The following is a 56686-nucleotide window of genomic DNA, read 5'->3' as shown; positions in this document are numbered from 1 at the left end:
GTGTTTATCCAAAAGAACATTTGGAGCTAATTCAGTATTGATTACTGCTTTGAGAATGTTCTGGGTAAACAAAACTATGCAATCTCCTAAAACTGTTGGAGCCAATCTTCTTTCTTCTTCCATATCATCCTCTTCAAAACTAGTAAGTTGCTCTGCTTTTTCATGCCAGGCTTAGTGTGGTAAGTTCAGTGTGGGTTTTGTAGATAACAGCTACCTTTAGGTCTCTCTCATTCATTTGCTCAATTTCAGAGCATACATTACACCAGGGATCCCCAACCTTTTCGACGCCGCGGCCCGGTTCCGGCGCCAGCTGGGCGCCGCCATTTTTTACGAAAAATCACTTCCGGTGACGTCACGGGCGATTTTTTCAAAAATGGCGGCGCTAGCTTCGTGAGCTTTTCGGGTAGAAATGGCTTTCTACCCGGAAAAGCTCACTGAAGCGCTGGCGCCGCCATCTTTTTGGATTTAAAAATTGCTTTTTTACCAAAAAGATGGCGGCGCCCAGCAACCAGCGGCCCGGTAAGGCTTGTTCCGCGGCCGGTGCCGGTCCGCGGACCGGCGGTTGGGGACCCCTGCATTACACAATTTCCAAAGCATAATTCAGACTATTCAGCAGTTTGCCTAGCTGCTGCTTCATTACTTCTTTTGCTGTTACAACCTTTATGGAGTGTCCAATGGCCTTTTAAGTTTGACAAGCAAAAAACATAGTAAATATTTCCTCACAAATATTTTCCCTCTTCCACTTTGTGGTTCGATGTTTAACATGCAAAATTTATTTATTTATTTATTTGATTTGCCAATTGTTTACAAGATAATAAGTATAAGTGTATACATAGTTGTGAATACATGAAATGGGTACATATAAGAAAAATAAAAGAAGAATAAGATAAACAATAGGACAGGGACGGTAGGCACGTTGGTGCGCTTTATGCACGCCCCCTACAGACCTCTTAGGAAAGGGGTGAGGTCAATAGTAGACAGTCTAAGGTTAAAGTTTTTGGGGTTTGGGGAAGAAACTACAGAGTCGGGTAGAGTATTCCAGACATTGACCACTCTATTGCTGAAGTCGTATTTCCTGCAATCAAGTTTGGTGCGGTTAACTTTGAGTTTGTATCTATTGTGTGCTCTTGTGTTGTTATGGTTGAAGCTGAAGTATTCATTGACAGGTAGGACATTGCAATGTATGATTTTATATACCATGCTTAAATCAGACCGAAGACGGCGTAATTCAAGGTTTTCTAGTTCTAGAATTTCAAGTCTGGTGGCATAAGGTATTCTACAACGAGTAGAGGAGTGGAGAACTCTTCTTGTGAAATATTTCTGGACTTTCTCAATTGTGCTAATATCAGATACGTAATGTGGGTTCCAGACTGATGAACTGTATTCGAGTATTGGTCTAGCAAATGTTTTGTATGCTCTGGTTAGTAGTGTGATATTACCAGAGAAAAAGCTACGTAGGATTAGGTTAACAACTCAATGCCTTTTTGGCTATGTAGTTGCAGTGGGCTCTAGCACTTAGATCATTAGAGGTGAGTATTCCAAGGTCCTTTACAGAGCTTGGGTCATCAACAAGATCTTGACTATTCAGCTTGTATTTTATTTTCTGATTTTTTTGCCAATATGTAAGACAGAGCATTTATTTGTTGAGATTTGAAGTTGCCATTTGTTTGACCATTCTGATACATAGTCAAGATCTTTTTGTAGGGTAGCAGTATTGTCTGTGGTATTGAACAGCTTTACATCATCAGCGAAAAGAACGCAATTGCTCTTAATATGATCACAGAGGTCATTTATGTAGAGTATGAAGAGAGTTGGTCCTAGAACACTGCCTTGGGGACACCACTATTGACAGGTACAGAATTTGATAGGACGCTCCCAATTTTGACCATTTGTTGTCTGTTTGCCAGGAATGCTTCTATCCAGTTATTCAGTTGTCCAGAGATACCATAGGATTTTATTTTTAGGAGTAGTTTGTCGTGTACCACTGAATCAAAGGCTTTACAGAAGTCTATGTAGATTGCGTCTATTGCTTTGCCCTGGTCGAGTTGTGTCGTTCATATGTTTTTGCAGTGTAAGAGTTGCAGATTACAGGATAGTTTTTTTCTGAAACCAAATTGTTTATTGGAGAGTAGGTTGTTTGTCTCTAAGTGGAGGATGATGGATTGGTTAATAATTGATTCCATGACTTTACAGGTGACGCAGCATAAGGAGATTGGTCTGTAATTTTCAACTAGGCTTGGGTCTCCCTTTTTGAAGATGGGGATGACTGTGGCTTGTGACCATAGGTTAGGCAAGGAGCTGGTCCTGAAAGATTTTTCAAAGATTATGCTTAGAGGTTTGGCTATGGCAGTGGATAGCTTTTTAAGAAGTAGGCACATATTCCATCCGGTCCAATAGATAGAGATGGTTTTAGATTGCGTAGTGCTTTTCAACATTGTCTTCTGTAAAATCGATATGTATTAGATCATTGTTGTTATCTGTACGGCTAGGAAATACTGGGCATGATCCATTGCTGTTTACAAATACTGAGCCAAGAATGTGTTAAAGATGTTGGCTTTAATGGTGTCGTCGTTGCAGTCTTTACCATCAGGTCCTATCAAGGGTGGGATAGACCTTGAGTCTTTTAGTTTGTTGTTTACAAAATTGTAAAAAGCACGGGTGGAATTGGTGCTTAGAAGGTTTTCCTCTTGTTTAATGTGATAATTGATGCATTTGGTCTTTATCTGGTGGCATAAATTTTTGTATCGGCTTTTGAAATTGGCAACGTGACCAGATTTGTTTTTCCGCCAGAGTGATCTCTTTTATGTGCTGTGTTACTATTCAGGCAGTTTGCAAACTTGAGTTCTTTTGTTATTGGAAGGCAACTCTTTAATTTGAAGATGGTGGTAAATTCTTGGTAATAAAATGGCAAGTAGAAAGGCTCAATTCTACTTGCCATTTAGAAAGGGTTAGAAAGAATGAGAAGGTTAACCTTTGCTTTGTTTCTAATCTCCTTTTCTTGACTTGGTCTTCATAAAAAGTAGCTTTGGAATTGAAGCCATATGTGTTAAAATAAAATTATTTCTGTTTAAGTATAAGTATGCAAAAAGTTTCAAGATTAATCCAAGATGTTTAATATCTGTGTTGTACTAAGGTTTAAGTCAGAGGTCTTCAAACTTGGCAAACTTTAAGACTTGTGGACTTCAACTCCCAGCTATGCTGGCTGGAGAATTCTGGGAGTTGAAGTCCACAAATCTTAAAGTTGCCAAGTTTGGGGACCTCTGGTTTAAGTAGAAAGAGGTTCAAGCTGAAAATATACCATGAATAGCATAGAGATGCATGGTAGCTTTCTTTCTTTCTTTCTTTCTTTCTTTCTTTCTTTCTTTCTTTCTTTCTTTCTTTCTTTCTTTCTTTCTTTCTCTTAAAAGGAAGAAGAAAAAGAAAGAGGGAGGGATGGGATGGGAGAAAGAAGGAAGGGAAAGGAATGTGAATGAGATATGGATGGATGGATGGATGGATGGATAGAGGGAGGGAGGGAAAGAAAAAGGAGAGGATGGACCACAAACACTGGCACTAGACACAGCTTCAGAGGATGCTTTGAAACAGCACAGCAATCCTGGGCTGGAAGGGGCCTCAGAGGTCATCTAGTCCAACCCCGCACCAAGAGTATTGTTAAAGTGAGTTTTTATCTTTTGACCCACCCAGTCACGTGACCACCAAGCCATGCTCAACCAGTCACGTGACCACCAAGCCACGCCCAGTCAGCAAGCCATGACCAGCCAGTCACATGACCAGCAAGGCACACCCACAAATTAGGCCATGCCCACAGAACTGGTTGTTAAGAAATTTGAATCCCACCCTTGCATGTATCGGTCTCAAAGTGCTAGCAAAGCAAGTTGCCCAGTTTTTAGCCATAGTAATAAGCACATTAGGGAGTCTTTCTCTCAAATTTTACTTTTAACTATCCTTAGCTGCAAGCTAAAATTTAGAGCAAAAGTACTGAAGGGAAATCATTTTCCGTTCTCTTCCAGCTGCATGCTGATTTCTCAGCCCCGCAAGAAAGTTATTCAGACCTTGCATTGTTTTCTTTCCAAGAATAAGAAGATCTTGTGGATGTGTAGCAAGTTAGAATAGACACTCCTGCATTCATCAGGCCTTCTCCCATCTCTCATTGCCCTGCTCCCTGATTCAACATTTTGATATTTCCTTTCAAGAGAGAGGGAAGTATTGGAAGTGTGGAAAGGGAACTTCACTAGGACAGTGGTGACACCCAAGCAGGAAAAGCCCACAGGGGAACTTCAGGCCAGCCATAAAACAAACTTGCAAAGGAAAAGAAATTTAATAAAAAGTATTGAAAGGAGCCCCCTAGACAAAAGCCAAGTAATTAAAGCTAGTGAAACAAGGAAAAGAAAAAACCCTTACAAATACAGGACATGCCAAATCAGCAAAACAAACAGACAAAAGACACAGAATAAATTACATAAGAAACAGACAGGAGATTGCCGAAAAACAAATAGGAAAACCCATTATAAAGGTAAAAGAGATTAAGAAAGAACCGATAAGGCAACCAAGCCGCCCCACAGGGTTTATTCTCTGCACCTCGCTAAGTATGCCTTCCGGCGAAAATTAAACTCTGACAGGATTTTAATTTCTAAACATTAAATATTAAACACTAAACGAACATTCACCCACAAAGAAAGGAAAAAGGTATAAAAACCAGGAACTTACCATTCGAAGACAGCCGCACTGTCTCTTGCCTTCCTGAAAATAAAAAGATCCGGCTTTCAAGCAGTTGTCTGAATCCTTGTGCCGGAACTCTCCCAGCGGGAAAATTCGAATCCTCGAAGAAAGGCACTTTGACAGCCTTTCAACAGAAGGAAGAGTTATGGATAGTCTATATAACATGTAGTTTAGCACTTAAATAACTCCAAATCTCTTTTCTCATTGCTCATTCTTTCACTTCTTTCTACTGACAACATTCAGAAACTTTTTCAGGCAGTAGGATGTGGTTTAAGTTCCAGTCTGGGTTTTTGAAAAAGCATTACAAGTAGTCCTCGTTCAGTGAGGAGGATGAAAAAATAACTTGACAACTGGTCCTTGCACTTAGGACCTTCCCCAGTCTATAAAGCAAACAAAAGCTGAAGTAAGACTGTCAGCATAAACATAGTTTCACTTAGTGACCGTAACAACTGAGTTGCTGGTCCGAACCGTGATGTCTAAATGAGGGTAAATGAGCCTGTATAGATGATATCATAGAGTGGTTGCCAGGGACTGTGAACATGTACGATTACATCAACGAATACTCATTTGTTAGAAAAGCACCTGAAATCCAAACAAAGAGAGACTGAATGTTCTGTTCCAAGAAACAACCAGTGATGCCAATGTATCTTTGTGAATAACCTTTAAGTGAACAATTTCTCCAAAATACAACAATCATTTACAAATCACTTTTCCCAGTATCATATCCACACGGATGCAAACACATCCACATTCAACATATGAACTGGCTCCTATACTTCCAACAGTTATTTCCCAAAAGCTACTTTTCTAAATGTTTGCTAGCCCTATTAGCTTTCTCTATGGAGAGGGCAGACAAGTTTATTGGATACCCAAGGGAGGATGGGCCTTTAAGGATCTCTTGAACCCTTCTAAAGAAGGTAGACATATCTAGCAGGAGAACCTTAACTATTGCCTATTGTCCTAATCAAAAGATCACCAGATCTGTCACAAGGTGAGTTTATGGCACCCAAGCCCAGATGTCTCCAGAGTAGAATTGGAGGGGACTTCAAGGATCATCTAGGTTAATCAATTATGTGTATAAATAGGGTTTTTAGGAAGATAATGCCATTACTTAAAATGATGGCATGGAGAAATAGATGTGTTTATCATTATCATATTGATAACACCAGGGGTGGGATTCTACAGGTTTGCACCTATTCACTAGAATCGGTTGTTAACATTCTAAGCAGTTCAGAGAACCAGTTGTTAGAATTACTGGCCTAATCCTGTAAGGAAGACAGGAAGGAAACATTCTGGTGTTCCTTACAGAAACTGCCTCTCCGTTAACCCTTATTACATTCTTGGCAGGACTAGACTTCCTGTCTCAGGAACTACTCTGGAGTCTTTTTCCCCTCCTTTGCTGGTACTTTGCTTGTGTGGAGTAACCATTCAAAGTTACAGTGGCACTGAAAAAAGTGACTTATGACCATTTTTCACACTTACAACTGTTGCAGCATTCCACAGTCATGAGAGGCCAGGCGAGGAGATGCGTGCCTCGATGTGAGTGATGTTAAATTGGCCACGCCCAGCCAATCACATTACCACCAAGCCATGCCCACCAACTAAGCCACGCCCACAGAACCAGTTGTTAAAAAATTTGAATCCCACCCCTGGATAACACCAAGCACTAAATCTCCTGAACAACGGTCATCCAGCAATTTTATATAGATAATGGGGTCAGAATTAAATCTAAGAGCCTCCCTATAACAGCTTCTGTTTTAAAGACCAGCTGGTGCCAAATACCACCACGAGATTTACCCCAGACAAAAAACAAAACAAAAACAAAACCAGAACCACTGCAATGCAGTGTCTTCATCTCCATAATCCCAGGCAAATGAACACGCTATCACGATCAAAAGTACTTCAAAGACACCCAAAATAATAAATATGGTTCAGGGGTGGGATGCTATCGGTTCTGCCCGTAGCTCTGAAGAGCAGCAGACACCAAACCGGCTCTGTGTTTGCTGCTGTTTGGCCCACCCACCCGCCTGGGCTCTTACCTGTCCTTTATTTCCTGCTTTTTCAACCTCAGCTGCTTTGCGCGGCACAGCTGAGGTTGAAAAAGCAGGAAAAAAGGCTTTTCAAATGCTGCGCACCCGCATGCAGCACTTTTCAGCTGTCCGGGTGGCACAGCCTAATGTTTTTACACGTGCGCAAAATGTAGTCACCGAACCAGTAGTAACACCGGTTGAATCCCACCCCTGATATGGTTGCATTCTCTCATTCAGGTAATTTGCAAGATTCATCTGCATTCATTTGCAAGATTCATCTTTGGCTGTCCAAAGTCATTTTTAGCTTCATTTTTCTAACTTAAATCAGGTCTAGATAAACGATTTCTTGCCTGTAGTTGATTAACCACCACTTCCTTTATTATCTTTCTCAATCATTAAAGTTAGAAAATAGCTTCTAATTATTGATCTGCAAAGTTCCAGAATAGCCTCTGAAGAGATCTAAAAATTTCTGTGCTGCAGGATTGTCCAGGAGACCTGTTCTGACACTTCATTGCATGAAGATATCCGCCATGTTGGGCCGGAATCCAAAGAGTAGATGGAGATCCATTCAATTCCAAGCAACTTGCCAACATCTTCAGGGGTCACAAACTAAAACTCATCCAGTAAACACAAATAAATATTGCTCAAAGACTATAGGATATAAGAGTTAGCTTATTATAGTTTTTATAGTATAGTTTAGGACAGACTGGAGGAATTTGCTCAAGCAGTCAAGGAAACGCTCCCAGGCCCGACTGAAACAAATGCATCTGAACAATGGGAACATTTCAAGAATGCTGTTTATAACACCGCCTTGTCAGTATTTGGTAAGGAGACCAGAAAGACAGCAGATTGGTTTGAAGCCCACTTGGAGGAGCTGACCCACTGAGGAAAAGAGGAGAGCTTTAATTGTATATAAAGCCTGTTCCAGTGAGCGTAACCTACGGGTTCTGCGAGCTGCTCGTAGTAAAGCCCAACAGACCACCAGGAGATGTGCTAATGATTACTGGCTGCTCTCGGATCTTTGCTCTCGGATCCAGATAGCAGCTGACACAGGCAACATCAAGGGGATGTATGATGGCATCAAGCAGGCCTTAAGTCCAATACAGAAGAAATCTGCCCCCCAGGCAAGGTCATCCAGGACCCAGCACAGCAGATGGTACGCTGGGTGCAGCAGTATTCTGAGTTATATTCCAGAGAAAATGTTGTAACTGAAGAAGCATTGAATAACACTGAGTGCCTGTCTGTCTTGGAGGAGCTTGCCAGTGAACCAACTTTAGAAGAACTCAACGGGGCCCTAGATTCCCTTGTCTCTGGCAAGGCACCCAGGAAAGATAACATTCCTGCTGAAGTTCTGAAGTGCTGCAAAGAGATCGTCCCCACTGAACTGCATGAAATCTTCTGTCTTTGTTGGAGGGAAGGTGGAGTAGCGCAGGGCATGAAGGATGCAAATATCATCACTCTGTATAAGAACAAGGCGACAGGGGTGACTGTAACAACTACCGCGGCATCTCTCTTCTTAGTGTTATAGGGAAGCTGCTTGCCTGTGTCGTACTGAAGAGGCTCCAGATGCTTGCAGAGAGAGTCTATCCAGAATCACAGGGCGGATGCTGAGCCAACAGGTCCACTACTGATATGGTATTTTCCCTTAGACAGTTGCAGGAGAAGTGTAGGGAACAAAGACAGCCACTTTTTGTAGCCTTCATAGATCTTACAAAGGCTTTTGACTTGATTAGTAGGGACTGCCTTTATAAAATCCTCCCCAATATTGGATGTCCACCTCAGCTCCTCAACATCAGGTCCTTTCATGAGGAAATGAAGGGCACAGTAGTTTTTGATGGCTTAACATCAGATTCCTTTGACATTCAAAGTGGAGTGAAGCAGGGCTCTGTCCTCGTGCCAACTCTATTCAGGATCTTTTTTGCTGTCATGCTGAAACACACTTTTGGAACTGCAACAGAGGGTATTTATCTCCAGACCAGATCAGATGGAAAACTGTTTAATCTCTTTAGAGTGAGAGCAAAGACTAAATTCCAGCTGACATGCTTGTGGGATTTTCTCTTCACTGACGATGCTGCCGTTACTGCTCACTCTGCCAAAGACCTTCAACAACTTATGGATCATTTTAGCTAAGACTTTGGACTGAAAAAAACACAAGTCATGGGTCAGGATGTGGATTCACCTCCCTGTATTACAATCTCTGCACAAAAATTGAAGGTCGTCCATGACTTTGTATACCTTGGCTCAACTATCTCCGACACTCTCTCTTTAGACACTGAGCTGAATAAACATATTGGTATAGCAGCCACCACATTTTCCAGACTTGCAAAGAGAGTATGGCTTAAGAAGCTGACGGAACATACAAAGATTCAGGTCTATAGAGCCTGTGTCTTGAGCATACTCTTGTACTGCAGCGAGTCTTGGACCTTTTACGCACAGCAGGAGAGAAGGTTGAACACTTTTCACATGCGCTGTCTCTGACATATTCTTGGCATCACCTGGCATGACAAAGTTCTAAATAGCACCGTCTTGGAACGTGCTGTAATTTTTAGCATGTATATACTATTGAAACAGCAATGTCTGCACTGGCTTGGGCAGTGAGGATGGCTGATAGTTGGATTCCAAAAGACCTCCTATATGGAGAATTAGTGCAGGGAAAGTGCCCTAGAGGGAGACCCACAGCTGCGATATAAGGATATCTGCAAGAGGGATCTAAAGGCCTTGGGAATGGACATCAACAGCTGGGAAACCTTGACCTCTGATCATTCAGCTTGGAGACTAAAGATGCAGCATGGCCTTCTTCAATTCAAAGAGACACTTGTTAGGCAGGCAGCCTGGAACCAGCAAAATCTGGGGACTGGACAGGAGACTGGCTGTAACTGTCCTCAGTGTGGAAAGGATTGCCACTCTCAAATTGGCCTTTTTAGCCACACTAGATGCTGTTTTAGGGCCTCTTTTCAGAGCACGATACCATAGTCTCTTGAGACTGAAGGATGCCAATATATAGTTGTTATGTCTCACCTGTAGCCACAAAGTGAGAGTCCAAATGTCTCACAGCAACAAACACGAACAAATGAATATCAGACACCACAGAGTTAACTCCTCTCTGTAATCGTCGTTGGCAGCTCTCCCAGAAACTGTCTTTGAACCATTATAACGAGTCACTAGATGATTCAGAGCCAAAAGGGCAAACAGAAGACTTCTTCCACGCTGCGAGGTAATTAACAAGTTGATCCGGACAGGGCTCCAGAGTTAACACGCCTCCTTATATTTCCTGAAGGGGCGTGTCAGTCTCTTAATCAATCTCTGATTCGACGTCTCCTTCCAGTTTGTGCTTGACATTTCTGCTTACGTCTGTTCCTTGCATCAAACCAAGATTCTTCGCTTTGATCTTCATCTAAGGTCTCTGGCACGTTCTCCTGATTCTCTGCTGACACAGGTGTAATTAATGAGGAAGGTACGGGAGAGGATGAGGACTCCGAAACTTCCAGAAAAGCAGGTTCAAACCCCAATGCCCTATCTTCCTCCTCCTCCTGACTTCCATTTATGTCACTTAACAAGGCAGGCTCAAACCTTTATGCCACGTCTTCCTCATCACTCTGTCTTCTGACAGAGCAGGCTCGATCCTCTGAGTCACAACACTATCCCTCACCGCAGGGCCCTTCCCCGAGTCTGAGCGATCCGGATACGGCTTCGATGGAAATTGTGTATGATATAACCGGATAAGGTCCGGGGCATGCACTTTAGACGCATCCTCCCAAGAGCGAATCTCTGTTTCATTCTCCAGTCTCCCAACGAAGTACTGAAATCGTCCTTTCAGCCATCGTGAGTCATGAATGCCAACTACCGTAGCATCAACAACAGGATCATCCCTGGGCCCAGATGGAGAACCCGTATCGTCGGGAAAACGGAGAGTGCATAAAGGGGGTGTCAGGAACTAGAAGGGAATGGTGGAAGACAGGATGAATGCGCATGGAGCGCGGTAGGGTGAGCCGATAAGCAACGGGATTGATGACCGCCTCGATAGGGAAGGGACCAATGAAGTGATGATCTAACTTCTTAATCGGACGATCACCCGGAGATGCTTCATGGACAACCACACCCTGTCTCCCACAGCCAGCAGGCGTCGCCCGACACGACCGATCCATGAACCTTTTATAGTCCGCCTTGGCCCGTTCCAATTGTTGGGAAATCAATTGATGCACGAATGAAGTTCAGATAAAAAGTCTCGTGTTTCTGGAACCGGGGAATCCAACATTGACAAGGAAAAAACCTCAGATGGTAACCCACATTTTGCGTAAAAGGCGACATGTGGGTGGAGGTGTGCTGAGAATTGTTAAAAACAAACTCCGCCAAAGCAGGATAGGTCACCCAGTCGTTTTGTGGTTGATTAACAAAACATCTGAGGTATTGGTGAGGATGCCAATTACTTTCTCAGTCCCGCCATCGGTTTCCGGATGGTGCGCCAACGCTAAACATACTTGTACCCGTAATGCATTCATTAGGCTCTTCCAGAATTGAGCGGTGAACTGGACACCACAATCTGAAACAACTCTGTCCAGTAAGCCATGCAAGCGGAATACATGTTGCAGAAAAAGTCGGGCAGTAACACAAGCCGATGGTAACCTTCTACATGGAATGAAATGGGCCATCTTGGTGAGCATGTCAACCACCACAAGTACCATTGTATAACCCGACGAAGAGGGCAAGTGTGTTAAAAAGTCCATGGAAATTGCCCCCCCAGGGTCGGTTCAGAGTCGGTAGTGGTTGAAGAAGACCAGGAGGCGCACCTGACACAGCTTTTGCTTGCCGACACGGTACACAAGAGGCAACATAAGCAAAGACATCATGCCGGACTCGAGGCCACCAAAAAGTCCTTGTGACCAAATGAAGGGTTTTGAAGAACCCAAAATGGCCAGCAACTGGATTGTCATGACATTGAGTCATGATGAGAGCTCTAAGTGTCCTGGTGGGTACATACAATCTGCCCCGATGTCTTAGTAAACCCTCCTCCAGAGTCCATGGAGAATCAGGACCAATTTCCCCCATTCGTTGCTGCGACCAATCGTCCAAACGTTGCGCCTCTTGTATGCGAGCCCTCAAATCCACCGGTTCCTGGATCACGGCCAAAAATTCTGGTGGTAACACCGTACGTGGAGGAAGAGGTTCTTCAGGACACAGATATTCCGGTTGATGAGATAGGGCATCAGCTCTTTTATTTTGACCACTGGGGATGTACGTGAACGAAAAATTGAACCTAGCGAAGAACAACGACCACCGGATCTGTCGTTGGTTCAATTTCCGAGCAGTGGTCAAATGCTCCAGATTACGGTGATCTGTCCTAACCTCCACCTTGTGCCGGGCCCCCTCAAGGTGATGTCGCCAGACCTCAAACGCAGTCTTGATGGCCAGCAACTCTTTTTCCCAGATTGTATAATTACGCTCGGAAGTAGTAAGTTTCCTTGAGTAATATGCGCATGGAAAAAGAGGTGCACCATCCACTGGGGCTTGTAACAACACCACTCCAATGGCCACGTTGGATGCATCCGTCTCCACCACAAATGGACGATGGGGGTCGGGTTGTCTCAAGATTGGTTCCGCAACAAAGGCTTTCTTGATGGCCTCAAAGGCCTGTTGCTGTGGAGGTCCCCACTGGAATGAAACCTTCTTGCGAAGGAGCTGGGTGATGGGATCCGTCAGTTTGGCAAAACCCGGGATGAAGGATCTGTAATAATTAGCGAACCCCAAGAGACGTTGCACATCTTTTACTTGACGAGGGGGTTCCCAACTCCACCTTACGTGGGTCCATAGCAATGCCTTTGGGAGAAATGATATGTCCCAAGAACTCTATGGAAGTCTGGAAAAAGAAGAACTTCTCCAGCTTCGCATAGAGTCTATGCTCCCGAAGACGTTGTAATACCTGACGGACTTGGCGAAGGTGGCTTTCCCTGGAATTAGAATAGATCAAAATGTTGTCCAGGTACAACACCATGAACCGATCAAGCTTGTCCCTAAAAATATCATTCATGAAATGTTGAAAGACCGCAGGTGCGTTGGTCAATCCAAAAGGCATTACCGTATATTCGAAGTGGCCGTATCTAGTACCAAACGCCGTCTTCCACTCGTCTCCTTTGCGCATCCGCACCAGGTTGTAAGCCCCTCGAAGATCGAGCTTGGTGAAAATAGTGGCCTCTCGTAATCGTTCCATCAGTTCAGGAATGAGCGGCAACGGATAACTATTTTTCACCGTAATGGCGTTTAACCTGCAGTAGTCACAACATAAGCGCAAATCCCCCGTCTTCTTTTTCACAAAAAGGACAGGAGCAGAAAGAGGAGACGAGGACGGTCTGATAAACCCCCGGGCCAAGTTCTTGTCCAGAAAATCTCGCAGAGCGACCAATTCGGGCTCAGTGAATACAAATGACCCTTGGGTAGCGGAGCATTGGGCAAGAGGTCCACAGGACAGTCATAAGGTCGATGCGGGGGTAACCAATCCGCCTCCTTCTCACTAAAAACATCTGAAAAGTCAGATAATTCAGGAGGTACAGAGATGACGGGGGCGGAGATGTCTTGACCAGCACAGATGTATTTTAGATGGTCCACACAATGGGGACTTGGGAACGAAATGGCGTTCTGTGTCCATGCTACCCGAGGATCGTGCAACCGTAGCCAAGCCATTCCGAGAACCAAGGGGAGATGGAGGTCCGAGGTGATATAAAAGCTAATCGCCTCCTCATGGTTCCCAATGACCAGGCGTAACGGCTGAGTAGCAAAACGAATAGGCCCAGACCGCAGTTTCTGCCCATCAATAGTTTCCACTTTTATGGGAGGCTCCACAGCAACCACGGGAATTTTATAATGTGTGACAAAAGCCCAGTCCATTAAAATTGGTAGTAGCCCCCGAGTCCACCAATGCAACCACAGGAATCCCCTCCGACCGGGACTGCAAGAAAACCTGTGTGTCCAAAAGCAAATGTCGGGGAGGACCAGAGTTCACCTCCGCTACTTCGGGCGGTTGTGTGGTGTGTGCCCGACCTAGGGTTTCCCCGAGGCCGGGCCTGCCCCGTTTCCTGACAGTACAGAATTAGATTCGGGTACTGGCTTTTGTGCCCCCCGTCGTTTACCAGGACAGGAACTGGCAAAATGTCCCGACCCTCCACAATACAGGCACAGGCCTCCCTGAAATCTCCGCATGCGTTCTTGTGCCATCAACCGAGGGCGGAGCGCACCCAACTCCATTGGTTCCTCAGTCCTGGTCACGGCATTACGGGATACCAGGGGCGTTGGTTGAACGGAAGGTTGCAGCCGTGAGTGGGAGGGCGGCTCCGGAACTGGGTCTTGCACCGTTGAAGCCGGGCGTCAATGCGCAAACATTGCACCACTAGCGCATCCAGGGTTAGAGCCCGCTCCACATGCACCAATTCATCTTGAATTTCTTCTGCCAAACCCTCCTGAAAAGCATCCATGTGGGCTGCCTCATTCCAAGTAGAGTCCATGCAGAGCAGACGAAACTCTGCAATAAACTCTTGCAAAGGGCGTTTCCCCCGACGAATGTCTTTTAAACGTCTGGCTACAGTTTGAGTTTTTATGGGGTCCTCATACATAGCACGTAAATGTTGCCAAAAGCCCTGATAGTTGTTCAATAAAGGACTATCTTGCAACAACAGAGGAGTGGCCCATCTTGCAGCCGAACCCGACAAAAGACTGATAATAAACCCCACCCGAGCCCGGTCATCAGGGAAATCTTCTGGCCGTAAAGACATAAACAGTTGACACTGCCCCATAAAAGCCGGGAACATTTCAGGCTGTCCAGAGAATTTATCCGGCACAGCCACCGGGCATTTCCTGCGGGGAGGGGCAGGAGGATTAATTGGAGCTTGCATCATGGTGAGGTGATTAACCAGCTGGGTTACTTGCTTTCGCAATTCCTGGTTATCCTGCAACAGTTGCGATATCTGCTGCTGCTGCTGCTCTAGCTGTTTTTGCTCCATTTTATTCAGAAAATGGAATTCGGGTCCAGATCAAAAATGTTATGTCTCACCTGTAGCCACAAAGTGAGAGTCCAAATGTCCCACAGCAACAAACTCGAACAAATGAATATCAGACACCACAGAGTTAACTCCTCTCTGTAATCGTCGTTGGCAGCTCTCCCAGAAACTGTCTTTGAACCATTATAACGAGTCACTAGATGATTCAGAGCCAAAAGGGCAAACAGAAGACTTCTTCCACGCTGCGAGGTAATTAACAAGTTGATCTGGACAGGGCTCCAGAGTTAACACGCCTCCTTATATTTCCTGAAGGGGCGTGTCAGTCTCTTAATCAATCTCTGATTCGATGTCTCCTTCCAGTTTGTGCTTGACGTTTCTGCTTACGTCTGTTCCTTGCATCAAACCAAGATTCTTCGCTTTGATCTTCATCTAAGGTCTCTGGCACGTTCTCCTGATTCTCTGCTGACACAGGTGTAATTAATGAGGAAGGTACGGGAGAGGATGAGAACTCCGAAACTTCCAGCAAAGCAGGTTCAAACCCCAATGCCCTATCTTCCTCCTCCTCCTGACTCCCATTTATGTCACTTAACAAGGCAGGCTCAAACCTTAATGCCAGGTCTTCCTCATCACCCGAGCCTATGTCTTCTGACAGAGCAGGCTCAATCCTCTGAGTCACAACATATAGTATAGTTTTTTTAAAAGGGAAACTGGGTTAGGACTAGGGAAACCCTACACAACAGTCCCTGTGAGAAATGACGGAGCAGAAACTATGAACATTTGAGTTCTTGAATACATGTGGGAGATAATCAAACAAATACTTACATTACATAAGTATGAATTGCAGTGGTACCCCGAGGTGGTGGTGATAGAATCAACACTTCCAAAAGTAGTGTTGGAGAAGGAATTTCTTTAATCATAGGTTGCTATGGAAACCTTTTATTTACAGAGTTTTCTTGATCTTTCTGAATAAGCTGTGTCTTCCTTAAGTTTTGTGAAGTTTACCTTCCTTCTGCCAGTTTAAGAACAATGCCAAAACTAAGGAGGATTAGAGGAAAAGGCAAAGAAAATTGGAGTTTCACAAGCCTTAAGGAAGGGAAAGAGCTGCTGCCTTGTCTTGAAAATGTGAGATAATAGATATTTCATCTTGTCCTGCCCTTGTGCTATTGGTAGATAAAATCAAATGCTCTTAGTCTTGGGACTCATTTCCAGAGAAAGCAACATTGGAATAAGTGATCTGCCCTCAAAACATCTCACAGCTCAGAAAAGAGAGGTCAATGTGACTTTATAACATGGCTCTTAGAATTCATTAGGATTGTCTAAGATAAACCCACAGATCTTAAGTGCAACATGATCAACAGTGAAACTAAATGAGTGAAGCAAAAGGTTTTTTTTTTCCACACTGCAACCTTAAACTGCTCTATTCTCATGAGGAAATTAACAGACCATGAAGCCAACTTAAGAAATATCTTTCTTGATTTCAACCTTGTCTCTGCTTTGACCACGAAGAGAGCCTGATCTCTTATACACCATGGCTTCTGATCGGTGGATTGCTCCTTTTCTTTCCCATTACTCATGTCCCTTGAGCTAGCAAAGAAGTGGCAGAATGTTTGTCAAGTTTCCTCTGGTTAAAACGACAGCAAAAGCAGGGCCATCCATTTACTGTTCCACTGTCACATCAATGAACTTGGTTCAGTGATTTGCTGTTTCATTTGTACTTGTATAAAAAATAATGGTAGATCTAATGGGAAGGCGGAAGAGGAGGAGGAGGAGAAGAAAAAGGAGCAGGGTTTACCTAGAATGAAGTGAAATGTAGGAGATGAACCAGACAGCACTCTTTGAGCTGTATTAACACTGGGGTCAGCTAATCATGTGAACCAGACCAAGAGAAAAAATTCAGGAAAAGAAAAATATTCATGAAAATTGAGTTTCTTGGGGTAATAGCGGTAAATTAGTTTTTTTCTTTTTAGTTTTTATCTTTTTAAAGTATTATTATTATTATTTATTATTATTATTATTATTATTATTATTATTATTATTATTATATAATGTTTTTTATGTTTTTAACTTGAACATATCTTCCATTAAACAGTGTGTCATCTGTGTACAAATGTCTCGGTGCAATTACAATAAAAGTTTACAGTATTCATTACATTGATAATAATTCTCTAATCTTACAATGTTAATAATCAGCATTATAACTCTATTTTAACTTTTTTTTAAATGCTTAAAATGACAAAAAGATTACAAAAGCTCTAGTGGTAGATAGGTTAAAATAAAGAAATAACATAAGGTTGTTTGCCTTATGGAGCCTAATTCATCAATAAGCATTTTACAAAATGGCACAATCCAGGCCTGTGGAACTACAACTTCCACCACACAGTTTGGGAGAATATAGGGTATTCATTTGGATGACAGGAGAAAATATTTTAGAAAGGGTTTTAGTTTTATAAAATAAAGAATGTTAGTTTACACCCATTAGGCCTTTATACTGGAACTTCCAGATATGTTTGGGCAGGTGGCTTCTGTGTATGTAACACCTGTACTATATTTCTATTTTGCCGTCAAACACGGTCAAATTTCTATTTTGCCGTCAAACATTCCTACACATAAGCAACCTCATCTACTTTCAAAGTGAAATGCTATTATTATCAAGATGTAAAGTGTTTTCTCAAAAACAATAACACATGAAGGTTTATCATTTTCCAACCTTCTTTTGCTGTAGAATTTGGGAGTATTTATTGCAAAAATGAAGATGACATGAACTGATTTTGTGAGCCAGTCACAAAAAGCACACTGCTTGAAGAAAGGATACCTATTTTTTTTTTAAAGAGGTAGAGAACAATCAGGACCTGATTATATGTCCACTTATGAGCACACTGCCAATAGATATAGCCTTTGTACAGAAAGCCCTTGGCTTAAGACTACAATTGAGGCTAGAATTGCCATTGCTAAGCAAAGCGGTTGTTGAGAGTCCAATTTTAACAACCCTTTTTTGCCAGTGTTAAAGAGAATCACTGCAGTGGTTAAATGAATTATGAAGTCATTAAGCAAATCTGCCTCCTCCCCCCTTGATTTTCCTTGTTGGAAGCTGTCTGGAAAGATCACAAATGGCAATCCCATGATAAAGACACACCAGTTGCAAAGCGCCCAAATTTTATTCACACAATCTTGGGGATGCTGCAAGGATCATCAGCGCGTGGTAAGTCACATTTTTCAATGCCACTGTAACTTTGAACAATCATTAAACAAATGAACATTTATTTATTGAATTGTGAAAATAAGAATATTACACCCATTAAGACATTCACATAAGGATTTTTTTCATGAAAAAAATCCTAATTTTTAACAAATAGAAATACTAATGAGAAGAGTGGCATTGTTTTTACATTTTTGCAAGTTATTTCAGTATCTGGCAAATCATTTTGATTTCGTGGACTACTGAGAGAGTTGTGGGAAACTCCTTGGGCCACACTTTAAACTTACAGAATTCCGGGCGCCATGCCAAAAGTCAGCACGTGCCTTGAAAGGTATTCCTGCCATACTATTGTATCCTGCTCAAATCCTTTAAATGTGGTGTGGTACAGTCTGCCAACCAGTCTCTCTGCCTATTCATTCTAGGTAACATGCTGATCCGCATGGTTTTATTTTGCCTACTAATGAATTTGCTATGTCCAAAGGCTGCAAACTCCTGACTTGTTCAGTCCTGCATGTAATATGGCAAATACCCAGATCCTGCAGATGGCTTGCCTCGTGCCGTGACAACAGGCCAGGGGACAGAGGAGACCCTGAGAGCAATTCCCAGGCAAGGTGCCACAAATCAACGCGTGGCTTGAAATGGACCCCCACGGTGCTTGTGCCAATATGCCTGGCTGCTCTTTCATGCAAGCATGCCAGTTGCATTTTCAAGCTTATAGAAATGGTTGACTGCCCAGTCCATTTTCTAAACTCATTTCATGGGGAAGAGGCAGGCCATAATTAATCATACAGAGCAGGGGAAGAGCTACATTTAGCAAGCTGTGTGAAGGTTTAAGACATCTTTTGCAGGGAGGAAAGAGTCCGTGAAGAATGTCATGAAGCCTGCATTTTTATCCCTCCTCCCAGAAAAAAAACAAACCCCACACCATCAACAGTTACGGCTAGTCGGAGGCAGCCAAACTACTTATGGTAAAGATCAGTTCATTTTTGTTGCCTTCCCTGGAGCGGAGGTTTTTAATCCGAGCGGAAAACTCGGGACAAGTTTCTCTTCTTCGCTTGGGCAAAATCAGATTCGATCCTTGTCAATTCAATCGTTTTGCCCGGTTTTTCTCAACAAACACCTGCTCGTGCCGCTCCGTTGGGTCCGATCCTGAAGAAAAAATACCTTGGGGAAATCTCTCCACGCTCAGAGGCTACGCTCCATTTGGGTCTCTCGCAAGGCTGAGCACCCCCTCCTTCCAGCCAAAGACCCGTTTTGCAAACCCGTTCCGAGGGCGCGGACCACAAAGAGCCCATTCTTCGCGCTAACTCAACGCTCGCGCCGTTCCGAAAGCCCCGATCTCCAGTTTTGGGTCCGTTTCCCCCCCCCACACCCCACCACTTGTCCCTTCTACCGGCCCTGGCTTCCCTTGACCAATCCCACCGCTCGGCGCCTGATCCGATCCAAACGGCGCTTTCCCATTGGTCAAGGGGTATCCCTCTCCTCACCGGCTCAGCCAACCCGAAGAGAGATAAGCGGGATGGGGTGGGGATGACGGGGGGAGGTGGCTTGCGCCCGTTGTAAAAAGATAAGTGCCGGTGGGCGCGATCCGTGGGGTTTCGGTGATCTGGTTCGGTGAAGGGGGCTTCCCGTCCGGGGTGCAGAGCGAGAGGAAAGCAGGAGTCAAAAGGCCATTGGGAGTAGACTTTAGGGAAGAAAACGTGAGGATTGGAAGTGGGCGAGGGAGCATCTTATTCTGACCTTATGGAGGCACTTTGGGGGGATCCTTGAGCACCGCCTAGAAAGAGCATCTACGCATTAGTAGCCAGAGAGAGAGAGAGAGAGAAGGAAGCATAGTAGAGACAACTCCTTTAAAAGGCGCGGGTTTTGATTGCAAGACCTAGGGAAGCGGCTGGAGAAAGGTGGGGCCGAGAGGAAGCTCAGGTTGCTGAAAGTCGCGGCCGTTGCGCCGAAGGGCAAGCAGCGTGGGCTGTGCACCGCCTGCTTGCGATTCTTGCAAGCCCGGCGAAAAGAGGGAAGCGGCAATTGGCGAAGTGGCGGAGAGGCTGAAGCGAGGATGGGGCCTCTGCTGTCTCTAGGCATTGGGCTGCTGCTGTTCTTACTCTGGGCTCGCTATAGGGGCCTCGAGTACGTGCTAGTCCACCACCGTTGGATTTTCGTCTGCCTCTTCCTGTTGCCCCTTTCGGTCCTTTTCGACATTTACTACCAGCTCCGGGCTTGGGTGGTGCAGAAGCTACACTGCGCTCCTCGGCAGCACGACCTGCGCGTTCGGAACATCCAGAAACAGGTAAGGGGACCAGTGGAACTGACTTGGGTTGGAGGGGGGGGGGAAGAGTTTGGTGGGGGGGGGGGGGTTATCCCCCCAAAATCCAGAATGCGAAGGGGCCGTTGGTTCCGTGACCTTAAATGAGCTTGAGGGTGTTTTTCTGGGTGGCTTTCCGATTAGAGAGGCAAAATAACCGCAAGCGCGACTTTTACAAGAGTTCCTCTCGCAGTTCCCAATTGCATTGTCTTGACTCACCGGAACGATTCAGCCGAAACAAATCTGGCTGATGAGAATATTCTTCTTTCTTACGAGGTTTCCTTTATTTTGATTTTCACTGATCAATATTTTTTTTAAAAAAGAAACCTTGTTGATAAGGACAGGAATTTATTAAGTTAAGCTTGACTTTTGTTTCCTAAACCGTGCTTTTTTTTTTTTTTTTACCATTGGCAACTCAGCAGTTTTAGCAATGCGGTGCCTGAGTTGGAAAAGAGGGGGAAAGACTTTTGAAGCCAATACCAGTTGGCATGTTGCTTGCTTGTACCATGTTATCTAAGACAAATCTATTTTCTTCGTGACTCTGGTCAGGGTGATAAATCGTACAATGCAACCCATCCCAGTTGATAACTTTTGGGGGGAAAACATAATAATAGTTGGTTGAAACTGCAAGGAACAGAGGGAATACTTTGCTGGGGATTGTCAGTTTTTGTAGTGTTGGAAGAAATATCCACCTGGTTCAGTTCCAAGCCTGGAGAAAGACACTGGAAACATGGAGACTGATTGGAAAGATGGTTTAATGATGGGTTCTGGGCAGCTGACCGCATGGATTTGAGAGTTGGGGTTTTTCATACCTTCCCTTGGGTTTTGCACTTGAGCTTTCCGAACATGTATTCTATAGGCTGTTGTCAGACTTCCCATGTAGGAATTATGTATGGAGCCTTGGTGGGGCAGTGTTTAGAGTGTAGTACTGCAAGCTACTCCTACTGCAATTTGGCAGATCGAATCCCAGCAGGCTCAAGGTTGACTCAGTCTTCCATCCTTCCGAGGTGGGGGCAATATGCTGACTCTATAAACTGCTTTGAGAGGGCTATAAAGCACTAGAAAGCGGTATATAAGTCTAAGTGCTATTGCTATGTAGTGGCCAGAGCTGCGCTCTATAGGCAAAGTACAAATTGTCAGAGTGTTTGCAGCATGACTACTATTATGAGACAACCCAGGAGCAAAAACACAGCACACAGAGGCCTAGACATTTAACAGTGGGTTATATACAAGACATATACAGAAATATACGTGGTAGGCAAATACCTGACAAGTAAGCAGTCTGCTTAACTGTACATTGAGAGCTCTGCAATGAAGACAGGACAAAGGAAAGAACAAGCCCTCTAATGGCTGCCTTATATAAACACTTTTTAAAGAAGTAAAACTTCTGTGGACCCATACATAGTCTTAAAAAAGGCAATACCAATGCTGATTCACCCTCATTGCATCAGCCTTACATTATATTAACCTTATAGCAACTGGTCAGCTCTTAAAACGCAATATCTTAACATAAATCCTAGATTTTTGTGAGGCCAAATCCTAGATTTTGGAGGTTTGCCAGTGTGCAGTCCAGGCTATTCTTTTTTTTTAAATAGTGCACAATGAGCCCTGGGATTTCTACTAATGAGACCACCAGTGAAACATATTCAGCCTTAATGGGCAACTGGAGAACCTCATTTGTGAGTCACAATCCGGGCTTGAGGTTTAGAGATCTCTTTTCTTTCCCTTCTCTTCAGTGAGGGAATTGCCTGAGGGGCATGCCCCTGCTCCCGTGGCAAGGAGATAAGATTGCTTGGGCCTTAGTGCCACAAAGCAAAAATCAACCTAGAAGAAGCTTTATGTGGAGGTGCGTGAAGGGGTTAACCTCAGTCTAATTCTGAATGGAGTATGTGTGTGTGAACAGCTACTTCTGTGTGTAACTACTACAATACAAACAATTTGAACCAATTTTTGTCATACCAGACAGAAATCCGAGGTTTTCAGGACTTGCTGTGCCAGCCACTTCAAAATGCCATCCCTCTATGAATCCATTTAACTGGGTACAACATAACTGAGGCAAAAAAGAAAACCTTACAATGAATTTCCACACACACACCCCAATAGTCTTTCCAGGTGTCTTCTGGGGATTGAAACAAGTCTTTAATCTTAACTTGTTCATCTCAGGGTCCTCTTTCCTGTCTGCTGGGTGGCATAAGGCTTGGCTTGGTGATAAGCCCAGTCAGGCTTGGGAAGGTTGCTCCATTCTGGTTGCTGTGATGACTTTCTAGTTGGATGGCTGGATCCAAACCCAATTCCCTGGCTCAGATGGATGGAATTTCTCTGGAGGAAGCATCTGGGTCAGTGTGATCTGTTTCCAAAGGTTGCAGAGTTGTCTGTGCGGGGCTGAAAGATATGAGACCAGGGGACCCCTTTGTGGATGATTCTCCCAGAAAAAGCATTGTTGGAGAATAAGAGATGGGGAGGTGGAGTGGGGGTGGATAGATAACTTGCAGGCAGGGTTTGAAAAAAACATTAAGGTTAACATTTCAGGTGTTAAATCAACAGATAAAACCACCTAAACACATACAAGTAAATGCAAGAATGAAATTTTTCTTCTAAATGAGCTTAAAACTAGGGTGAAGGCATTTTCTTTTCATTGCTCAATTTAACATTATTTTCTATCAATTTAATTATTTTTTTCTAGGGATCGGAGACATTTAACAGTTACAATTACCTAACACACAAAGACTTTGACACAAATACACAAACAAGGAAAAGAGAAAGAAAAGGACAGCAGAATTCTCAGGTTTAGGCCCTGGTCATTCCCATCATAAATCTCCGTTAACTCAGGGAAGGCACAAATCTTAATGAACATATCATGTCGTTGCATGGAAGAGAGAGGGGGTGATGGAAACCCCAACGTTCCTATTTATATATTTCCCTTTTCTTTGAAGTCCCTTTATTTAGCCAAATTGGTTTTCCAGCTTCGTCCCTGAGCAAAGCCCACTCTACACAATTTGCTCACACTTTCTTCTCACCAGCATCTGCTATTCACCCCAAGACTCATCCCAAGCAAATCTCCTAGGGGAGTTCCTTTCTCAACCCTCGAGCTACAGCTTCCCATGTTCCCCTTCCAATGTGGGGTTCACTTTGGCTTAGCTTGATCACAACCATCAGTTTTCGGATGGAAAAAAAAAATCCGGGAGGACTCTGGTTCCTTCACAAGTATGGGCACCTCCTTTTGTAGGGAACATAGCCATCAGTTTTCAAAAGGGGGAATGGGAGGACCTGCTGCCCCTCAGTTTTCAGACCCTCAGGAGTCTGGGAGGACCTGGTTTTCTTGAGCAGTCAAGTACAGGCACCTCCTAACACAGGACTTTGCTCAGTGACTTCCCAGCTAGTCACTTTTCCATTCCATTTTCACATGGCCTCTCCCTTTTCCCTAACAGAAGGTCCTATGCTCTTGCACAAATCCCTCAGGCTTTCCAGATTCTGTTGGCGGAACAGATATTTCTGTGGTTAGGAAAGGCACCGAGTGAGCAGGATCCAGCTGTGATTGGTAGAAGAGTCCTCACACTACAGACATATACACATTTCCCTCACTTTTCTGGGCTTTAAAGTTCAAATTTAGAGGTACTCACCTTCTTTCCAAGCAGACTTTGAGCTCAAAACCCCTTTACTACCCTTGCACCAAGCGGCCAAAGTCCAGGGCAATCCACCCACAGACACAATGGGTCTGTTGCCGGCAAGGGAGGCTTACCCGGCCAGGTCCGTTGGTCATGTTAGCTTGGGGTGCCAAATTGTTGGAAGAAATATCCACCTGGTTCAGTTCCACGCCAGGAGAAAGACACTGGAAATATGGAGGCAGATTGGAAAGATGGTTTAATGAACCATCAGAACCACATGGAAGTGAGTGTAGGGGATTTTCATCCCTTCTCTTGGGCTTTGCACTTGAGTTTCCTTTTCCTGGGCAAGAACATATATCCTATTGTCTGTTGTCAGATTCCCATGGGGCCATGTAGAAGTTACATAGGGGTCATAACTGGCTCTATAGGCAAAGTACAAATCCTAGGTGTTTGAGCTAAGTTTGGTTGATGTTTGTGAGGGTGATACAATGAAGGGGCTTGTGTTCTGAAAGGGTATTAGGCAATTGCTATTGTGGCTTAATGGCTTTCATTTGGCTCTTGGGTAAGGATTTTTGCTTATGAATAGAGCTACCTAGTTCCTTGTCTTCTTTCAATAAGCTCTGTATCTCTTAAGTGCTGACATCTGCTGTGGGCTATTAAGAAAAATGGAGGCTGCTTTCTCCCTCTAAAAAAACACGTTCTTCCATTTCTCTTTTGGGGAAATACAATATTTTACCATTTTTAATATTCCTCAAAATGTTTCATTCTTCTAAGAGTGGGGGTGGGGTGGCTTCCCACAGTCATTCTTGTGATAGATGCCCAGAACATGCTATCCTTGTGAGCCCACTCGCTTGGCTATGCTTTGGTGCATTTACCTGCATGGTTTTTCACGTTGCCTATGGCTACCAGGCTAAGTGTCCATGAGGAATCAGGCAGGTGATGATAAAATTGATCTATGCAGTGTTTCCACTGATTAGTCATGCCTGGCATTATTTTCTATAATGCCTTGATGGAAATAGTAATTTCACATTTTCCTTTAGAGCAACATTCAGCCCTGCTTTTTCTCCTAAATTATTCTGGGATTGGAGGATTGAACTAGGATTAATTAACAGTTTGGAATCTCTTCTGACAAGAGCAGCTGAAGGAACCTTCACCAGTGGTCTCTCGTGTTGTTTAATGCCTCTTTTTAAAAATTGCCAAAGACTGGATCTAGAATTTTCTGTAAGCAGAATGTGGACTCTGCCATCTGTCGTCAGGGGCTATGTTACTTTCAGGCTATAAATTAAGGATGCTTTTATAAGTTCAAGCCTATTCACAGGCTAATAAAATACTACTACAGTCTATGCAGAAAATGCCAGCAAATGTTGTTTTAGGGTTTTAATTCTTTACAAATTGTTCATTGGGATTTATATCATAATATGCAACAATATAATTATATGTGATACCTTTATCATGAACAAATGTTAAAAGTTTGCTCTATCATTTCGTTAGGCTTAAAAATGCAGTTGGCAGGCTTGCATGCAAGAGCAGAAAATTACTTCAAAGTGGCCTTTCATGTCATGTGTGGACATCACATGCCTCTGACGTGATGGTATGAAACAGACTATCTGCATGTTCTTGATATTTACTTTATTACATGTAGTGCTTTTTGCTGTGGTTGGCAAAGCAAAACCAGATCAATTATTTTATCTAAAAATGAAGGAGCAAAGAAAACCAGCAAATTCCTCATATTCATATGACATTAAGTTTAAAGGTTCAAGCATTATTATAAATGCAATAAATGGATAGCGTGCTAAAAGTTTGTAGATTGGGAAATATTGGCTTATAAATTGAAGTCAACTAAAAGCAACTATATAATTGGCTGAGGAAGAATTCATAGGCTTTTCTATTCATTGTCTGCTTTTCTCAGAGCCAATGTGGAACTGGTTGCTGACAACTTATAGACAGCCAAGTCCACTACAGCATACCACTGTTGGAGTTCTCATAAACATTGTCACAGACTGCAACTTCCAGGTGCAGTCTAACTGGGTGCCTGGGAATTCTATGAATCATTGAATAAAGTTAATTTAACGAATGTTTATGGGTGTATATCCAATTGCTGAAACATTTTGAGATGGGAAGTCCTTTTGTTACATCTCTCTTGGAAATATGCCATTAGTTGGCTAAGCTACTTCAGACCCAGCCCAGAGATTGTAATTTAACACAGTTTGTCAGATTGTTTTAAGTAGAAGGCTGAAATGTAGGACTGTCGTCCAAATGAGCTTTTAAACATAATCAGCTTGGCAGCAGAGACCAGATAAGTTACAGAGAGGGAAGAATGGCAGGGTACAAAAGGAATACAAAAGGATTTTGAGTCAGATTGGAAGTACAGTTGTTTGCATTCTGAGTAAGAAGAAAAGCTGTTCTACTGCAGAAGGTAAACCTTATTGAAAGTAGTTGGGTTTACTCTGTTTCTTTGGAAGTTTAATGAAGACTTAAAGTGGAAGATCTGTGGATTGTTGAAGTGGTTTTGTAAAACTATGTGGAATAGAATGTGCCAGATGCCTTCCTATATCTCCACTGCCATATCAAGTAGATTATATCATTCCTTTTCTAACTTCATACCTTTGCAGGATATTTAATTAGCACAGGTGTTTCTCCCTTCCTCCAGCTGTGTGCTCTCCATTACTTTTTTCTCTCTAAAACAAGGCTGTCAAACTTCCGGCCCATGGGCCTGATACCAGAGGTAGTATTCAGCAGGTTCTGACCAGTTCTGGAGAACCGGTAGCGGAATTTTTGAGTAGTTCGGAGAACCGGCAAATATTACCTCTGACTGGCCCTGCCTTCATCTATTCTCTACCTCCTGAGTCCCAGCTGATTGGCTGGGTCTTCTTTTGTTGCCCTGCACAGGAGAACAGAGCTGGAAAGCAGGCTAGTGGGGTGAGGAGGGAATGGGATTTTGCAGTAACCTTCCCCCAGGAGTGGGGTGGGAATGGAGATTTTTCAGTATCCTTCCCCTGCCACGCCCACCAAGCCATGCCACGCCCACAGAACTGGTAGTAAAAAAAATTGAATCCCACCACTGCCTGATACGTCATGTGCTGGCCATGCCTACGCCCGGTTTAGCAAAGGGGGGAAAAGTCCCAATAGGTCACATGACAATGACATGACGACGTGAGTTTGACTCCTACTCTATACCAATGACTGCATTTTGAAGGACCCCTCTGTTAAAGTACTGCAGTTTGCAGATGATCACAACGGTCATTGATCTCATTCAATATGGTGATGAGTTTGCATGAAGATGGGAGGTTGGCCCTGTGGTGCAGCAGGAGCTGAACACACTTAAAACTGTAGAGATGATAGTGGGTTTTAGGAGGAACCTTCTATTCTACTGCCTCCTATAATATTCCACAACACAGTATTAACAGTGGAGACGTTCGAGTTTCTGGGTTCTATATTCTTCCAGGACTTGAAATGGACACCTAACAATAGAGCCATCATTTAAAAGGCACAACAAAGAATGTTCTTCCGGCAATTAACTCAGAAAGTTCAGGCTGCGTGCGTGAGGAGCTGCTGATACAGTTCTTCAGAGGAATTCTGGAATATGTCATTTTTATCTCTGTAGTTATTTATTTTATTTTTTATTTATTTGATTTGCCAATTGTTTACAAGATAATAAGTATAAGAGTATACATAGTTGTGAATACATGAAATGGGTACATATATGAAAAATAAAAGAATAAGAGAAACAATAGGACAGGGACGGTAGGCACGTTGGTGCGCTTATGCACGCCCCCTACAGACCTCTTAGGAAAGGGGTGAGGTCAATAGTAGACAGTCTAAGGTTAAAGTTTTTGGGGGTTTGGGAAGAAACTACAGAGTCAGGTAGAGTATTCCAGACATTGACCACTCTATTGCTGAAGTCGTATTTCCTGTAATCAAGTTTGGTGCGGTTTACTTTGAGTTTGTATCTATTGTGCGCTCTTGTGTTGTTATGGTTGAAGCTGAAATATTCACTGACAGGTAGGACATTGCAATGTATGATTTTATATACCATGCTTAAGTCAGACCCGAAGGCGGCGTAATTGAAGGTTTTCTAGTTCTAGAATTTCAAGTCTGGTGGCATAAGGTATTCTACAACGAGTAGAGGAGTGGAGAACTCTTCTTGTGAAATATTTCTGGACTTTCTCAATTGTGCTAATATCAGATACGTAATGTGGATTCCAGACTGATGAACTGTATTCGAGTATTGGTCTAGCAAATGTTTTGTATGCTCTGGTTAGTAGTGTGATATTACCAGAGAAAAAGCTACGTAGGATTAGGTTAACAACTCTTAATGCCTTTTTGGCTATGTAGTTGCAGTGGGCTCTAGCACTTAGATCATTAGAGGTGAGTATTCCAAGGTCCTTTACAGAGCTTGGGTCATCAACAAGTTCTTGATTATTCAGCTTGTATTTTATTTTCTGATTTTTTTGCCAATATGTAAGACAGAGCATTTATTTGTTGAGATTTGAAGTTGCCATTTGTTTGACCATTCTGATACATAGTCAAGATCTTTTTGTAGGGTAGCAGTATTGTCTGTGGTATTGAACAGCTTTACGTCATCAGCGAAGAGAACGCAATTGCTCTTAATATGATCACAGAGGTCGTTTATGTAGAGTATGAAGAGAGTTGGTCCTAGAACACTGCCTTGGGGACACCACTATTGACAGGTACTGGATTTGATAGGACGCTCCCGATTTTGACCATTTGTTGTCTGTTTGACAGGAATGCTTCTATCCAGTTATTCAGTTGTCCAGAGATACCATAGGATTTTATTTTTAGGAGTAGTTTATCGTGTACCACTGAATCAAAGGCTTTACAGAAGTCTATGTAGATTGCGTCTATTGCTTTGCCCTGGTCTAGTTGTGTTGTCCATATGTTTTTGCAGTGTAAGAGTTGTAGATTACAGGATAGTTTTTCTGAAACCAAATTGTTTATTGGAGAGTAGGTTATTTGTCTTTAAGTGGAGGATGATGGATTGGTTAATAATTGATTCCATGACTTTACAGGTGACGCAGCATAAGGAGATTGGCCTGTAATTTTCAACTAGGCTTGGGTCTCCTTTTTGAAGATGGGGATGACTGTGGCTTGTGACCATAGGTTAGGCAAGGAGCTGGTCCTGAAAGATTTTTCAAAGATTATGCTTAGAGGTTTGGCTATTATCTGTTTTGGTACTGCAACCAAACAGGACAGGTACAGACTTCAGCAAATAGTTAGGACTGCAAAAAAAAAACAAAAAACATTTGCAACCAGCCTGCCTTCCATTGAGGACCTGTACATTGCACGAGTCAGAAAGAGGGCTGAGAAAATATCTACAGACCCTTCACATTCTGGACATAAAACTGTTTCAACTTCTCTCTGCAGGATGTTGCTCCAGGGCATTGCGTGCCAAAACAACTAGACACAAGAGACAAGTTTTTCCCCCATGCCATCACTCGGCTAAACATCCAATTCCCACAGCACTGTCTCATCTCTAAGGAAATCCCATCTCTACTTCATTGTAGTAGGGCTGTATTCTTATTATCCTTCTCATCTTTCCTACAATGTTCTCCTATTGATATCTTATTCTTATATTACTTCATTGTTTGTATGTACACTTGGGAGCTTATGCACCGGAGACAAATTCCTTCGCTCTTTGCCAAGAATTTTATTCTATTTCTGAGGTGAGCATGCTATTAATATGCTATACAAATTGGAGGTTAAGGCTGCAAAATTTATTGAAACTAGTCAACCTAATTTAAGGTGTTGATTGTGTTCCAGGCTTAATTGTTAGGACACTGTTAGCAACAGCTGGCAAGTATTTTGCTACTTGTTAAAATTGGTGAAAGGGGTACATTTATACTTCACTATCTCATTTAATTTTTATTCCTCCCTTATAATAATAGGCTATCATTTCACATCTGTTGGGTATACATGGTGTAAACTCTTTGTTCTCCATCAGTTCCTTAAGAAAGCAGATTCTATACTACAGTTTGTATCAGGATTTGAAGACTTCTTGCATGGAGAAGAGTAAGCACTGAGATTTTGGACAATGCCGCAAATGTGGTTGCACTGATATGATGCAATATCCAAGGGTTGTGATGAGAGGACATAAACAGAAACCGGTCTGGAGGAATGCTGATGTCTACACCCAAATCACCAAGTGGTTGGTACGGAGCCCCTAAAAACACCCTACTGTTCCTGAGTTACTGTACTCTTCTCCATGCAAGAAGTCTTCAAATCCTGATACAAACTTTGAGGAAACCAGCAATGAAGTCTCAGGCTCCAAATCTCATAAAGTTTAATATTGTACTGTGTTCCTTTGCAGCACCTATAGGAACAGTGGTTTTAAATGAGCTAGCCGACCTGGGACAATTTCCTTGTTTTCTCACAGATTTTCCTAATTTGGAAAAACTCATTCTCTGGATTTAAAACATCTTTAACTGCAATAGATTCAGAGGCTGTTCTTTTGAAACATCAATCTATTAAATGCTCCACAGAGGGGCACGCAGCCAATGGGGCTGGTTAATGCCCTAAAGCCCCCAACCCCCCCGTCTTTTTAATTCTGGATTTTAATTATTCTTATTGTTAGCTGCTTTATGATACTATTTATATATAGCTTTTCTGTTTTTATATCTATTTGTACACTGCTTAGTCTCACTCTAGGACAGTCTCTATGTTAAATAAAAAAATAAAATGCTACTATCTTACTACTTGTGGATTGGAAGATAATGCTAGGATTAAATACTGAAAACACATGAGGTGTAGGGCAGAAGATAATTTAAATTAAATCATATGCCTCTCCCCAGATTATTTTTTCAGGGAGGGAAGGACAAGTGATAACAAAAGACAATTCTTTATTCGTTCTTTATTCTTGACTCAGAACTGTATGTCAGGTGAGTTCCCATGGATCTCAAAAACAAAACAAAAGAGACAAAAGTTTGTTTATTGAAGGCACCTCACACACAAAAAAAAAAAAAAAAAAGAATCAGCAATCCAAACCAGAGTGAGGGAAAGTGAAAGAATGAGCTTCTTTGAAGTTGTCTTTTCAGTGCAACTATTTTAAGCCAGGCAGACTAACTGGATTTTCAAGTTCGCAGAAATTCTGACTCCTACAGCATAGGGGTTTTTTTTTTTTTTAATATTTATGTCCATGTTTCAGGGCGAAAGGAGTGATTATTAAAGCATGGAAGAAAATACCGTGACAAAGCAGGTTTTATGAAAGAGGAAACAACAACAAAAAATCCCTAACAAAGCATCCTGAAATCTTGAACTTTTTGTTAGAACGAAAGCTTGGAATCTGAAGTTTGCGCTTCATCGCCAAACTCTGCTCTAATAGGTTGAGGCGGAGAAGCAGGCAGAGAAATCCTCTCGCCCCTCTTCGGAAACACTCGGACCAACCTCTTGGGCGGTCTCCACTTCGGCTCGCCCGAGTCTCTTGCGCCACCGGACAATCCACACTCGGCGCCGCATCCGATCCAAATCGCTTTTCCATAGATTGGATAGGATCCCGCTTTCCTGACTCCTGATCACGCGAAGGGGCGGTAGACGATCTGGGTTGTCACAGCGTGGTGCGATCTTGCAGTCAGCAATTAGGAGAACAACTGAAGTCAAGAAGTCGCGGAAAGGCTGAAAATGAGGCTCCTTTCTACCGGTGTCTGTAGAGATTAGCCTGCTGCTTTGGGTTCATTGCAGAAGCAATACGAGATAATCCATTTTCATGTGCCTATTTATGTCCCTTTGGTTGTCTATTACCAGCTCCACACCTGAGCAGTGCAGAAGCTGCAGGATGAATGAATGAATGCTTTATTGTGTGATTAGACACACAAGGAATTTGTCTTGGTGCATATGCTCTCAGTGTACATAAAAAGAAAACATACATTCGTCAAGAATGGATGCTCCCCAAAAGCATGACTTGCGAGTCCTGAACATATAAATATAATCAAGTTGGGATGAGCAGAACTATTTGGGTTGGGCGGGGTGGAAGAGTTTTTTAAGGTCTAAAATCTAAAAATAGCATTTATTCTGCAATATTGAGTTGGAAGGTGTTTCTGTATCTCTGAAAATCTTTTCTGTTAGGAAAAAAACACAAACATGTTTGACGAAGGAGGATGTTTTATTTTGTTTTCCCCCGGATGTTTACGGTTGATACATTTGAATTGTGCTTATGCAAACACTCCCAGATTGGTTTGCGTCATTGCAGTTATATATTTTGCTATTTTCTCTTTTTTTAATAGTAAAACATCACTAGAAGACCAATAGAAATACAGGTAATTTTGAGAACTTCCGGTTGCAAGGCTTCGGTGGCGGCAGGAATCCGCTTCTCTGCGGGTCCCTGCTGTGCTCGCCACTGAGGTACCCCCGATCCAATTGGATTTGGGGTTTGTCGCTGCCCCGAAGAGGCAGCGGAAGACAGCGGAGATCCGGGCAGGGGTCTGGGGATATCGCACCCCCTTTCCCCAGCCGGCTAGACTCCTTTTTCCTGAGGCGGTGGAGCGGCTGTCAGAGATGGTAGCCACATAGGAATCTTCAACCGGATAAGAGTTGTGCAGGAGGAAGAATCAGAAGGAGAAGTTTTCTTGGCTGAACCGGGACATTAAGATGCTTTTAAACACCCTGGAAACCTGACTTTTGGATTGATACATTTGTTTCCAAAAGAAGTTGTTAAAACGGCGAAAGTGCTGAAAGGAAAGTTTACTCCCCTTCCTTACGGAGAAAGCAAATGAGCACTGAAAAACCTGCTGCTTTAAGGTAAAAACAAGCTCTTTGTTATAAGTGGGAAGGAGAGGACTAAAAAAAAAAAAATCTTTTAAAACTGGTTGGAGGAGACGCTTTGAAGATTATAAGACCAACAACTAATTGTAATCTGACTTTAAAATATATTTGGGATTTTGCCCCAGGAGGAAAAGTTGCAAAGAGAAGAAGAGGAAATAATTTCTGGCTGTTTGGATTGTTTGATAACTTTGACATTTGCAAATTACCTTAAGACTAAAAACATCTGGGTTGTTCTTAAAAATTTACAATGGCACCATCTCTGGATCAACTAAAAATGGAATATGAAAAATTAAAAGAAAGAGAACCAAATGGCAAGAATTCATTGGGAGCTGTCTTCCACTTTTTAGAAATGGCGGTTTCTACGTACCAGCAAATACTTGATGAAGAAGGAGAAGGAGAAGAAAAGGAAGCCATTTTTAATGGACAAAAAAATTTGATTAAGAAAGAAAATAGGAAGAGAGGAAGGAAAAATGAGAATTTAAGATTTAATAAAACAACCAAGAAAAAGAAAAATAAGGTGAAAAAAAGGTACAATGTTAGAAAGCAATTGAAAAGAGAATTACAACAGAGAGGGGAAGCTAAAAAGGTGGAGGTTAGGAGATGGGGGGGCAAAAAGATCAGACTGGAGAAGAAAGGGAGGGAAAAAGGGGGAAAAAAGCCACGGTCTGGAACAAGATTTTTTTTTTAGAGATAAAGGATAAAGGATGTATAATTTAAGAAAGATTCTGCAAGAGTACATAAGATAGTATTGTAGTATTTGCATTTGAAATAGTCCATTGGAATATTATAAGATTTAACAAAATATTAAAATGTTTTATAATGATAGATTTCAATATTTAATAAAATATCAAAGAGAATGTGTAAAATGATTAATGTTTAGTTATACTATTAATAGAATTAGAATGGAAATTATATATTTAATTATATTATAAGTTTATTATTCTTTTTCTTTTCAAAATGCAACATGTAGAATGTACTAAGCAGAATCAGGATAGAAATTATGTATTATTTTAAGTGTTACTTTAGGGAAAGGCGTCACACCTTAAAAGTGATTACAGGGGAAATTCTTTTGCTAAAGAGAAGAGATAAATAGAAGATTGGAAAAGAACAGACAAAAGATACAAACAATGATTCTGAAATAAGATGAAATAAACAAAATATAACTAAGAGAGTGAAAAGAAGGGAGGTGTTATATAGAAAATATAGAATGGTTAATAAGATATGAATGGTATATAAGGTGAGTACGAACTTGATTTAGGTCTGTCAAAAATGTAACCCGGGGCTAAGCCACTTTTCAAAAGAAGTTTTATGTTTTGTGTTTTGGTTAGCTATGTTTTGATTGTGAATTAATAAAACCTTGGAGGAATAAAACTAAAGGGAGAGAAATTTGGAAAAGACATGTATAAATAATAAGTAAGAAGGTTTTATCTTTTTATGTTTTGTTTTATGTTCTGTATTTTGTGTGTTTATGCTTGATGGAGAATTAATAAAACCTTGATAGAAAGAAATATAATTGAATAAAAGTGAAGGGAGAAACAATGAGAAATTTGGAAAAGATATATATGTGTTTAAATGGAAATGTGATAATATGGAACTATGCTTTAAAAATAATGCCTTATTTGCCTTGTTAAAATTTATAAGTAATTTTTGAGAAAGGAGGTTTTATACTTTGATGTCTTATGTTTTGTTTGTCTTTAAAATCAATAAAATTTGTTTTTTTTAAAAAAGAAATACAGGTAATTTTGAAAATAATATATTGTAATCGTGCAGTTAATTAAAAAAAACCTAGATAAATTATAGTAAATAAACAACCACACCACCCACCCCAGAAAAAAAAGAAACCCCTCAAAAAACTATTGGCCATTGCAGTTATATTGGCTTGCCTGGGAGAAGAATTAGCAGTGTGCTATATTGCAGAATGTTGTAATAAGACAGCTTAGTGGGGCTGTGAAGTTCAAATGTCCTATATCTGAACAATAAGCATAATAAAGGAAAGTCCGTACATGGATGAGTATTGTCTCTCGATAATGTGTTGGTTTCATTTTATTGCGGGCCCTGCAAATCAATGCTGTATGCTGGGTCCTGCATATAAGAAGGAAAAATACCCTTATGGTTTGCCTTGTGGCATAAGTCAGGGTCCCCAACCACCGGTCCGTGGACCGGCACCGTCCGTGGAACAAGTCCTACCGGACCGCTGGTTTGCTGGGCGCCGCCATCTTTTTGATGAAAAAGTGCTCCGGTGAGCTTTTCCGGGTAGAAAGCTCACCGGAAGCACTTTTCATCAAAAGATGCTGGCGCCAGCGCTTCGATGAGCTTTTCCAGGTAGAAAGCCATTTCTCCCGGAAAGCTCACGAGCTCTGGCCGCCATCTTTTGATGAAAAAGTGCTTCCGGTGAGGTCACCGGAAGCACTTTTTCATCAAAAAGATGGCGGCGCCCAGCTGATGCCGGTACTGGGCCGCAGCGCCCAGCTGATGCCGGTACCGGGCGCGGCATAAAAAGGTTGGGGATCACTGGCATAAGTATTGCAGAAGGGGGGAATTCTGGCAATGAGCCACAAATCATGTGCCGTGACTGGTTAAATAGTATCTCCCTTCCCCCAGCAAAACTAACCAGCGGTTAAGTGGGAGCAGGAGGCAAGAGAGCTAATTTTCCAGCAACCTGAAAGATTAGAACACGATAGTGGAACTGTGCACAATCCATGGGTATGTGGGAATTGTTTGGCTATGCAAGAAAGGGAAGAGGGAGCATAAATAAAGGTGAAATAGTATGGGGGAGTAGTCAGGAGTGAGGCATGCCAGCCATGGAGGTGGGGCGGGGTGTTGAGTTAAAGTGCCTAACGTCCCTGTCCTATTGTTTTTTTATTTTTCTGATAAGGATCTATCTCATGTATTCAAAACTATATTTATTATCTTGTAAGCGATTGACAAAACAGTTGTGTTGCCTTTGGGAGAGGCTGTAGGATTTCTGTTCTTAGAAACATTTTTGTGGAAAGCTTAGCAAAGTGTATAAAAGTGATAGTGACGACAAGAAGTCAGCAGGGGCCAAGTGGAGCATGATAGGAAAGTCCAGTACTCCAGCTTAAAAAAAAAGCTCTCCATTGCATGACATAAAGCAGTGGCCCCCAACCTTTCTTGAACCAGGGACCGGTTTCACGATTATTTATTCTTCCACGGACCGGTACCTGAGTAACGCGAGACTCCACCGCCATCGGGATGGCTCTTCATTCGAAGCCGCCGCCCCCTTCGACAAAACTAAGGCGCGAGCACCCAAACGCCACTTTCCAACTGAAAACCCGGAAGCACTTTCCAACCAAAAACCCGGAAGCAACCGAAAACCCGGAAGCGCTGTCGAAACAAGATGGCGGCGCCCAAGCTTTGTGGTCCGGTAAAAAATGATCCACGGACCAGTACCGGTCTGGGGACTGGTGGTTGGGGACCCCTGACATAAAGGGCAACTGGAGAAAGGCAGGCAGGGAGAGGACGGTACAAATGTCCACAGTACTCTGCCATCTTACTGCCCTGTTTTGCTGGGAAATAGGTTTGGGAGACTTGTGTAGGGCCTGAAGATGGGTTGGGGCTTTCTTTTGCTGTTCCTTTTTTGGACCCAACTGAGAGGTAGATTCTACTTTTCAAGGTAGTTATATTTTCACACTCTCCATCTTACAAGGATTACTGACTATTTTCATTCCTAAAGAGCTATGATAGTTAGTTTCAGGGGGCATCTGCAGGGCAAGTTTTTTTTGTGTTGTTTTTTTAAGGCAAAATTTGTGAGCAAGACAATGCAATTACACTTTTGGCGTTAGGCATCTGTTAGAGCAGGGATCCCCAACCTTTTCGACACCGCGGCCCGGTTCCGGCGTCAGCTGGGCACTGCGGCCCGGTTCTGGCGTCAGCTGGGCGCCACCATCTTTTTGACGAAAAATCACTTCCGGTGACATCACGGAAGTGATTTTCGTCAAAAAACTGGCGGCGCCAGCGCTTCGGTGAGCTTTTTCGGGTAGAAATGGCTTTCTACCGGAAAAGCTCACCGAGCGCTGGCGCCGCCATCTTTTTGACGAAAAATTGCTTTTTTACCAAAAAGATGGTGGCGCCAGCAACCAGCGGCCCGGTAAGGCTTGTTCCGCGGCCCGGTACCGGTTCGCGGACCGGCGGTTGGGGACCCCTGTGTTAGAGAGCCTGTTCATTAACTAAAGAAGAAAATTATAGTTTATGGTAGAGTAAAGCTTTTAAATGTAAGCTTAGGAATATTTACCTGAATGTCATACCAAACAAAACATTGATTTTCAATTCCTTTTTTTTTCTCCTCGGATACTCGATATGAGTAAAGCCTATTTATGCAAGTCTGTTATTTTTAATAACAATTTATTTATTATTGAGGTTATTGTTTCTTAGTTCTCTGTAAGAGTCACTTTTACTTAAAAGGTGAGATAATTCAACAATGTTGAAAGTTAACGGAGAACAAATTTATATTAATTATGCCCAGCACTGACATAAGATTTTCGTGCTTTGGACTCCCTTAGCTCTTATTCTGGTCTTGAATTTTAGCTAATAAACAATGCAGTCCTGTTTAGCTAATAAACATTGCAGTCCTGTTTAGCTAATAAACAATGCATGTTTAGTTGGCAATGGCATTCACCTAACATGTTTCTCCTGAAAACTTTATATACTGTAAGGATGCGATGCAGCCAGAACTAAGTTTCTTATTTGCAAGCTACTTGCTAACAACTAAAATTGAGAGTAATAATATGTGATGTCGGTGCCAGTTTAAGGTTATATGACTGTAGGCCACATTGACTGATAGTGCCACCTGTGAAGAATGCAAAGATTTATGTTTTTAGAATGATTTGGAAAGAAGGACAGCTTTGGCACCCAAAGATAGTACTTATTTGGCCTTAGCTTCAAGCTGCCACTGTACAAGGAAGTGATTCCATTTTCTTTTCTTGTAGGTTCGAGAATGGAAAGCAGAAGGCCAAAAAACATATATGTGCACAGGCCGTCCTGGCTGGCTTACAATGTCTCTTCGTATTGGGAAGTACAAGAAGACTCTAAAGAACATCACAATCAACCTGATGGATATTTTAGATGTAGACACCGAGCGACAGGTACTTTTGGGGTTTTCCAGAGGAAATTGCTTTTGAGCTGAGCAAAACAATTAGTCCATTGTTGTGGGATTGCAATTGCTTTCTTCCATGATGGTTTTTTTCCCCCCAGCTCTGCAATTACTTTCAGCTCTGGACTTCTGGTGGTCTCTGTTTTCTAGTTTTATAATAATTCTTTTTAAGAATTGTATGTGATCCTCTTAAGTGTGGTACGATCCTAATTTTCATAAGGGCGCTTGCTATAGTCCATAGTTCTATTTTCAAATCCCTTCCTAATGATCCCAAGAATTGTATCTGCCCTTTTTATATTACAGATACACACTGGGTGGACATTTTTCATCAAGCTGACCACTATGATGTCAGGATCCTGTTCCTGATCAATCACTTCTAGTTCAAATCCTATTAATGTATAGGTTGTTGTGCAAATAAAGGAATTGTTAAGCAGACTGATGGATGTTATCTAAGCCATAAAATGTGTTCTGTTCTAGGTTGTACGGGTGGAGCCTTTGGTATCAATGGGACAATTAACAGCACACCTGAATCGTATGGGCTGGACTATTCCAGTGGTACCAGAACTTGATGATCTTACAGTAGGTGAGAAGCCTTGGAACATGGAAATCAGGATCACTCCATTTATTAAACTACTTGGTCATAACTTTACATACGAGAATGTTAAGCATAAGAAGTTCCATGCCTATATGATTTCTTTTGTTTTCCTTGCTGTAGATACTCTTGTTCTGAACTACTGTTCTGTAAAGTTTGGCATGTATTTCAGCTCATTCTTGATTATGGTCTCTTGCATAGGTGGTCTGCTCATGGGAACTGGCATTGAATCTTCCTCTCATATCTATGGATTATTTCAGCATATCTGTGTGGCCTGTGAGCTTGTTCTTGCCGATGGCAGCCATGTGAGATGTACCCCGGTAAGAAATTATGTTCCTTTGCCATGATTTAAGAAGTTACGCCAGCTCTATTTTGAACCAGTTCTGCTTAGCGTGGTGTGCTTTTTGCAGGAGGAGAACTCAGATTTATTTTATGCAGTGCCTTGGTCTTGTGGCACATTAGGCTTCCTGGTTGCAGCGGAAATAAAAATGATCCCATCTAAGAACTATGTGAAATTACACTACGAGCCCGTGAGAGGATTGAAAGCCATCTGCAAGAGATTTGCTGAAGAATCAGAAAAGAAAGAGAATCATTTTGTAGAGGGCATTGTGTATTCTTTGGAAGAGGCTGTCATAATGACTGGAGTTTTGACCAATGAAGCTGAGCAAGAAAAGGTAACCTAACTTTATTATCCTTGTCAATTAAAAGGGGGCACAGGAGACAACGACAACATTTTATCTGTTGAAAAAGCAAGTTGTTTCTTCTAAAAACTAGAGACTCTATTTATACTGTCAATGCATGTTTATGTAATTGTAAAGACTTTGTCTCCCCCAAGTGTTTCTCAAATTTAAGATACATGGACTTCGATTTCTAGAATTCCCCAGCCACTATGGCTAGCTAGGAAGTCTACACATCTTGAAATTGCCAAGTTTGAAAAACATTGCCCTAAAATTGTTTTCTATTGTTCCATGCAGAATAATTCTAAAGATCCTTTAGTGCTGGGGTATGGCTTTTAAAACTAACTGTGAAGTAACTAGATCTAATGTCTCCAGCAAGTCAATGTCTATGCTGACAGGGGGACAATAGAAGTGCTTGTCAGAAATCAAGTTAGAAAAACCTAAGCTAAATGAATTAAAACATTCTTAGCTCTCTGCAAATTAAAATTGCGATACTTGTCAAAGACAGTTGAATTGCAATATGGGAGGAAAGGCTTGACTAAGGGAGCTTATAATGATTAGAAGAGTTAACCCCAGCAGGCCTTTTCATCATTTGGTGTCTGCATTTTTGTGGGTGAGATACATTTAGTGTGAAGGTCCAGTAATGGCATTCAGAATAATCATCATTTGTGGAAATTAGATGCTGCCTGTTCTGACCAAGGCTTCTTGAGACAGTAACAATCACATGTTGTTCCCCAAAACCTTGTTTTTATTTCAGCGGCTGTGAATTATATGCATTCACAGCCTTTAATGAGTCCCAAACAGTTTATGAATAGTCCAACAGAAGTCTGCCACAGTCTTTCGGGATAAGGCTGATAAGCACCCACCTTTATGTTCCTTGAAATGCTGCCAACGACTAAATTGCCAATTGGCTGTACAAGGCCAAACGGAGCACAAAGTCAACATGGAGCTTCAGATTTTAAACTGACCACAACAATCGAAATTGCTTCCTGCAAAGGCTCATGTCCCTTTGCTCCTCCTTTATGTCTTATGGGAGGAGCCAATCATCTCCAAGCCTTACTCCTGAGTCGCCCCTTTTGTCTTAACTGTTCTTGCCTTCTGGCAGCTCTGCACAAGCGCTCACTGGGAACAGGCTCCCACCGTTCCTCTGCCTCGCTGATGTCAAATTCTGGAGGCTCCAGAGTCAGCACATAACTCTGGCCCTGGCCCCATCACTATGTCATACGTAGATCCCTTGTCCGAGTCCTCCCCCAGAAAACAGGACGGGCCCATGTTCCTCCCCACTGTCCGACTCTGCTGCTACCTCCGCAGGCCGCTGGCAGACCACAACACAATATTAATCCTATACAATCATGTATTAAATGTGGTGGCAAACAGAATGCATTGTATTTTTGGTGCATTATGTCAATAGTAGAACTTTGCCTCATTCTTAAAACACATCTTCAATTAAACTGTAACTTTGTAAGGCTATATCATTCAACAGAATTATATTTTCATTATTTCCCTGTTCTTTCCATCAAGGTCAATAGAATTGGGACGTACTACAAACCATGGTTTTTTAAGCATGTGGAGAATTATTTGAAAGCTAATACCACAGGAACAGAATATATTCCAGCAAGAGATTATTATCACAGGCATACAAGGAGCATTTTCTGGGAGCTCCAGGTGAGGATCTACATGTAATTTATTATACTGTGGATACTTAAGACCAGCTTTTCTGTCAGCCTATCCTATGGATACTTCCTATCTTAATTATTAACTCACTCTGCAGATTTATATGGCCATGTGTTTTAACCAACTAACTCTGGGTGGCTGACAAGATTTAAGAAACAAAAACATACAGTATATATAAAAACCTTAAAAATAAAAGCACTGGGGGAGATATATTTTGCAGAAGTCTGAAATGAGTTTTGAAAAGAGCTAGGTGAAGCCGCACTGTCATTTTACTTCATTCTCACCCAACTCACCAGCAACAGCAGAGCAGCATATAGAAATAGAAACGGAGGCATAAAACAAGCACAGATTTGAAGGGGGGGAGATGGTTTTCTTCATAGAGCAAAAGATGAATTAACAAGGGACTGCACATCTCACCCTACTCAGTGCCTAGGGAAGGAGCTACAGCTAGTCATGGAGAATTTTTTTAAAATACTGACTAAAGTTGCTGATGTATGCAATTATACTGATTTTAAGTCTTTCCTTTTCTTACTCTTAGCATTGTTTCCCTTACAGGACATCATCCCGTTTGGCAATCATCCAATTTTTCGCTGTCTCTTTGGCTGGATGGTTCCTCCTAAAATCTCCCTTTTAAAATTGACTCAAGGTGAAGCCATGAGAAAGCTCTATGAGCAGCACCATGTGATACAAGACATGATGATCCCCATGAAGAGTCTTGAACAATGTATTCAAACTTTCCACAGTGTCATTAATGTAAGACCGGCTTTCCTAAATCCAAGACGGGTCATGGGAGCAGAAATAAGATTGGTTTCTTACTTCATACACGTGTCAACTCATAAAATATTTCTATGGTCTTTTATAAGATTATTTCTGTAAAAACCAAAAATAATTAATGCTTAAAATAAAGCCCTTCTATCAATGGTAGGATTCAGAAAGCACAAAAGTGGTTTCCACGAAATTAATAGAATAGCAAATAGCTTTTAGACTTACATACTGCTTCGCAGTGCTTTAGAGCCATCTCTAAACGGTTTACAGAATTGGCATATTGCCCCCAACAGTCTGGGTCCTCATTTTACCAACCTCAGAAGGACAAAAGGCTGAGTCAGCCTTGAGCTGATCAGGATCAAACATGGAGCAGAGCTAGCCTGCAATAATGTATTCTAACTACTGCACCCCCACGGCTCCTAATGCATCTTTTTCCTCTTTTCTGTAGGTTTATCCCCTGTGGCTGTGCCCATTCATCTTGCCTCACAATCCTGGAATGGTTCATCCAAAAGGAGATGAAGAGGAGCTCTATGTAGATGTGGGAGCCTATGGGATGCCGCAGACAAAACACTTTGAAGCCATGGCGTCCACCAGGCAATTAGAAAAGTTTGTGAGGAACGTTCATGGGTAAGGATCTAAACCCTGGGAAAAGAGTTGTTTCTAGTCGTATGAGAGCTCTCTTTTGAACTCTTAATTACCCATGATTGCACCCCATTATTTTGCTATTCTGTACAGTAGTTCAAGTTTGGTTCTGCGGCGCACTTGCTGGGACATGCAACTGAATGAAAGGTTTGGTTGATTTGCTAGAACAAAACATGGACATCAACTCTGATCGAGTGGCTTGCCCTGTTTTGCAGACAAAGGTCATTGTTGCCTTCTAATGCCACAGCTCTACGATCTTGCTCATTTCCTTTAGTTTTCAGATGTTATATGCAGACTGTGTCCAAATGAAGTCAGAGACGCTGACAGAAACTTGTAGTTTTATGTAAATAAATATATTTAATATCTATATTTGCAGCAGACAAGATAGTCAGGCACATCACTTCAACATGAGGTAAATTGTCAGGTAATTCACAGAACGGCATACAGAACACACAGAATAAAAAGGCGGGGGGGGGGAGGGAAACTCCCCCTTTATACCCACAACCAATCACAATGTAGATTGCCTCATGGAAGAGCCCGTGCTCTCTAACCAATCAACTACAACCATGTGTTCTGGCCTATTATACACTTTTCTGTTCCTGCTATTAAATTAAATATCTTAATAGTCACCTTCTAACGCAAGAACTCTTAACATCTTTCTTATTTCCTTTAGTTTTCAGATGTTATACGCAGACTGCTATATGACCCGCGAAGAATTCTGGGAAATGTTCGATGGCTCCCTATATCACAAACGGAGACAAGAGCTTCAGTGTAACAAGGCTTTTCCTGAAGTGTATGATAAAGTGTGCAAAGCTGCAAGACTTTAAGTCCAACTGGTCTATGAAGCATCTGGGAAAATTTGAGTCTAAATAAAAACTATTTCTTCTGCTCCTTTCCAAACCCCCCCTTGTTGCTACTTCAGAGACTCCAAAATGTGAAATTTAGAAGGAATACTTCTGCCTTTGTATGAAAATATAATTGGTAGTATTTGTCTTAAAAACGTGTATGCTTCTTTATCTTCTTTCTAGGAATTTCCATTTTTGACCACTGTGGTTTAATAATAGCTTAGGTATAGATTGATATATTTAGTAGAAGGGGAATAGAAAAATCAGAATCTTAAAATAGAAGAATAACTTATTATAGATAAATAAGTGGGAGATGTATGCCAGGTCTGCTATTACAGATGTACATAGGCTCTTTCTGAGAGTTGTGCCAAATAAAACTGCCTTTCTAATGTCACAGTTGCCTATATCAGATAGGTTTCTTTGCCCAGGGTTGAAAAGTCATAATTCGCAATAAAGTCATAATTATAACCTGTCTGAACGCTTTGAATACTATGGATTGGAGACTATTTTTTTGAATTAGTGTATGTTCTTTACAATTCCCTCTCTCTGTGTCTCTCATTTTGTTGACATTTTTTCTTTTGACAGTTTTCATCAAAGTTTATGTGCTGCAGGAAAAAAAAAAGTCTGTTACAAACATGTGCCCGGGAAGAAGACAATTTAAAAAGTTTTTCCCCCCCTTGTTTATAAATGTTACTACTTTTCTTGCCTTCCAGTAATCTGTCTCTTGGATTATGAATGCTGGCTTAACGGTTTCATAAATGTATTTCTCCAAAGTAAAAATCTGTATTTCTGTTTTAATTGTAAAGAGGGCTATCAGTAATCTGATATAAATAGCAAAAGTATTATATTCATTGTCAGGTCAACCTATTTTATGCTTACGTTGTTCATGAAATTCATGGTAAAGGTAGTCCTTGACTTACAACCTCAATTGAGCGCAAAATTTCTGTTGCTAAGTGAGACAGTTGTTAAATGACTTGTCCCCTATTTTATGACCTTTCTTAGCACAGTTGTTAAGTTAGTAACACGATTGTTAAGTGAATCTGGCATTCCCATTGACTTTGCTTCTCAGAAGGTCATAAAAGGGGATCCCATGACTCCAAGACATTATGAACTAGTTGCCAAGCATCTTAATTTTGATCACATGACCATGGGGATGTTGCAACGGTTGTAATTGTGAAAAACTGTCATAAGCTACCTTTTTCAGTGCGGTTGTAACTTTGGTCATTAAACAAACTTGCAAGTCAAGGACTGCCTGTTAGTGGTGGTGAAGGTTTATATGGTAGATGGTAAATTATTAATAGCATTATGTAGAAGTATTCCTCCCCCACTCCTTTTTCCATTGTTATTGATATTACAGGATTTGTCATAATTTTTCTTCTGCTGAGATTGTTTAGTGCCTTAAATCACCTGAAATAAACTTTGTTTTAGGCCTTCTTGTTTTCAGGAATACAATAGATGTGAGAAATGCTTGAAAAAAACTACTTGGAAGGTAGATCTCTTTAAGCTCTTCCTCCATAATACTTAACATTACTGGTAAAGACGGCGTTGCTGGGAGCTTTCACCATCAGACAAATACAACCTACTGATATATCAATTTTTATAATTATCTGGACGTTGTTGATAATCGAAACACTTGAAACAAAGCTGTTTGGAATAGATAACAGTATTCTGAATTTTGTCCCGTATTGTGGCCAACTCTTATTTCAGACTTGAGATAGTTTACACTCAAACCTTTTTGCATATTCTTCCTCTGCTTTTTGACTGAGTGGCAATAGATGAGCTAGAAAAGTATCTCCTGCATAAATGTATTCCTATAATTTAATATTACAGCAAATAGGTGGTTGGTTGGCCCTAAGAACAGTTGATGATTACATGATTTTAAAGGGTTTTTATTTGAGATTTGTGTATGTTTTAATGTCACCAATATTAACCAAAATTGGATCCAAGGACTAAGATATGCACAGTTCTAGCAAAGAATACATTATTTGTACTTAATGCTTTGATGTATTGTGGTCGCCAACCAATGGACCAGGGACCACTGGTGGTCCGTGAGAAAATTTTGGTGGTCCACAGAGAAATGCCACCCCCACAAAGAATCATTTCTGGTGGAGTTTGGGGAAGGGAAAGAAAGACTTCTGCTGCTTTCCTTTCCCTGCTTTCCTTGCATGAAGCCAAAAGTCTCCCCCCCCCCCCCCAGAACAGAGCTGGAGACAGTATCCTGTGATCTCAAATAGTAATTGATCGGTAGGAAAACGGGAATTTTCCTGCAGACTTTTTTTGGGATTTTCCCAAGGTCTCTGCTGCTTTCTGGAGAGACCCTGGGAAAACGTCAACAAGCCACCATCAGTCAAAATTCATATTAGTGGTCCGCGGGATTTAAAATTATGAGTTTGGTGGTCCCTGACGTCCAAAAGGTTGGCAACCCCTGATCTATGGCATCTTAACATCTAAACTGTCTATGAGTTTTAAACAGTTGTTGCTATTTAATGGAGAGATTGGTTTAGAGCAGGGGTCTCAACCTCAATTTCATAGAGGGCCGCATCAGAATTGTGTTTGACCTCAGGGGGGACGTGGCCAGCTCGACGTCACTCATGTTGGCCCAAGTGCTCTGCCAGTGAGAACGGGCTCCCAAGCTTTGTTTTTGTCTGCACTGGCCTCCTACAACCCTCTGCCAGTGAAAACAGAACTCGGGAGGGCCACCCGTAGCCCTCCCATCTCCATTTTCACTGGCAGAGGCACCGTGGACCGGTCCTTTTTCCAGGGCGGCCCCGCAGGCCAGTTCTAAGCACCCAGTGGGTCGAATATGGACTGTGGGCCTTGAGTTTGATACCCTTGGTTTAGAGTGAACCAGTAAGAACATATTTTAGACCAGAGGTTTCCAAACCTGTCAACTTTAAGACATGTGGACTTCAACTCCTAGAATTTGTCAGCTATGCTAGCTGAGAGATTCTGGGAGTTGAAGTCCACAAGTCTTAAAGTTGCCACGTTTGGAGACCCCTGTTTTAAACTAATTCAGAAATAGTTCATATCCATGTTGAAATCTAAACATTCCTTGAGAGAAAAACTTGCTTACAACTTTTCTAGTGCCTTCCCAGACATCTGAGAACCATTCCCATACGGTGGAACCTATAAAATATCTGCATAACGACACCAGAGTATCAGGCATAAGTTGAATGTGGAAGTAAATCAGAAATTAGACAGAGCTCAATATTTGTGCGTAATTTCTGAAATATGCCTCAGGTTATTTACAGTAAGATAAGTAAAGGGGTACCTTGGTACTCATTGCTAATTGGTTCCAGGAGGTGCAATGAGTACCAAAAATAATGAGTACCAAACAAAGTTTAGTCATAAGGAATAATGTAGTGAATCACAAGTCCACTGATACCGACAGTACTGGAACAAAATTTTCATGTCAGGATGTGTTAAATTCAACAAGTTTCAAAGCAGCTGAGTATCAAGGTATTACTGTATCTGCAAGTTTGATTTTTGTTGCAACAATCCTAGCACACTATTCCAATCATGCAGGTATATAACAACAGCATCAGTATACTTTGTTTTGCAATTGTCAGTGATGTTGTACTGCTGCACTTGGGCAGAACTTGTACTATTTCCTTATAATTACAGCTATGGTGTGCCTGAATAAAATTGTATGGACAGTATTTTTTTTTCCTTTATTGTACATTTAATATCAAGTCATTTGGTGCAATGAAGTTCTATAGGTATGTCATGGATCTGCAATCATTCCTCTTAGTTAATATTTAATTTAGGAAAAAGTTGATTTCTTATCTTTGATTTTTTTTTAAATCTATTGATTTAAGGCACAATCCTAGGCAAAAATGTATGAGATTAAGATGCCAACACTAATTGTATATATATGCAGTTGCTAAGTTAGTATCGCGGTTGTTAAGTGAACCTGGCTTCCCTGTTGACTTTGCTTTTCAGAAGGTCACAAAAGGATATCACATGACCCCGAGACACTGCAACAATCATAAATACAGGTCAGTTGCCAAGTGTCTGAATTTTGATCACGTGACCTTGGGGATGCTGCAACAGTCATAAGCTTCTTTTCAGTGCCATTGTAATTTAGGTCACTAGACAAACTGTTGTAAGTCAAGGACTATCTGTATTACTTAATATTTTAAGTGTCTGTGTGTTAAATTTAACAAAGTGCCACTGATATCATTCAATATTAAGTTCCAGAGCAGTGTTGTTTAATCTTATCAACTTTAAGATGTATAGACTTCAACTCCCAGAATTCTCCAGCTAGAAAGCTCCAGAGGGAAGCATGAGAACAAAGGAAGGATAGATTCAAAAAGTACAAATATTTATTGGGGATTAATGGTTCTCGTATAATTGTCCATGAAAAACCCAGTCCCCTTTCACAGTGACTATTTGAGGAGTGGAGGCAAAGCAGAATACACATTTTTTTTGTCAATACACTGATAAACAATACAATACACATTTTTTTGTCATGGGCTGCAATCCAGAACAAAACCAAAATGTTATGCAATGTGCTTAAGTTTAGTATATTAACAGTTCTTTTATAACTGGCTGAGACGGGTGTAATAAACAGTAAAAACAATATGAAACTGGGGAAATAGCTTGTGACCCTGGAGCCTTGAGTATGTAATAATGGATAAAGCTATCACTATTGGAATACAAGCATGTTTCTGATCCAGGGTCAGCCAAAATATATCCCTATTTTTGAAGTCCATCTTCAGCCAAGATATCCTCCCTGTCAAGGGGTTTTGATTTGCTTTTGATGTGTGCATTTGAATTTATAGCATTGGCATCAGTTCATCAGACCGTCCAGAGATCATTAATCCATGTTGATAATCCTTTGTTCCTTTTTCTCAAATGAAGATCATTCTAGGCAAAAAGGAGTGCTAAATTCCATTAGCGTAACTGCTTTTCAGGCAATTATTCCTTGGGGTTCTGGGGGAGAAGTTTAGCTGAGGTGGCACTTATCATTTGCCCTTCTGCTCAAACCCCAGTTGTGAACATCCATAGTGGGATTTTATCTATTTACACATATTTTGAATCCATTTTGGAACAGATACACCACTGGGTTGCCGTACCTACCACCCACCCATGATAAAACTGCCTTTGATGCTTTTCAACTAGAACAGGAGTCAAGCTCACTTTCTTAAACTTAACCTGTGTAGATGTAGGAGCAAGCCGAAGGAGGTAAGATTGCCTACCTTCTCCATTTTAAAAGTAAAATTGGGGTTGGAGAAAAGTAGTTCTTTCCATGTAATACAGCTTAGGAAAGTCCTGTGCTGTTCGTTATGGCTGTTCAATGGATATGAACTGATAAATTCAAGGTAACACAAGAAAATATAACAGCTTGCCAATAATGCTTCCACTGAAGTAGAAATAATGTATACAACATTACTATGCATTATTTTTAAATGGGAAAACAGTAATTTCTCTCCACCAGATACAGCCCATGACTTGATCTTTTCCTATATACCGTATATACTCGAGTATAAGCCGAGTTTTTCAGCACATTTTTTGTGCTGAAAAAAAACCCCTCGGCTTATACTCGAGTGAGATTCCCCTCTGAAAAAAAAATGGTGTGGAGCTCCGGAGCCTGGGCAGTCACTTCCCTGCTTCCGTGTTTCCTTTGCAACTTTTAAGCATGGGGTAATCGGAAGCAGAAAAGTTCTTGCATGAGGATATGTTTTTCTTTTTTAACTTTTTAGGGGGAAAGACCCACCGCCATGTGAGAATGCTCAGACACGAAATCTATCCGCCCGAAAATAAGTGTGTGTGTGTGTGTGGGGGATTTTTAACAGAGGGAAGATGTAGGGAGAAGGCAAAAGCGACGGAAGATCCTTCAGGGGAAACTGAGGGGGAGACTCACCCTTGGTCCAGATGAGCCCCTTCCCCGCCCCTAAGGAAGCAGAGGCAGCCAGCAAGGGCAGGCAAGCCCCACTTCATGGACTCCGTCCGTCCTCGCTCCCACCCACCCACCCACCCAAAGCCACAAAGTCCCCCAATCGCACAGCCCAGAATCGCCCTCAGGGGCAGCAAGGACGCCCGGTGTTTCCCGAGACAAGCTCTGCCGTGCAATGAAAGCGCCCTGGCTCTAGGCTCGCGGGCTCAGAAAACAACGCAAGCCGAGGTCGCTTCGGCTCCGCTCAGCTTCGTTTCCTCAGCCCCAGCTGCTTTCAGTCCGCTCGGGAGGAGGGGGAGGAGGTGGTGGCAGCGGCTCGCGTTGTTTTCTGAGCCTAGAGCCAGGGCGCTTTCATTGCATGGCGGAGCTTCTTGTCTCGGGAAACACCGGGCGTCGTTGCTGCCCCCTGAGGGGGGCGATTCTGGGCTGCGCAATTGGGGACTTCGTGGCTTTGGGTGGGTGGGTGGAGCCAGGACGTTGACTTTAAGCGCTGCCGACCAAGTGTTTCACCTACGTCCACCACCACCCCTCCCTCTTTTGCCTCCTTCCTTCTGATCAATCAGGTTTTCCCAGTATTTGCTCACAGCTGCGTTTTAAAGCGGCTTTGGCAGCGGCCGAAGCCACCCGCAGATCCACCACCGAGGCCAGGAAGGCCATGGTGCTCATGACCGGATTGCCGGATTGGCTGAAGGGGACGGGCTGGTAGGCCAGGGGTCCAAGGGAGGCGTCCGAGTTCTCCAGGTAAGGGTCTTCGATGGGGAGTCTGAGGAAATGGAGGATGCACTCATCCTGGGTTCGACTCCCGACGTGCTCGGAGACTTTATTCCAGTCGTCCTTGTACATCTCCAATGCCTCAAGCAGAAGCAGAGTCTCTTGTTCTGTCCATTTCTCTTCTGCCGTGCTAGGCGTTGAACGCTGGGATTTCTGATTCCCCTTACACGCGCGTGGATATGTCGCGGGCGTTTTCTTCCAAACGCCCCACGGGCAGAGAACACTGACTTTCATGATAGTGAGATCATTTCCCAAATTAATTGATTCACTAACCCAAAAGAAGATGTTGATGACAGTGGGAGGCAGGAGTCACTCTCTCCCTTGCAAGAAAAGCAGAGCCGTTCTTATGATCTCTCTCTCTCCCGTAATACAGTCAAGCCCTTTCCAGCATGCGCGATCTGCCCCGCCGCTTTGCACCTTGCAAATGCAAAAACCCCGGATTTTGCATTTGCAAGGTACAAAGCTGCGGCGGCAGATCGCGCGTGCTGAAAGGGCTTGACTGTATTACGGGAGAGAGAGAAAGAGAGAGATCATAAGAACGGCTCTTGCTTTTTTCTGCAAGGGAGAGAGTGACTCCTGCCTCCCACTGTCATCATCATCTTCTTTTGGTTAGTGAATCAATTAAACCTTTCATGATAGTGAGATCGTTTCCCAAATTTCCCTTAAATCAGGGAAGAAATCACAAAAAAACCTTTGGACTGAGAATAAGCCTATTCCTACAATGCCATTTTTGTTCACTGCAGTGTCAAAAATTGTGAAAAACACACTTCTTTTCTTCATCTTCTTGTTCCCTATTTACTGGTCTCTTTCAAAGAGGAAATTGTGAACATCAAACTTATTCTCAACTGTCCTAGTGAAAGTTTTTATTAGTATCTATTTTTATTTTTGAAATTTACCAGTAGCTGCTGCATTTCCCACCCTAGGCTTATACTCGAGTCAATAAGTTTTCCCAGTTTTTTGTAGTAAAATTAGGTGCCTTGGCTTATATTCGGGTCGACTTATACTCGAGTATATACGGTAAGTCTGTTTTGATTTTGGAAAGCTATGGATTCTAATAAGACCCTGTTAAAAATTAAACATTGAACTGCAGTTTCCTTATTGCATTACAAACTTCCCTTGATCTGCACTCTTATACCAGAATCCAGTAAAAAAAACACCTGATATAATTGTGGCCTGTGAGAATTAGAATCAGGTTGATTAGAATCGACCCTCCCAACCTTTTTAATTAAATAAAGGACAACATTTAACAAGTAGTGCTAAATGAAGCATTAAATAAAGTGTTAAAGCATTAAAGAAAACTTAAGTAAAGCATTTAAGTTACTAGCAATTTTAATACAGTATTGACATAATTATGGCAGCACACTGATTTTAAAAGAGAAACTTACAGTTACAAATTTTTAACAAATACCTTGATTTTTAGTGAAGAATAAGAAATTCCTCAGTGTATCTTTTCAGTTTTCAGGTCCTGCAGTTAGGCTGACCAAACTAAAGTTATGTAGGCATAACAGGTCATACATGATTATTTAAGAGTATTTCTTTCCAGATGGAACAATTTTTTAGACAGATTTTGGGTTGCTTTGGCGACCTTTATTGAAAGGAGTGATCCTCTCCCTGTGGAAAAAAAATCCAATAAATTGTTCCCATATTCTATCCTTTATCAAAGCCAAGATTGAGGGCATATGTTCATCCAGATATCACTGAATTAGCATCTTTAACAATTGGACATACTGATTAAAGACTGTTGAAAGCTCTAATTAAGGAAAATTGGAGAACCGTGGGTTTCTCTTCCTCTGAAGAATTTAGAGCTGAAGGTAAGCATCCCAACAAACTTAATGACCTCTCCGAATGATCTTAGCTTATAAGTGAACAGAGCTTTGACTCTGCCTAATGTATGGGCTAGAGTCTAGACTAATCAGAAAAAGAAGAAACATTGAATGCAAGGCAATAGTAGAAAGAGAATTGTAAGAACCATTCTCTTGGGTCTTACCTCTGCTTAGTTTTTACATCTAATTTTTGAATTTTTATGGTATAGAGATGCTTAAAAACTCATACATTTTTTTAAATTAGAGTTAGAAGGAGGCCTAGTCCAACCTCCTTCTCAAGTCTCTACCATTCTGGGCAAAAGGCTGTCTAGTCTCATCTTGAAAACCTCCATAGGTTCTAGAGGAAAGCCATTCCACTGATTAATTGTTCCCAATGTTAGGAAATTTCTCCTTAGTTCTAGGTTAGATCTATTTTTAATGATCTTCCAAGTCAGTGTAGATGTCAACTATTTAGCTACATTCAATTTTATCATTAGATGGGTGATGGTCTAAGGAATGGCTAAGAGTTTCCTATCTTGAAGCCATTTTCATATTATCTGTATAGGTTCTAGATCTACAAGCAACAGTTCTGGTTATGCTCTTTCCTCAATTCTCAGCCAAACTTCTCCCTTGCATCCTTAAATTCTGAATTAAGTCATGTTTCAGAAGCAGACATAGTGCATTGGAAATATACTGATTCATTCATTTAAAAATAGAGTACACAGCAGGATGCATGCAGTTTCATTCCATTTTATCTCTGTCTTCTACGCAACTCTGCCAACACTTAAATACAGTATAAATATGTGCAATGATGACAACTATTTTCTGCGTGTGTATGTGTACACATGCTGGTTTTGCTAAAATGCAGAGTGAAGTGCATGAATAAAACTGCAAAAGGTAGTATCAATATAGTCATAATTAACATAAAAGATCATATTAAGAATTTGTGCTCTTGTCTTTACAGAATTATATTGATCATGAATGTGGGGAGAGATTTAAAGATGCTGAAAATTGGAACACTGAAATTCCAAATTATGGCATGAAGTTTAGAAACTGAGCCAGGTGAATTTAGAGGCAGAGCAAAATAGAGAGGATAATTATAATAAATTAAAAATATAATAACGTCTTCACTCTAAACATTGTCCTGTTAAATCCCTGTTGTTATCTGTTTTATGAATTCAATTCCATCTACAGTGCAAGATTTTGTGAGACCCTATGTACCAATGGGAATCAGGATCAATATTCCAAACAAATGGATAAATTTCATTTTAGAAAGTAAATGTGAATTTAAACTACAGACAAAACAACTAGAAAACAAGGTCAGGCATGCAAATTAAAAATACAAATTCAAAAACTGATGGAAATTTGGGGATTTAAAAAAAATGATTTGTCATTCTTATCATGTTTCACTTACTGTAAACACTTGTCCTTTTCCAAGTTACTAAGATAACGTTGTGTTTCATTCATATAAAGGGAACGGTATCTCAACTTCTTCGAATATTTCTCATGCTTTGTGGTATCATAGCGGCCAACACCGACAGGATTCTGTAGAATAGAGCATTGGGGACATAGTGAATACTTAAATCTTCCTGATTGCCCACTTCAAAACAAGGCCATGACAAATTGCTCCTATATTGATGTCAAAAAACCCACAGGGATTTCTCTGTGAAGTCGAAGGAGAGGGAGGAAGAATCCTAGAGGCTAGCTAATGAAACAAACAAAATGTTTTAAATTGTGATATTTATGTACTTACTTAACAAGCACATCTACATTATATTAAAGTAACCAAAATATCTTTACAATCCACAAGGCATGTCACAACTTTTGAGCACCCCTAATGTTTGGAAACTGAACGTTGAAAAATTTGACATGCCCCACTAGCTATGGAATTAAGCTACTTGGAAGATTATCTTGGAATTTATTTTATTTATTTATTTATTTATTTGATTTGATTTGATTTGATTTGATTTGATTTGATTTGATTTGATTTGATTTGATTTGATTTGTCTATCGCTTGCAAGATAACAGGTATAAGTATAAACATAGTTATGAATACATGAAATGGATACGTATAAGAAAAATAAAAAAAGAAACTATAGGACAGGGACGGTAGGCATGATTGGTGCACTTATGCATGCCCCCTACAGGCTTCCTAGGAAAGGGGTGAGGTCAATAGTAGACAGTCTAAGGTTAAAGTTTTGGGGGTTTGGGGAAGAAACCACAGAGTCAGGTAGAGTATTCCAAACATGGACCACTCTTGCTGAAGTCGTATTTCCTGCAATCAAGTTTGGTGAGGTTAATCTTGAGTTTGTATCTATTGTGTGCTCTTGTATTGTTATGGTTGAAGCTGAAGTATTTATTTACAGGTAGGACATTGCAATGTATGATTTTATATACTATATTTAGATCAGACCGAAGGTGGCGTAGTTGTAGGTTTTCTAGTTCTAGAGTTTCAAGTCTGGTGGCATAAGGTATTCTGCAATGAGTAGAGGAGCGGAGAACTCTTCTTGTGAAATATTTCTGGACTTTCTCAACTGTGTTAATATCAGATACGTGATGTGGATTCCAGACTGATGAGCTGTATTCAAGTATAGGTCTAGCAAATATTTTGTATGCTCTAGTTAGTAGTGTGATATTACCAGAGAAAAAGCTATGTAGGATTAGGTTAACAACTCTTAATGCCTTTTTGGTTATGTAGTTACAGTGGGCTCTAGCACTTAGATCATTAGAGATGAGTACTCCAAGGTCCTTGACAAAGTTTGGACCATCAACAAGACTATTCAGCTTGTATTTTATTTTCTGATATTTTTTTTGCCAATATGTAAGACAGACCATTTATTTGTTGAGATTTGAAGTTGCCATTTGTTTGACCATTCTGATACATAGTCGAGGTCTTTTTGAACATAGTTGGGGTCTTTTTGATCACCAACAGAAAAAAGTGACTAAGACAGCCCAGACAATAAACACTCAACAGCATAAAACAAAGCTGGAGAAGCAACAAGACAAGATTGGAAAACAATTTTTTAAAAGTATCCTTATCACACTATGATTTTCACAGGGTGATTTTCACAGGATTTCCCTTGCTCTATGAAATCCTGAGCAGCAGAGCTCCACCAGAATAAAAATTTGCTTAGGATGAAGTATTTTGCATCCTTCAATACAAATTGCCTTACATCTATTGCAGAGGTACTGCAGCAGTGGTTCACAGCCATGTGTTGTTAGTTCTTGCTGTGTCTGTAGCCATGCTACATTGAGAATGCAATTTGTACTGAATGTTCAACTGGATGCTCTGTGTTGAAAATGATGACAGTTCTCCAACTGATGTTCATAGGGTGAAAGTATACCTCGATTATCACATGTATGCATTTTATTACCTTAATAGTACCGGTATATAAAATTACTAAAACTGAATTTGGTGGAATCTCAATTGGTTACACAAATGGAAGGGGAAAGCATCAATCAATCAATCAATCAATCAATAGACAAATAAATAAATACATGCTGTGTCTGAAATGCACTTGATATCAGTATAAATCTTAACTTTGACCAATCCTTTAAAATTAGAAGCTAACTGGTCTTTGTGGAGAGAATGTTGAAAGATATGTATTATTTTATCTGATCTAAATCTATAGATGATAATGATAATGATGATGACGATATCCATTCAATTGAGTCCAACTGTTAGCAATTCAATGGGCCAGGTCTCTCCACATCTTCCAATTTTGCGCTATTTCTTTTAGTTTTTCTATGCTCTGACTGGTGTCAGCTTTGATGGTGTCCCACCACTATGTTTTTTGATGACCTGGTTTCCTTTTACTGCTAACTCTTACAAACACAATTGCTTTCTCCAGTGAATTCCCCTACATGACATGGCCAGCGAGATGGAGTTTTGTGGTTTTGTCTTCTAGTGACATGTCTGGTGTTAGGCACTCCAGTTCTGCTTGTTAGTCAATTGCTAGACAAAGAATACACAATGTAAATATCTATTTACATTGAGAATATTGTATGGATACCAGTATTCTTATAAGGAAAAACTGCTAGCTCTTCTTAAAGAGAACAGATTAAATACATAATTATACAAAGCCCTCTTAGAATCACCATATCTTGGCTTTATACCAAAGAATGATGGGTTTGATTATTCTACCTCTGGAGAATAGGGAAGTTAAGCTACTATAGACCATCTATCGATATTTAATCCAAGACCTACTCCACAGTTGCTTTAAACCACATGAGTTGAATAATCTGCCTCAACATTGTTTGCCCTGAGCCCAGCAGTTCTTTAGTGATAGAACTGAGCTTGTATTTCTGCCAGAATTACATTTGTTATTTGGCTATTCCTCTGAGAAAAATTGTGGCACAAATAGCATTATTTCATGTAGCACACCATATATGCAGACAATTATGCCCTAAATCAGAGGAAAGTTGTTCCAGTCACTTAGCAATTTAGCCTGAATCTTTGTGTACACAAGCAGCAACTTTCTTAAACCTTGTCCTGGATTTGCAAATGGAAACCAGAATTCTGTTTTTGCCAGCTCCAGCCACTTGAGCCTAAACTGCTGATAAGTCCAGATCAGTAGGGAAGTGAGACTTTTTCAAAATGAAACTTTTCCTAGCTGCTTGGGTGCTTCTAATATCACCATAGTAACTCAGATAAATGCAAATGACAAAAGAAAAGGCATAAGGAAAACAAATACCCCACTAGCACCTTCCTTTGGTGCACCAGAATTTTAAGAAGATTGAATCAATGGGCAAAAGAAATATCACACACTTAAACTGCTAAGAAATCGCCTTAAAACCAATATAGATAAAGAGATTAATTATTTCTCTCCCAGGGACATCTGCAGAAGGAGTGGCATCCCAAAAATAAAGATGATGGTTACAACCATGCCCTGCAAATCCCATCTCTTTTGCAATGCATGATAAACCCATTTGTGATTGTCATCTGTCTTGTCTTTCTAGTCCCCTGCTCCCTTCCTTAAATGAGATTCTGCTGACTCTGTCTTACTGGCTGTCTTGTTCCAAAGATGCTTTTTCCAGAAGGCAACTGGACTTTCTTGGGTTTTTTTCCTCCTTTGAGAAAAACATTTTGCTTTCATCTAAGAAGCTTCTTCTATTCTGAATTGAAAAACTTGGATGAGAAGTGAAATGTTTTCAAAGGCAAAAACAACAACCCAAGAAAGGTCAGTTGCTTTTTGGAAAAAAGCACCTTTGGGACAACTACAGGTAGTCCTTGATTTACGACCACAACTGAGCCCAAAATTTATGTTGCTAAGCAGGACATTTGTTAAGTAAGTTTT

The 56686-nt window shown here is 41.4% G+C and overlaps 2 protein-coding genes and 1 long non-coding RNA gene across 3 annotated transcripts in view; 2 read left to right on the top strand and 1 right to left on the bottom strand.

Annotated features, from left to right (window-relative positions):
• The first annotated feature begins 19469 nt into the window (after positions 1 to 19469).
• On the top strand, positions 19470 to 44347 carry DHCR24 (24-dehydrocholesterol reductase). The gene is made up of 9 exons (XM_026665929.2): positions 19470 to 20217; positions 37559 to 37714; positions 38200 to 38305; positions 38516 to 38634; positions 38725 to 38988; positions 40513 to 40656; positions 41221 to 41418; positions 41879 to 42057; positions 42746 to 44347. Exons 1-9 carry the CDS (start codon positions 19987 to 19989, stop codon positions 42897 to 42899), a joined length of 1551 nt encoding a protein of 516 aa, XP_026521714.1. The 5' UTR covers positions 19470 to 19986; the 3' UTR covers positions 42900 to 44347.
• On the top strand, positions 30423 to 34620 carry LOC148131218 (uncharacterized). Its single transcript, XR_015748587.1, has 2 exons — positions 30423 to 32107; positions 34349 to 34620. It is a non-coding gene; the product is annotated as an uncharacterized LOC148131218 (long non-coding RNA).
• Positions 44348 to 50898: 6551 nt separating the features above from the next.
• CIMAP2 (ciliary microtubule associated protein 2) overlaps positions 50899 to 56686 on the bottom strand; it is a 23805-nt gene continuing 18017 nt past the window's right edge. Inside the window, exons 9-10 of the mRNA XM_026665670.2 lie at positions 52804 to 52934; positions 50899 to 51198 (exon numbers count right to left, since the gene is read on the bottom strand). Coding sequence (XP_026521455.2) covers positions 51144 to 51198; positions 52804 to 52934 — 186 coding nt within the window. The 3' untranslated portion in view covers positions 50899 to 51143. The remainder of the gene's footprint in view (positions 51199 to 52803; positions 52935 to 56686) is intronic.

This window comes from Notechis scutatus, chromosome 3 (genome assembly GCF_049901735.1).
Source record: "Notechis scutatus isolate UNSWTSFEM ecotype Mainland chromosome 3, rNotScu1.2, whole genome shotgun sequence".
Taxonomy (NCBI): domain Eukaryota; kingdom Metazoa; phylum Chordata; class Lepidosauria; order Squamata; family Elapidae; genus Notechis; species Notechis scutatus.
This window is presented reverse-complemented; position numbering and strand designations above follow the sequence as displayed.

Bases quoted from the DNA above. Each gene is read 5' to 3' on its own strand.
- DHCR24 (XM_026665929.2), top strand. From the start codon at position 19,987: ATGGGGCCTCTGCTGTCTCTAGGCATTGGGCTGCTGCTGTTCTTACTC. The intron at 20,218-37,558 runs GTAAGGGGACCA...CTTTTCTTGTAG, and splicing joins TTCGGAACATCCAGAAACAG to GTTCGAGAATGGAAAGCAGA. The intron at 38,635-38,724 runs GTAAGAAATTAT...TGCTTTTTGCAG, and splicing joins GCCATGTGAGATGTACCCCG to GAGGAGAACTCAGATTTATT.